The sequence below is a fragment of the Anthonomus grandis genome, chromosome 2 (assembly GCF_022605725.1).
Source record: "Anthonomus grandis grandis chromosome 2, icAntGran1.3, whole genome shotgun sequence".
NCBI classification, from domain to species: Eukaryota; Metazoa; Arthropoda; class Insecta; order Coleoptera; family Curculionidae; genus Anthonomus; species Anthonomus grandis.
The window spans coordinates 22,985,352-23,055,829 of NC_065547.1; the positions used below are offsets into that span (position 1 = coordinate 22,985,352).

The window sequence follows — 70,478 nt, forward strand, 5'->3', positions numbered from 1 at the left end:
GAAAAAATCGAGCGACGTTAAATCGGGTGACCTAGGAGGCCAAGAAACTGCTCCACCTCTGGTAATCCAACGGTGCCCAAACCGCTGAGCCAAATACTCGCGTACTTGTACAGCAAAGAGAGCCGGCGCTCCATCATGCTGAAACCACATTTGCTGTCTAACGTTTAGTGGAACATTTTCAAGGAGTTTTGGGAGAACTTCCTCCAAGAAACGCAGATAAATAGGTCCTGTTAACCGTTTCGGTAGAAGGTATGGCCCAATTAAATAATCATCAACAATGCCTGCCCATACGTTGACAGACCAACGATTCTGATATTTTCTTGGTTTTGCATAAGGAAAAATTGCATGAGGATTTTCTTCGTCCCAAACATGGCTATTCCTACTATTAAAAATACCGTCTCTTGTGAAAGAGGCTTCATCGGTCCAAAAAAAATATCGTAAAAAATTTAGTTGTGCAATGATGTGATCCAAAAGCCATCGATAAAATTGAACTCTAGGATGATAATCGGCTGCAGTCATACCTTGAACTTTCTGGAAGTGGTAAGGATGGAGTTGTTGCTCGTGTAGTACCCGTCAGACAGAAGCGTTACTCGTATTCATATTTGATGGTTCATCGGCAACTCGCTGAAGCACCTCTTCTTAAAATTCGACCGTTCTTACGGTTCAAGCAACACCAGTATCATGCATCTTGGTCTTAAACATGCCTGTCTCAGCGAGCCGCCGATGAACCACAATAAGCTTTTTGTATCCAGGATGCTATCGTTCGGGATACAACCGCGATGCTGCTCGTGCATTGCAGTTTGTTGCTCCGTATGCCAAATGCATATCCGACAATTCTTGATTGGTAAAGTTTTCCATTAGCAATAAATTGAAGAATTGACATTGATAAGCGTTGATTTTAAACAATTGTTGTTATGGTATCATGTACAAAAGGTAAAAATAAATGCAACAGATCCTATTTAGGTAATTAATGTTTTTTATAAATTTTAACGCGTCTTAGGGCCGTAGTGGCGTATATAGTGACGCATTTCCGGACATGGGTTCCTATACTCAAATGGATTCTTCTGTTGCACTGAACAACCCCCAGAAGTTTGATCCCATAGTTCTGAAACACCCTGTAGATATTTTATTAATATTTGGTTTACAATATTATATCCAATTTAATTAAGTTGCATTATTTAAAAATTGGAAAGTACCTAACGTTACAATATGATTGAGGATTGGCAAAATCAAAACAAGCTCTAGAATCAGACAAGAATTATTGTGTATGATGTTCTATTTTACTGGATCAATATAGGGATTATTTGCTAGGATGTCAATTAGAAGTATTTGGTCATCTTCATCATTAAATCTGACCCTACTTCTCTTGAATTTTGTCAAGACCCTGGAATTTAGATTTGGGTTGGTCGTAGTCATTGTTATGCAAAATAAAAAAAACACATTCCTTTTATTGTTTCAGAGAAAAGGAGACTGAATAAACTTAAATTATTAATTACTAATATTTGACTATAATGTAAACAACCTTAATGTGCGTTTTGCTATGTTTATGGCTGTCTATCGTCCGTAAGATAGCAGAGAGTACCGGTAAGGATATACGATAAATGACACTTCAAATGTCATACATGTCAATTACTGGTTACCGGCGATACTTTTTGATGGTGTCGAAAGCTGTCTAATATAACGTCATTTTACGGATACGCTTGTCTCTAGTGGATGGAGTAAAAGTCACGGATAGGCTTGCCAGCCTCACGTATCCTTAATGTGGATTTACAACGATTAACAACGTACCAATGTGGATTTAGGCTTAAACAACAAAGTGACTCAAAAATAAAACTCTGATTCTAAGAAAATTATATTCTGATCATTGAAGTTTTGAGAGTTAAAAATCAGTTTTTTCTATTCTTTTACTTTCTTTTCTTGCTCTTCTTGTATTCTTTCTTCTTATCTTTTTTTTATACATTACATAAAAAAGAATAATTAATTATGTATCAAATATAGATAATTAAAAGTTCTAATAAGCGCAATTTTTTAATTTATTGCGTAATATTGAGATAATGTTGATGATGTTATTTTTAGAAACACAAAAAAAAATGTTTATTGAGATATATTCAGTCAGTCAGGAAGCAAAAAAAAATAAGGGTAGGCTTGCCTATAAGTGTTTCTGCTTATTGATTTCTTTAGAGTAGAAAACTAACAAAAAAAAATTACCTGGAGATAACAAATAAAAGCGAACAATCTATTTGTGCAATCGGCTCCGATTAGAGAGGAAAAGAAAAACAAAACCGAATCAATATAATTAATTTTCGAAAGATCATTCTTAATTGGCTTAGATCTTAACGAGATGGTCATACCAAATAATATGAAATAATGGTCAATATCCTGCTGACGAAACCTTATTGCCAGAGGTCTCTTAGAGCTCAGTCTTGAGGACCTTGCTCTCTTTAATTTAAATCTTTCTTTATTTAAATTCTGGATAGTAAATTCTGTGGACTCGGTTTTCTAGTCGGAAAGTGTTAGTGTTGGAGGTCTACAGGGATGTAAATTCTGATGTGCTGTTGTACTTCGCAACGTCGTTCTCTGAAGAAAACCGCAAGAAGGGGACCTTTTGCCGATATCGACATCCACCATGTTTGGAATCATTGCGGGACAAAATGAGATTAGGGACGGGGCGGTGTTACGATATTGTTAACACCAAGAAATCAGTTGATTCTCCATCATTCTGGAATGATACACGTTACACACCGTACGACATCTTAAAGCGTAAAGAGGATCTTTCGAAACAGCGTTCTGCCGAGTATATAAGGAGCCGCCTCGCCAATGAGTTATCTGTTTATTACAGTAAAGTTCAGTAAAAATAAATATTTCTAGTGGTCGCAAGATTTAAGAAGGATCGTGTTTAGTAGGGTAAGAGTATAAATAAACTAGTTGACTATTTTTGATTGTTTTATTTTACACCTAACGAACAGAAAAACGCTTCACTATGATGCGGTATCCTCCTAGATACAACTCAGCACAAAATCGTCGAGCTAGTCAACCATTTCTATTACTTGGACCAAAGATAAAAGGCAGGTCCGACAATTATGCATTTAGAAGATGTTCCATTCTTTTCGATAAAAGAAAGATTAATTACTAACTAATATCAATGCATTAAAGACGCATTAATTTCTTTTTACAAATCAAACTCTCTCGAATTCACAAATAATTTTTGGTTTGAAGAATATGAAAAGCTCACCATTTTTTTTTTTAAAATGAAACCATTACCCGTATGCGCGGCAACAATAAATATCAAAAATTTTAATTATATGTCAAAAAATATATAATAACTACCTATTAAAACACATCAAATTTCATTTTCATACCTCAACTGGTTTCAAAGCAATGAAGTTTGTAAGAAAAATTTCAGCATCCTGTATCTCGAAAAACGAAGCACTTGTGAATATATATACATTTATGTAGGATATCCAGTTTAAAGTGACTGAGATGAGGTATTAGAAATCTTTAAAGATACAGGGCGGACCAAATTGGAAAAAAAGTTGCAATTCATTATACTTCTTTGAACTCGCAATAGCAGGATATACAGAAAAACAAGAAAAACGCGTTTCATAAAATCCTTTATATTTTGTTTATTATAGAAGAAAGAAAAAAATTTTCAGGGTGAACGTAAAAAATAAAAATTAATCTAAAAATATCCTATGCGCATTATGTTGAATGATGTTAAGCTCAGCTTTTGTTTTTCGTATGGGCACTTTATTGAATTTTTGAATTTCCAAATTTCCTTATAGAAATACGCTTTATCTATGTGTGAAATCGTTTATGATTGGCAAAAATAAATAATTAAACCTAATAATATTAAGATTTTTTGGTAGTAGGCTTTGATATTTTTCTTTAATTCCCAATAGTGATGTTTATTTTGATTTCTAATATAAATTCCAATAAAAAAATTTTCCAATAAAAGTCTTTTCGGTCAGATTAGAGCCAATTAACTCACACTAAAAATACCGTTTCTTGATGAAATTTCTAGATGAAAATCTTTGGGTAGTTTGTCCAGTTGTGTTTGGATTAAACGTCTGGTTAGATATTGTGGGTACCCGCGTGACTGGACATTTTTCTTCATTGGGAACTTAAATTTCAGGAGCTATTTATTGCTAAGGATGGAAAACCGCTCGTGAATAGTGAAAATTTATTTGTTGAATTAAAGATTTTACTTCCAAAATGGCTTACACACTAGCCGAAAGAGTGGAAATTATTCTAATTTATGGTGTCTAAAATCAATGTGCTCGGCAAACTGCCGCACGTCTAACGCCAGACATCCGGAGAAGATAACTTCGCATAGGTATGTTTTGGATCTTGTTACTAAGTTTACTGAAACTGGATTTGTTGCAAATAAAAAACGTGATCATCGGCGAATTTTGGATGAAGCCGCTCAAGTTGAAGTTTTGGGTCATTTTGGAATAAATCCTAATACTTCATTATGCAAAATTGTTGCTGCCACTGGTATTTCATTAGGCTCTGTTCACACAATTACCAAACTTCATAAATTTCATCTATTTAAAATGAAAATATTGCAAGAGTTAACCGAAGACGATTTCGATAGGCGAGTTTGTGAAAAAATACTGAAGCGATTAATGATAATACTATTCATGTGAAGAATATCTGCTTCAGCGATGAATGCACATTTCATCTAAATGGATTTATTAATAAGCATAACTGTAGATATTGGAGCAATGAAAATCCTCATGCATTTGTAGAAAGGCATATCCAGTACCCTCAAAATATTAATGTATGGGCAGGTATTTTAGGAAATAAAGTGATTGGGCCATTATTTATTAACGGAAATTTAAATGGAGAAATTTATTTAGATATGTTGGAAAATACCATCAATCCGCTTATCACTGAATCCATTGAAAACCAAATCGATGATGATGGAAACCCTATACTTGATGAGGCTGAAATATATTTTCAGCACGACGGCGCTCCTCCTCACTATGTTCTTCCCGTTCGGCAATAGCTAGACGACGAGTTTCCAGATAAATGGATAGGGCGAAGGGGGCCTATAGAATGGCCTGCTAGATCTCCTGATATAACGCCGTTAGACTTTTTTCTATGGGGTCATTTGAAATCTATTGTGTTTACTCCCCAATTTGAAAGTTTGGATGAACTTCGTCAACGCATCATCGACAGCTGTCATGATATGCCATTATGTTTTTGAAAATGTCCGTCAGGAATTTAAACATCGCCTATATCATTGTTTGACCAAAAACGGGCAACATTTTGAACTTATTGAAATAAAAACTGATATTTTAATGTTTTTGTTTTCTATCTGAATAAATTAAGATAAATAAAGATTTTTTTAATTTTCTCGAAAACGAAAAAAAAATCTTCCTTAAAAAAATCAAACGTCAAAATAAAGGACTTCGAAAGACCTTTGAAAACAAGCTATTACTCGATACCCCTTGCCATTTAAAATTTTTAAGGAGATGACCCTGTGGGGCAATGGGTAAAAAGGGGTGAAGTAATTTTAGGTTAGAAAGTTGTCCCCCTTGACAAACCTTTTGACGTATTTCGGCGTTTTTTTTTAAACAGTGGTTTTCGATAAATCCGTGGTGGGAAGTTTTCAAATGAACACGCTGTATACACTAAAAAAAAGAATTCTGTTATATTATTTGGCGTGTTTAATTTATTACAAAAATGGTAAACAAAGCGTAAAGACAAAAACTAAGCCATAAGAATCAAAACAAAAAATTATTACCAACCGTCATTACATAAAAAGTCATTTCGAACAGGAATTAATTATTTAAACCGCCTAGTGATCTGAATCGTAATTTAGTCACGTTATAATGTTAAATGTGGTAATCAAATAGCTTACAAACCTATTAATTGTTCAAAACGAGGAAATTTAACGTATTTGACAATCATGCGGCAAGTAAAATGCCCTGTAGGAAACAAGTGTGTCAAGATCTTGCAGGATCGGAATGTAAAACTTTCTCTCGCGCATTTCTCTGTATGTTAAAAAAATTGTTGTTCCACCTGAGGCATTGACGTCTTGAGCCAGACTACTAAAGCCGGTTTTCGATACAAATTTAGAAAGGAAAAGCGTTCTTCACTTGACAGGTGATTTTTATTCTTCATTTAATATAGCTTAGAATAGTTGGCGGCAAGAATGACTGCTAAATAATTATTAATAATTTTTTTTATATAGATTTTCGAAAAGAGCATCAATAATAAAATGACAAGAGGTCTTTAAAGAAATGAGTAATTAGCAATTATTATAAAAATTAATATTGGTGTTGGAAAATAAAAAAAAGCAAATTGTATCTAATAGTGTCCCATTATTGTTTAATAGTGGGATAAAGGGGGTAAAATTATACTTTTTTTATGAATACGAATTTGTCACAAAAAAATGTTGTATGTTACACGTGTGTAAAATCCCCTTTTTTTATTCATGGGAATTGTCGACAAGTTTCCCATTCATAAAAAAAGTATCATTTACATAACGAACTATTTTAAGAGCTTTCAGATTAGGTATCAAAGATTTTAAAGTAGAACAAGTTTGAAGCATTTCTATTACCTACAAGGTAAATAATAAAAATTGTAACTCAGTGTTTCTTATACCAAGTATATCATGTAAAGATGTACTTAATACTCATTACATAATTCCTATTGGACATCTCGGTATTCTCCACATACTGTCTTTGCTACCAGGTTTGCGTATGTAAATCTTTGTTTTGTGATGCAGGGAATTTCTTATCAAAATTCGCAACTTAAGGAAGAATATATTTAAACTCTTGACGCCAAAAAGATGATATAAATAGTTTCAAAAGTTCAGATCAGTCACCTCAAGGAAGAAAACGGTAAAATAAATGATTTCAGTAGTCAGCTACAATAAAATTGTAATAGACGGATAGAAAGTTCAAATATTTAAATTGATTGCCTAGAACATTGGTCAGCAAGTGCGGCTGCAGAGCCGCATGTGGCTATAAAATTACATCTTATTTCGATAAATTAAAATTTCTTTCATAAGTCGAGAACATAATTTTTTGTTTAAATTAAAAGATAGATAGTCATCAAAATTTTATATTGCTGTAAAAAGACGGTGTGGTCACGAACTTAATAAATATAAAGTGCAGTGCAACGATATATTAGAATGGTCAGCAGAAAACACCAGCATTCCACCTGCCAAACAATGTCATCCACCTTCTATTTACATTGTTTGAGAAGTAAAATGCTGGTGTTTTGACGGGTGACCATTCTAATATATCGTTGCACTGGACTGCACCTGGACTGCTAATGCATATGGCTACGATATCCAAAAATAAGCACTGCCTGGTGATCGCCATTTTTATAGATTATATAGGTTGTACCTATTAATGTGGAAACACTGTACATGGAAGGAAAGAAAAAGTTGTAATAGTAAAAATGGAAAGAAAATAAAAGTGTTTTTAACTGAATTTGTTAAATAAATACAAGCAAAAATTTAAATGAAAATCATCATTTTCATGGTATTAGGATTTATAAGATTCAAGATTATCAAAATAATAAAACAAATATTTTAAAGTGCATGCATCTATCTCAAGTTAATTGAAACTTTGTCTCATTTTAGGTGAGGATTACTTTCTTTCATACATTTTAACGAAATTCTTAAAGAAGTACAAAAAAAATCACAGATCTAACGCAGCTATCTTAAATTCTTAACTAAATGTAACTTTCTATTTTGTATTTTTGTAAAAATAACTTCTCAAAAACTTTAATTGTTTTATTTCCCTAGAAAAACTGAAATTTGTCACAGTGACCTACATCGAATGGATATAATCACGCAAAATGGCGGCCCCCTGGTGGTGGTCATTCACTTTTTATTGAATTGGCAGTCCAGGTATATTTCTTAAGTTCGTGGGTGTGCTGCAAAGGTACCATAAGCATAAGCAAAAAGTATGCGAGCGCTGAGTGATGGAAAGAACATTTTTTTATTTTTAGTGAAGTTCTATATATTAATAAAATTGTATTTTTTAAAAACAGCTTTTTTAATTCCTTTTTTTTATCAATTTAATACTGATAATAAAATTGTACTGGTGACTTTAGAAAAAAATATATTTGAAATACTTTTATAGGCATCCTAAGAAACATAGACCAAAATAAATTAAAGAAAAATGAAAGCTTAAGAACGTGAATTATAATAATTAAATACAGTTAAATAGACCGATAATTTAGCGTTTATTCAAAATTGCAATTTAAAAAACAAGGAGATATAGCGTTCTAAATTCAAATAATGCCTTTGTATTAAATTGGAAATATTATAGAAAAAAAAAATGTTATCTTAGCTCACAATATAAGTGATCTGCTTTGAATGAAAGGAGAAGGAAGACATGATCATTTTTAAAGCTTGGAAGAGCATTCCTGACTCATAAATATAAAATATAATTACGTTTATTTAGTTAGTGTAATAAAATCGTTGATTGAATATTTGGGAAGATACGCAATCCTGTATTAAAAAGTGTACCCGGTCGACTATCGGATTGCCGTTCAGTTTCGTGCACCGTGTGGTGCTGCTGTGAAGCGTCAAATCTAGAAACGATTTATTTTAAGACATGGGATGATGCTGCCCACTATGTTTTTATTATTATGTTTTTAAAATACAACAAACACAGTGGTGTCATTTAGGTGGTCAAGTGATGAGTGGTGTACTTAAGGGTGGAGGCATGTTGAAATTTCTTACAAGTTAAATTTTATAAACAAATAATTAATTACTTACCAAAATATGTTTTTGAGACAAAGATTAATACAAAAATATACATAAAAAGCTATTTTTACAAAATTACCAACAAAGTTTAATACTAAGTTATAATTAATCTGAAGTAATCCAAACCACGTCTGATATTTTTAACCACGTCAACCTTAATATGGTGCGTAGATACAATAAATGTATCGATCGTGGCGGCCGGCATTTTGAGCAATTCATATTTTAAGTTTATTTTTGTAATACCAATCTTTAATAAAATTTGTTTACGTTTCTAAAATTGTTAATTTGTTGGTTTTTTATTACACTTAAAATCATTTAAACATTTTATGCCTCAAGGTAATTAAAGTGACAGTTAATTGATTTGAGTACCAATTTAATAAAGTGGCTACCTTAACTTTTTTTAAACATTTATTTTTTATTTACGCCATATTTTTTTTTATGTTTATTAATAATAATAGGTAATTCATTTTTGTATCTCATAACTTGCTTTTCGTCAATTTTCACAAAAACGGTGATATTTACCATTTACCGACTTTTACTAAGAGCACCTTTTTTATGTAAAAAGCATAGGAACATCATAATCTAATGCCCAAACAGGCAGAAATTAAAGTCTTAAAGAAATGGGCCTAAATTTACCAAATACCCCCCTGATTCTGTAGCCCCTGGTAAATATTTTTTTATTTAGTAGGTTCAAAAGAATAAACGTACTAACAATAATTTACCTCCCAAAATTGGTTGCGGTAGCTAAAGTAGTTCCGGAGCTATTAAAAAAAAAACTAGTTTCTAAAGGTTATTTTCAAAGAGCTCTAGCTCCCTGAGGAAGCTTTTCCGGACCAATGCTTATATGAACTTTTGTTTTTCTTTTGACGTTTTCCATCTGCCCTAGAAGTTTGTAACATGATCAAGGGAACACCCTGTATATAAAAAATATGTAGAACAAATTTTAAGATATAAGTAGGTTTCACGTAAATATTATAAAGAACAATTGAAATAATTCATAAGAGATAATTCCTACGGTTATATAGCTTCTTGATCAATAATTTTCTGTAAAAAGTAACCTATTTTGTCATGTGATTCAATATCTAAAAAATTGTGCAGCGTACTGAGATCTATAAAATAAGGTGTTGAGTGAGGATGTTAATAGAACTCGATGAAATATGGAAAAAAGGCCATATTTTAAGTTTTAAGCGACAAAGGCAAATTCTCAATTACCAGTTGTTACATCTTACTACTTAAAACTATTTCCTTTTATAATAAAATATTATAAAATCCAAATATTTCCTAAATTCTGCGAAAGACTGAAATTTGGCAAAATCATTTTAATTTTTTTCTGGCTTTATTTGAAAATATATACCAAAATTATCTATTAAATGAATAAATTATTTTTACCACTTTTTCTCGCCTATACGATGACACCTTTAAATTTAAAATACGCCGTTCTGTCTTTAGAGAGCCATCATCAATTTTGTTTTTCTTTGTCGCTATATTGATCAGTTGCAGTTTTGAATAGGAAGGCATCCTGAAGCTCTTGAAAAATGCTTTCCACTGATACTATAGAAAATCACATTTTAGAAAATTCTTCTCTGTTTATCAAGGAAACCACATTTTTTAATATTATTTAATCAAATGTTCAAAAGGAATCAAATATTCAATATATAATATATTCAAATATGCTAGCATGAATAAATCAGAAAGGTACCTAAATTTCATAAGTTATATCCCTATAAACTGCAAATACTGCAAGAAGTTAAAATTAGTTCAAGTAATAAATTTATAGAGCTAATCAAAAGAATAGGTCCCATTATATTTCCTTAAGGAACGCCGATTTTATATAAATTCCTGGACAAAATTATTGCACCACTGATTATTTTGTCAAGAAAATTTAAATAAAAATAAATATCAGTTATATAGCATTTCTTATACAAAAAGCAGAACTAGACAAAAACTATGGTTATGCTCTATCAAAACATGCTGCTCGTGAGGAGTGGGAAAACATTCCGCAGGAAAGTTATCAAAATTTGATACCAGGAATCGACGCGAATACTTCAAGTGGTCATTGCAACGAGAGGTGGCAATACATGATATTAAGAATTCATTATGGGTCTATTGTTTTATCTCTCATTTTGGTAAATAAATTATAATTTTTTTTGTTTTTTTTTTTACAATGCTTATTAATTTTTTTTATCTTTATTAAAAAGAAATCTGTAAAAATCAAGTGGTGCCATAATTTTGTCCAGTAGTTTATTTCTGGAGAATTTAAGTTGTTATTTACTTTAGTGTATTGCATTCTTGAGGATAAATAGGTTTCAACGACTTCCAACACAATGCCTCTGACTCCAAGTTCACGAACATCAACGAGGTTTTGGTGCGACAATGTGTCGAAAGCCTTAACAAGGTCCATGAAAACTACTATCACCTTTTCATGATCGTCAAGGTCTTTGGCGATCTCTGAGATAAGATACTCTATAGCATCGGTGGTCCCTGATCCTTCTAAAAATATTGATATTGTCTCGATGATAAGATTTTAGCTTGCTTGCTCCTTTAATCCGTTTTCAAATCATTTGGCTAGATTATTAACCAAGCTGATTAATCGATAATTTTGAATTGTATTTTGTGATTCGGCCCTATGAATTGGAGTTATTAAGGAGACTTTAAAGTGTTCTGGTAACTTTTCCGCTTTAGAGATTGGATTAACTATGTGTTGTAAAACAATAAAAGGGTCAATTATCGTTAAAATCCTGCTGATTACTCCGTCCATCCCTGGACTACTATCTGATTTTAATGATGATATATATGATATTAGTTCCTTGACTGACACTAGTTTTTAAAACATAGACAAGCTGGGACTTTGGTTTGCAAGAAGTTAAAATTAGTTCAAGTAATGAATTTATCTAGGAACGAAAAGAATAGGTCCATTATATTCCTTTAAGGAACGCCGATTTTAATTATTTCTGGGGAACTTAAGTTGTTATTTACTTTAGTGTTAGCTTTCTTGAGGATAAATAAGTTTCAATGGGCACTTTTATTTCTTGATCTAGTTCTGTACAGACATCTACAAAGTATTTGTTGCAACTGTTGGACATCACCAGAGGATCGTTAAAAGGTTGGTCTTGTTCATCCTTAATAACCAATGTATTGCTTTTTTCCCCTTGGCTCCACCGATTATATTATTTATAATTATATATACTTTTTTCATATCTTTCTTGTTTCTATTTCTATTTTCTTTTAGTAAAATGTATACTTTGTTATATTTATTAGTTTATTTAAATGATTTCTATAAACTTTGTAAGTGTTTTCAATTCATGATCGTAATGTTTTTGTAGGTTCTTCTGCAGTCTGTCCCAGTGATTGAAGCAATCAATCCTCTTGTTATCCATTCCTTCACTCCCTTTTTAGTGTTGTTAAACGCTTCTATTTTGTCAGATGCTCTTCATAGTTTTTTAAAGTTTTTTAACAAAAATAATGGAAGCCTCTCCAGAGTCTTAAATTTCTGTAACCTACAGTCATACTTCATGAAGTTCAATGTTAATAATTCCAAGTCATTAATTTTTATTTTGGTATATTCACCTTGTTTATTTGTGAAAACAAAATTTTGAGTGTTATGTCGCGATATATTGACCATAATTGGATAGTGCTCTATGACACAAGTATGCTGGTGTTAATAAAAAAATGGATGTAAATAGGAGTCTGAGTCATATCTAGTTGTTAGATTAATATAGGGCAAAAAACCATAATTTGACATGGGATAGAGATATTCATTTACTGTACTGCTATTTACGCCCTTCAAGTCAATATTTATATCCCCTGTAAAGATTTTTAAATTATTTTGCAATTTGCCATCAAAAAGCATCATTACTATTAAATCCTCTCCATTATAGTATGTGTTATAACCTTCAATATTAAAATATTCAGAAGATGTTAGTTGAAAGCACTCGGTAAAAATAAACACATCACAATAATTTAATTTTCCTTGTTGAAATAATAGTAATAATTTATCAAAATTTTCTTGGTGAATCCTGACTAGTTATTACTTATAGAACATAAAATTAATAAATTGATTTAAGGGTTCTATAATTAAGTAAAAGAAAGAAAAACAGACAGTGGCTTTCATAGAAAATTGAGAAACAATTTTTGTCAGACCTCAGTTTAGTTCTTGTAGATATTATAATTTTTCGTAAGGTTTATAATTAGATTTGCTAATAAAGCTTTGAGTTTCCCATTTTCGTTTATTATAAATCAGAATCTAAATTAATAACTGTAAATATTTATCAATTTGCCATGGATATAGGTTTAGTATATTTATTTTTATTTTATCTAATTATATTTTATAAATTGTATTATAAATAATATAAATTTATTAAATGATTTTATTGTTTTGACATACATACATTTAAAAATGGTTTGATGATCTTATTACAGAAAATCCATTATTTGATTTAGTAATTTTTATTGATTTGAAATATTTCTTTCTTATCGCTTATTTCTAACTTATCCTTTTTCAAAAAATATTCATAACTGTTTTTACATTGCATTTTCTCTATTAAGATTTTTGTGAAATATCCAGAAACATTACATTAGAACACGTTGCCAGACTTACGGTTTTATTTGAATTATTCGATATTTTTAGATTGGAAGAAGTGAAATTACTTATATTGCTTGTAGATGCAGTTACGGAATAACAAAGTTAAATTTTTATTAGCTTCAATACCTGAAATTAAAACTTCACTAGTTGGACTGTCATCTAATGCAGAAAAGTTTTGGACATCTCACACTTACTACAGAAAATACATTCTCTAGGAGATCTTGATTAAGGTGCCTAGTTCAAACATATTAACAATAAAAGGAGTTTGTCAAATATTCAAGTAAAACAATGAGGCCGCGTTGACACGGGTCAAGTGAACTGATCATGTCAAATGAACGTTATTTGAATGTGTAAACCGACAATTCATTTGGCATGCTTAATTTCAGATGAGTAACTAGCGAGTTGAATCTATACTCTGCCGAAGTAAGAAAAATTAACTCATCTATGAAGAGTGGAGCATTAACTGACGACCTATATACACCTACTTGTGGATGGTTCAAAATTGCTGATGGTTTTCTACGAAATACAGTTGTTTTACGTGAAACGCATGATAATTTGGTAAGTAAAAGTCAAATGAATCAGCTTGAAAAATATAATCAGATTATCATACTATCATATTCATCTGCCATGGCACTGAACCAGTAGTACTAAAATAATTAGCAAAGCTGTCGCGAATTTTTGAAGCACGTTCTGAATAATTATTAGTGCCTTGCCGGCCTAGTGGAATTGTTGCTGTTGGAAAAGTTCTCCATGATCCAGGTATAACCTGTTCCCTATCCAAGTCCACCACATCTACTACTCCTTGGCTAATGTAAATAGAGGGTGAAGTTTTCCGTAACCAGTTATGCAAGACTGTTGTTCTTTTTACAATCAACGTCGCTTTTTCTGGAGCAAGCGGAATAGGGCGTTCAAATATTCTAAATTTTGCTACCAGTAGCCCAAAGGCATTTTCTGAAATACGTCTTTCTCGGCTTAACCGGTAATTACAAATTTTTTGTTGCAATGATAAATTTTTTCTAGAATAAGGGCTTCATAAGATAAGATTTTAAGGGAAAAGCATCATCTGCGATAATAACTTCTTCTGAATAAATGTTTAACTGCGAATTTTCTAATTTTTGATATAATGTACTTTGAGTAAAAATACTTGCATCTGAAGCTCTTCCTTGGGCTCCTATATTAACATATATAAAGCAATAATCTGCGTCCACCAATGCCAATAATACAATGCTGTAAGTTCCTTTATAATTATAGAAGTCTGATCCTGCATGAATTGGGTTTCTTAATAAAATATGTTTTCCATCAAGGGCCCCAATACACATCGGAAAGTTCCATTTTGTTGCGAATCCTTCTCGTATATTCTTCCAGTGCGCTTCGGTATTGGGAACCTACAAAAAAAGATCTAATTACGAAATATTAATACATATTTTTTAAAAGTATCTACAAAATGTGCTACGAATACGTTTACAAAAAAACCATCAATAATTTTGTGAATAATTAATAGATATAATTATTTTTTTAAGGCAAGCCAAGTATCATCCAATGATGGTGTTTCAGAAGATTTACCTAGTACGTCGGAACATTCACCAGCTAGGACAACCCAAGCCAATTCTGAAATAATTGAGGTTATCCCGAGGGTTACCCAAACACCTAAGCGTAAAAAAATAATTCAGAAAAGTGATCCTGCTACTACAGCTGTAGAAAAATTAGAAAATATATGCAAAACTAGTGCAGACGCATTACAGGAGGATGAATTTGAAATTTATGGAAGATACATAGCCTCGCAGCTACGATCGATGGACTTAGAAAAAGCTATTGATGTTCAAAATCAGATTAACAACATTTTATCAAAGTCAAGAATAGAAGACATCAAATGCAAAAAGAGTCTCCACAACACTTTTTCAATTCCTTATCCGGAAGAGAGTTGTAAGTTTATAATTAAGATTAATATCTAATGTTGTTTATTAATATGAATAATTTTTTTAGTAGTAGATATAAATTTACCACCACCAGGTAACCAGACTAAAGTTGAGGTATATGATATAAGTACAGAAGAGGATAGTGATATAATGTTTATTGAAAAACCTGGGCATTCTAGTGACATTTTGTCACAATCTGTGAATTCTATTTTCCGATATACTGATTTGTAAAATATGTCAATAAAGTTATGAAATGAAAAATAACATCTTTTTATATTTTTAACTTACCTTAATAAATTCTTTTAAAGCTTCATAATTTTTTTTTACAATTTTTAATACTTCAGTTAAGCTAAAATAATTAAAACCAATTTTACAAAAAATAAGAACTGAAATATGAATTACCTTAAACAATCCATGCACGATCAATAAATCTTCAACTACCTTAATTGACTGGAATAAGTACGAGTATAATTCATTCTTTATAAAACTACGTCTGAGGTACTGATCTAATACTCAATTACATAGTTTTAAATTTGCTTTTGTAAACCTATATATTTATTTTCAATTTCGTGTTTGTGACCCAATATCTTCAATATTGCGGAGGGTTGTTGGGTGGGGTCAGAAATAAAACAAAAACCTGTTTACCTAAATGTCGACGTTTCGACTTATATTAAGTCATCCTCAGGACACTAAAATGGATTCAAGTAATTACAGAGATAAAGCAAAGTAATTTCAAGTACATAAAAAACACTATTAAAATAAATGTTCTTTAATTTACAAAAATTAAAACAACAAAAAACATTATTACCATTATAACCATATTTTACTAAAAAACAATTTTCCTCATAAACTATTAAACAAAATCCTAAACAACAACCCTACACTTATTAAAGTCAAAGAAAACCAAAACCATAAATTTGCAAAAATTCCTTATGACAAAGGTTTGTCTGAAAGGCTATCAGGAGTTGTTTCTGATGATGAAGTCAGAATAGCGTTCAAAAATGAAAATACCATCAACAAATACTTCTCAAAACTCAAATATAAAACACCAAATGAGTTACAAAGTGGCGTGGTTTATAAAATACCCTCTTCTGATTGTCAAGATCTGTATGTGGGTCAAACGGGCAGGTACTTAAAAACCAGAATTAGCGAACACGAAAGAAGCGTAAAACCAACGAACTACGCAGCATCTGGGAAGACTGCTCTAGCAGAACACTCCTTCCAACAGCAACACCAATTTGATTTTAACAGCACTCGGATCATTGGCAGAGAATCAAATTATAAAAAAAGAATTTTACTAGAAATGGTTAATATAAAAAAGTATAAAGAAAGCATTAATAAAAAACAAGACACCGATGATCTAAATACAAGTTACTATAATTTAATTAATTTACTACCAAAAAGATAAAACTAAAACATAAAATTTATTTTTATCAAAGAGTGTATGTCCCAAATTTAGATCACACAGTGTATTAACAAATTAAGTTTCTGGTTTTGAACGTATAGATACATACATCTTCCTTATCTACTAATCCTTAACTTATCAACATAACATTGAATCATAAAAATTAAATAAATAAACGCTCGGAAGAATAAAAACATTTGTTTCTTGGCTTATTGTTGATTCTAGTTTGCCTACAATAACACCTACAAATTAAACCCATGTTAAAATATTTCTACGCTCCTATTATAAATGTGTTTTAATTATAACTTAAGAAACCTAGACTTAGGTAAGAGGTGTAATGTATATAAAAAAAAAAATTAATTTTATACTGTTTTTTTTTTATAAAAATTTTTTTTTAACGGATTGTACCTGAATGTAATTTTAACTGTGTCGTGGTTTTTGTTTTTTGTTGTTTTAATTTTTGTAACTTAAAGAACATTTATTTTAATAGTGTTTTTTATGTACTTGAAATTACTTTGTTTTATCTCTGTAATTACTTGAATCCATTTCAGTGTCCTGAGGATGACTTAATATAAGTCGAAACGTCGACATTTAGGTAAACAGGTTTCTGTTTTATTTCTGACCCCACCCAACAACCCTCCGAAATACTATATATTTATATTTTTTTAAATCAAATTAGATCAGAAATAAGCTACTATAATAATACCTCATTGATATTGACACGATTTTTCAAAATCCTTTTTTAAAATTAAACGAACGGCACTGCTCTCTAAAGTACCTAAAATAAAAATTGAAACAAAATAGCTTGTTTTAATTGGTTAAATTTAATTTAATATTAATAACAACATGTTTGGTGAAAATTCTATAATAAATGAACCTCTCTATTTAGTGAGAAAAAAAATTAATTATATATATAAACCTTTTTAAGATACCACATTTTCGTACATTTCCGTACATCAATAGATATCAGCTCAAAGCGCCCGAGTTTTCAGGGCCGATGATGCAAAGCAGGCAGACAGTGACTGTCGGCACTCGGCACACGCTTTTGCCAAAATTCTCGGGTTCACTTCGACCGACGCGAGGGTGTCGCCATCCCATTGTCGGATACATTTGAGGGTACATTATCGTCCATAGGGTTGCGCATCTTCTCAAATATTCAATCAACGATAAAAGTTTACTTAAAAAGCATATTTAGTTTAAATTGTTGTAATTATTTATATTTGGCTCTTTGGCTGATAAGTTTGCCGCCCACTAGTGTAGAAGAACTAGAAAAATCAACTGAATTCGGAACTTGCAGAAAGTTTATTATCGCGACAATATTTCATTGTTTTTTTTTTCAAATAAAATCTCTATTAAATAAAATAAGTTAATAATTCAATCATTTGCTCCAAAAAACATAAAAATATCAAATTAGACATTCAAGCAGAATTTGTACGCTTCATCACACCACTATTATTTATATTTTTAGAATTATCCTGCTTTAAATAACCAATTTAAAGCAAGTATTAACAGTGTCAAGTTTTTCACAATAATAGACCAGTAACCGAGCTAAAAGTGAACGGCGACAAGTAACATGCCCCAAATCAAGTCTGGTTATATTGCAAAATTCATAATTTTTGCACGACCGAAAACAATATGCAAAAACAACAAAATGTCTTACTTTATTCAGAACTTTAAGTCAATACTTTAATTAAGTGATTGATAACAAAAAAACAGAAATCTAGTTGTGGCATTTGCAGCACGTTATATAATAAAATAAAATTAACTACAGTAGTTATCTAACAAAAAGGTTTAATTTTACTTTAAGCTCAAAAATTTGTCAGTTATTTATTAGTGGTGGTTCCTTCATTAGGTGGAAGGTTTAAAGAAACTAAAAAAAATACTTGTAAATACGCGGAAGATTTTAAATGTGAAAGTAGTTTCAAATACCTGAAAACTATATATAATTATACCAAATGCCTGGAATAAAATTAAAAAATACTAGGTTGGAAAAACTATCAATTTCAACTGCCTCGAAAGAATTACTTCAAATACCCAGAATTATTTTAAAATGGCTTTAAGTTCCTAGATGATATGAAAAAAAGTTTTTAAATTTGTTTGAAATGCCTGAAATAGAATGTTCAAAAACTATATAACTAAAGTCCCTTTAAAACTCGAAACAAAACGAGAATATTTTGCCAACACGGGAAAATAGGCCTTTGCCTATGACATATAGCCTTTCAGTAAAGAAATAAGAATAAGTCATTTTAAGTTATCAGAAACTTTACAATTATAAGCTTAAGGAAACATTGAATATTTTGTGATGTTTTTGAAAATCCGATTAAAAGTTAAATATATTGTAGTAAAATCATAAGAACAAAAAGGCTTCTACGCAATAGTTTATATAATTTAAAAAGCTTGTTTTGAAATTGGAAAAAAAATGGTTAATTTCCATTTAGAAAACCACAAATATCGAAAATAAAGGCGTGGCGTCACTTTATCAAATTTTTACTCCCAATAAACCAAACCACGAATGGTCACTGGTCTTGATATAAATTAATAATATATTATATATAAGGCTCTTTAATTATTTTATTTATTTTGAAACAATTTTGATGCAATACGAAAGTAATAGCATTTTAATTTTCTATTAAGGTTTTTGTAAAATTTATTATGTTTTTTTTTTTGAATCTTTGTATTTAAACTAAATTTCTTATTTATGAGATCTATTTTTATATATAAATATATATATTTATTATATTTATTTTTCTCATATATATGCTAAAAAATCCATCTACTTCATAATTATTTAGCAGTTCGTAAAAATTCAGTGATTTTTAGATGTCAGTAGATAAAGATCCATGAAATTAGTTTAATCAGTGAAATAATTGAGAATTTTTATGCTAATTACGAATTAAAAAAAAAAACATGCGTTTTCAAAAATGGGCCTATTATGAAGGTTCGGAATAACCGAGACATCGAAATTCGAATCTAATGATTAACTTTCATTTGAAAATTGGCTGTGGCCTGTTATCTATGCGCAGAGAAAAAGAAGTACCTAGGTTTTTAGAAAATCAGCAGAAGAATAAATGACTACGGAAAGGTATAAGGCAAATGATGAATATTAATACTCTTAATCACGCAATGAATATTTACCTTATAAGGCAAGAAAGTGCAAATGATTATTTTTTAAGCATCTCTGAAAAGACAAATAATTGTGACAATAGAATAGCATTTTATAGTTCTAATAAATTAAGAGATAATTAAAAATTCAATTTAACATCATTGATGGTTGGCTGGGTTTAAGATTTGAACACTCTTAATTATAAAACTTAGCGTTTCTGCTATCTTAAACTATTTAACCCATTAAATTAATTTATGTTTAGAAGTTGGTTAATTTTCAAAAATGTAGCAAAAATCTGTCATACTTCCTATCACAAAAAAACAAACAGTCTCATTCCTAACAACAGGCTTCAGATCCGGACATAGTACTACAGCTCTACTGAACCTGACAGATAATATAATAATTAGAATAATTATAATATGGCGGTCGTGTCTGGATCTTTTTGACAATTCTAAGGCTTTTGCCATGATAGTGTTGGTTCATTGCTAATTCTTATTTACACCTCTGACATTGATCTTACGCCCATGACACTCAGCTGCTGCATTGCTTTAACCCTAATTCTTGATAAAGATAAAGTAAGTGTCCGATTATTCAAAGGAACATAATTTAAAGATAAATCCTACTGACTCAGAAAGTTATTAAAAAAAGGGGTGGTCTGTTAAAGGATCGCCTACATTTAAAGCTACATGCAAATTTAAGCTTTTGTGCAAGTTCTAAAAATTTGGGGCCTTGACACCAAGCTAAGATTTAATGATGACATCAAAAAATGTTTTTAAAAAGTAGTGCAAAAATTAGAGTTTTTTTGCAAATTGATTCTTTCTGAATTTTAAAATAAGAAAAGCATTGTGAAAGATTAATTTTGTAAAGGTTTTATCCGTGTTTGGAAATACTACTAGTTACTAAGAGTCGCTTATAGATTGCAGAGAATAACTGTTGTCGCTTGATGTTTGGTCTACGGAGTTATGACCATATTTCAGCCAAAATTAAGCAGCTAAACTGGCTTTAACATTTTAAACTTAGTAAAGCAGCAATATTAGAAGGTTATTAGGGTATTAGAAACTAATATTTTGGTCCAAATATTAGCTTCTAATAGCCCCACGTACCCCAAAAAATTGGTATTTCTTTGGAATTTTATTAATTGTTACTTTATATCCCTAGGTCTGAATTTTAGAGTACATTTCTTGGTGCTTAAATTTGTTAGTGTAAAAAGTTTTTTGTTTACCTTTGTTTTTTATGTACCTTTCTTTTTTGTGTTAAAAGTTCGGTTTTATTTATATACTAGCTGGTAGAATTAAATGTTTGAGTGTAAGAGTAGCCTAGGCTAAACTTCGCCATTTTCTTGCATTATTACCAATGCTTGTATATGTATGTATATTAAGCAAATAAAAGACGATTTATTATTACTTTTAATAACTGTAATGATCATATTTCAGACAAAATTAAACAGCTAAAATGACTTTAATATTTTAAATTTAGTAAAGCAATAATATGTCATAATTTTGGTCAAAATATTAGCTTCTAATGGCCCCACGTATATATCTAAGAGAAAAATTGGCATTCCTTTGGAGTTTTAATAATTGCAACTTTACATCCCTAGGGCTGAAAGAGATTTACTTGATGTTTAAAATTGCCAGCGTAAAGTTTTTTGTTTACCTTTCTTTTTTGTCTTAAAAGTTCGGTTTTATTTTTATACTAGCTGGTGGAATTAAATGGTTAAGTGTAAGAGTAACCTAGGCTAAACTTCGCCATTTTTTTCTTTTAGTAACTATAAGAATATAATCAGCTATAATTAAGTTAACAGCATTAAGAAGAATAGCCAATTTGAAGAAAGAGTTAACTCTAAGAAGAGCTGGTCTTGTTAAGGGGTTTGTTCCTTTATACTCTCTCATTGCCTTTCTAAATTCTGTTCTAAGTTTAACCTGCACTTCATCATTATGTTCAATGTTCTGGTCTTCATTTTGAGTTTCTTGACTTAGTACCATTTCTGGTAATAATGCCTAGTCTGGTGCATCTAATTTTTCTTCCACTTCTATTCTTTCTTAGTCGGCATTGCCCTGCAAATTGTCCCTTATTTCGTTAAAGCCTGTTAATAATTTATTTCTGCTGCAATTTCCGTTTTATTAGAGTTAATTTGGGTTTCTGGGATCAAGTTGTTTCTAAGAATGACGCAATATAGGTCAGCGACTCTCTGCTCAGTCACGTTCATATTTGGATATTGTCTGCAGATTTCAACATCTAGCTGTTGTCTATAGCCAATTATATATTGTCTCAAGTTTGTTACCTTAAAGAAAATGCTCATTATATATTCATTCATGGCTGCATTTTAAGCGCTGTCTCAGTAACCCTGCTTGAGTAGGCAGCGGCTGAGTTTCTTGCGCAACACCTTTAGTAGGTTGGGTCCTGATTGGTGTTTGGTGACCCTGTGCAACTGGGGAGTGTTATAGAGCTGTGTTTTCTTGTATGACAGGAGATCGCCTCCTCAGCACGCGGCTTCCGACGGTCCGCATGCTGTCATGTCCAGCGCCGGTTCCAGACATGCCCTGGCGATCTTCAGGCAGCGACATTTCTCCGGTTGTTCTCCATTTTCATAGGTGGGTGCCATGATTTAACCCTAGTGGCCCAGTTTGCCCCTTTACTTGCTTTTGTGAAAAGTATACGAGGGGACTATTTATGATATTGATGACATAGATAAGATATAATTGAATTTCTTCGCCGTGGCATGTGGCATTTTAATATTGTTTATCCATGCCCCAGTTAAGACTTTTAAACGTAATCGAAACTATAACAAGCTTCCTGGATAGCGGACAATATAAAATTATTAGAGAAACTTAGAAATAAAGCCTCATCCAAATTTAATTTATCTAGGAGCAATGACCATTACCAATACTATAAGCAAGTACGAAATTACACTACTTTTGCTATGCGGACAAAGAAAAAATATATACCTTACATTATTTATTTATTTATTTGGTGACCATATAGGGATACAACAGGCTACAAGGCCAAAAAGGTATCCACAAACTTAGCTTAACTAACTTAAATAAAATATTTTATTAAGAATAATATAAAGACTAAATGGTTAAGTACATAAATCAAAATAATTTGAATATAAAAGACTTAAAAAAAGTAATTTTTTAATGCTAAATTTCTACATTAGCCTCATAAACTTTCAAAGACAATATTTCGCTTTAAAGTATTTTTAACTGTATTATAACTTTTTGTTATTCTACATAATGGAGAGTTCTGACCACAATTTGTTTTCCTAAATGGAATAAAAAATAATTCGCTTGATCTAATGTTGACTTGAGGAATGTTAAATTTAAAAAGTGACAAAATAGGAGGAGTGTTCAGCTGACAATTCATTACTTTATATAAAAACGAAACATCAGTTATCAAACGTCTGTCGAAAAGTGAAATTTCGTCAAAATGCTCTCGAAATGAATTGACATCTTGATATGAGCCGAAGCGGGTTTTAAAAGAAAGAAATCCTAAAAATGTGTTTTGGGCGCTCTCTAATCGATCAATGTAAATTCCATACCTAGGGTTCCATATAATGCTTTCAAAGTTCAATTTGCCACGAACAAATGTATTAAATAAACATTTAATAGCTCGAGAACTAGAAAACAGTTTACATTTACGAAAAATATAACCCAACAATCTAGAAGATTCTGTTACCATTAGATCAATATGAATGTCAAACATCAGTTTAGAGTCCAATGTAATTCCCAAATCGCGTACGTAGTTCACTTTAGGTAAGCAAATATCATTAAATTTATATTGATAATTTATTTTATTTTTATTTCTTGAAAAGGTTATACTTTGACATTTTTTAATGAATAAATGTTGAGAAAAAGACTATTTTTTATCACAGTAGGCTCGTAGTCGATCCAGATCACTTTGGATTTTAAGGCAGTCGGCGATGTTAAATATCGTACGGTAGATTTTAAGATAATCGGCGTATAATAGAAATTTAGTGTAACGTAAACAACATTTTATATTTTAATGTATATAATAAAAAAAGGGGACCTAAATGAGAGCCCTGTGGAACACCAGATAACGGAATAAAAGACGTACATGGATCTTTTTTTAATATAAGATTCCACTCATCTAAAGACGCTGCCATCCACACCGATGTCTGCGAGTCGAGCCAGGAGAATATTATGGCTAATCTTGTCAAATGCTTTACTGAAGTCAGTATAGATGGCATTGACCTGAGACCGGTTATCATAGAGTATCGTATTCACAGAGTATCTTCATATGCCTATGAAGATACTCTGTGAAAACAAAAAGTTAGTGTCAATAGATCTTCTCTTGTAAAATCCATGCTGCTCTACACCAATAATATTTTTTGAAAGATTGAAAAAATAATCGTAAATTAACTTTTCAAAAAGCTTAGCCACTATAGATAGTTTACTTATATGGGAATATAATTAGTAATATCTCTCTTCACCCCTCCTTTATATATTGGGACAATGATTGAAGTTTTCCATTGCGCTGAGAATTCTCCGTCATTTAATGAAAGATTATAAGTATGTGTAAGAGGATCGGCTATTAGACTTGCAGCATTTTTTTAAAAAATGGGAGTAATGTTACCGGGACCTGCACCTTTTTTGACATTTAGATAAGGTTTTTAGAGCATTTAGAGTGATATCAAATGTAGGAAAATACTTATTTTTTGAATATGTAGGTACAATTTTTTTTATTAGATCATAAATGACAAGGTAAAATTTATCAATACAGCTTTGTTAAGATTTGCCTTTAAACCTTGTTTGCCAGTTTACTTCAGATAATTGACGGGTAATTTCTAACTAATCTGCTTTTTTAAAATTATAATAAATGTTATTATTAACAGTTAGTTTATTCTGAAGTGGAACATCGTACAAAAATTCAATGCACTGATGAATGGGTTTATGAGGCACTAAAACACACTAAGGCACATTAAAAAATTAATAAAAACAAATATTATATACAGTATTTTTATTTCAGAAGGAACCACCCATAAGAAATTATTTTTAGTTTATGGTTCTACTGATCTTGTATGGCTGTGATAAATCTCTGCGTTTCTAGTGTAAAGCTACTGCAAGTTAGGTACATTACAGATAGGAGATTACAGAAGGTAGGGGAATTGTGCCTGAGATGGCATACTTTTTGGTTGACGGAGATAATTTTGGAAAATTAAAATATATTGTTGAAAAAAACAAGTTAGCTTTTATTTCATATTAGATTCTTTGCTTATAGCCAGCTAAAATGTCTTTAATTCAAATAGATATTTTTTTCTAGATATTTAAAAAAATGTGCTGCTATGCCATCTTACCCTAGCCAATATAAATGAAAAACCTTAAAAATTATAAAACCTAATTCTTTATTGGTAATATTATTTATACCCGTGTAATGAAAAATAAACCTATATCGTGTAAAATACAGGCAAAAAAAGACCAAATGCAAATTTTTTAAAAGCGAAAACTTAACTACAAAACACAAAATACTTTCATGATATAAAACGGTATCTTCATATTTTATTTGCATAGATCGCATATAAATATTTTTATCCTTCTAACTCCAGCGCATTCAGAATGGCACCACCTTGCACATTGTTGACAGCGAATCCAGTCTTCGTTGGAGCGTGACAGCGAATATAATTCATTGCAATAAAGGCACGCAACGTCATCTTCGTCGTCAGCAGCGACGTGAAAATTTTCAGGTTCTTCATCACTTTCATCAATGACAGGTAATTTTCTTTTTGCTGCTCTAGCCGATTTTCTCAAGATTGCTGCTTCTTTTTCGACAATTGCTGCTTTGGCAAGTTCAATTTCAGCTGTTGTATTAAGCACGCCATATTTTTCTCCCTTTCTCGGCTTTCTACTTTTTAATATCGAAGGAGCAACAGAAAGTGGAGAAATATCTTTTATTGACATTTTTGCGGGTTTCTGTGTTGAGGTTCCTGCAGCGTGTATAATGTCAGCTCCAGAAATTTGAGGATTTTCAGTCCCTTGTGTATTATCTACTGTATTTCCTTGTTCATTGTCTGGAATATTTGTGACGTCTGCTGGTTGAAACATCCAGTCTGGAAAAATGTCTTTATTGAACGGATATATGCCAGTCTTACTGAATGCATTAACAGCATTTCCTATAGTGGCGGCCTTGTTGTAGGCTTCTCTTAGTATACCACCGATTTGAAAATGGGTAACCGTTCTTCCCGGATGAGATTTAAGCCAACGGGATAATTCTTGGTTATAATATGTTGTAAGTGATCCAAAAAAACACACGTCTAACGGCTGTACCCGGTGGGTGCAGTGAGGTGGAAAGCAAAATACGATGATGTTGTTTTCTTTGGCATATGTTAGAGCCGCATAATTTTTGTGGCTGCTATGTCCATCTAACAGGAGAAGAATTTTATTTGTAGGAGATGGTCTGGCATATTTGACAAAGTGTTTTAAATATTTTAGGAAACTTTCTCCAGTCATCTAACCACTTTCCTGTGCTAAACCTAAAGTTCCCTGTGGACCGTGGTCCATCAACTCATTCTTCATGTTTTTTCTAGGAAAGAGTAACACAGGTGGAATGTAAGTCCCAACAGCATTAAAGCAGCATGCAATTGTGAGATGCTGACCTCGTTCTGCGCTTGTTAGTATGCCCACCTGCTTTCTGCCTTTTGTAGCAAGAATTTTAATATTTCTTGAAGGAACTGTCGACAACCAAGATTCATCCATATTGTAAATATTTTCGGGAGAAAATTTATAGTCCTCCAATACTTTCTCAAGATAATCAAAGTATTTTTTAATTTGTGCTTTATTAAACGAATGAGCTCGTGCAGCCTCTGGTGTACGCAGTGAAATGGTAGGATTTCATGCACGAAATCCTTTGAGCCAATCCCCACCGGCAGCTTTTTTTTATTTCGAGAACCTATGGGGAATATTCTTTGCCTCTGCAATTTCATAAGCAAGCTTGCGAATATCCTCAGTTGTAAGACCAAATTAACGTACTTCTAACTCCTTTATATAACTAACCAACTCATTTTCTAACTCAGCATTGAAAGTTGGGACATGTCCTCCTAAGTATCCTTTAATGGCTCCTCGATCATTCTTAGCTCTTCTTCTAAGCGTAGTGTGGGGCACATTGAACGTCTTAGAAGCTAAAAGCCATCCCATTCGTCGATTTCTAACTGCCTCTAGTGCTTGGGTCATATTTTCTTCACTCCAACTTTGTCGCGCCGATTTTCGAACTATTTACCCACCAAGTCTTTTACCTATAAATCTCAAATCTAAAAAATTAAATTTATCATTCACTAGGTAGTTAGTCACTTCCAAATATTAAAGAAAAAACTTACCAGGGACAAAAATTGAACCTATAATATTAACAAATAATAAGGGTAAGATGGTACTATGCCACCTTACCCTATGCACCTATATGCCAACTGACCCTGAATGAATTATTATTGAATTTTAACGTAAATTTTTAGTTAACAATTATGATTTAGGTAAATATTTAATACCACGTAGATAGATATTTTATAAACTAATGATGGTAGATATTTTTTTTTCATAGGAAATTAAAAATTCTTAGAGTTACAAACATATATACGATTCTAAGTAGAAAAGTCATTACTTACCGTAACGGAAAATTAAGCCTACCTTCTCGTTCTACACTAACAAACGAACTAAATTTTCTCAGAAGCGCATGTAAGACCACGTGCACCGAAAATTATGAACATTGTTCTCAGACGATGTATATTATCCGTAAAATTGCTTCTATGCCGTCTCATCAGATATGCCATCTCAGGCACAATTCCCCTAAGTATATAGGTTTTTTATTTCTTATCATGTGTCGATTTTAGATTCCTTAGACCTTCTTTCCTTTTTCCTCCTTCCTTGATTTATAGGTAAGTAAATTCTGTAGACCGCTAAATAAGGGTGGTCTCTGTGCTGTGCTGAACGTTGCTCTTACCGTTGATTGAAAAGGGAAAAGATGCGCAAATACTGTATAAAATTTCATGACCGCGGCAGCCAGTCGTTCTTTGCTTTATCTAGCAATTTAGAAGCTAAGAGGTGGCGCCCCCATACGTAGGAATGATGAAACTCGCTTGGCAGCCTTGGTATTTAAAATTCCCAGACATAATATCGCAGAGAAATGGGAGTTTTCGCATTGCGCTATTTCTGTTTGAGGACATATTCGCATATTCCATAGTATAAATTTGGGAGAAAATATTGAAAGGTTTAGTTTCATATTTTGTTTTTTTTTCTAATTTTTAAGTATAAAATCTAATAAGTAATATAAGTAATATAATTTTGCTTATTTTTAAAAGTACAGTATATTATAGAGTTTGCCTACATTTCGGCAGAACCAGAGGCTGTTATTTTTTATACAAGGTGCAAAAATATACATATGGTAAAGTGTTTTAAGCTTTTGGGCCTACGGCTTATAAATTAAAAAAAAATACCTTGAAAAAAAATTAACCTTAAAAACATATACAGGGTGTTCCGTTCATCATGTTACAAACTTCTATGGCAGATAGAAAACGTCAAAAGAAAAACAAAAGTTCATATAAACATGAGCCCGGAAAAGCTTCCTCAGGGAGCTAGAGCTCTTTGAAAATAACCTTTAAAAACAAGTTTTTTTTTAATAGCTCTGGAACTACTTTAGCTACCGCAACCAATTTTGGGAGGTAAATTATTGTTAGTACTTTTATTCGTTTGAACCTACTAAATAAAAAAAATATTTACCAGGAGCTTCAGAATCAGGGGAGTATTTGGTAAATTTGGGCCCATTTCTTTAAGACTTTAATTTCTGCCCGTTTGGGTATTAGATTATGATGTTCCTATGCTTTTTACATAAAAAAGGTGCTCTTAGTAAAAGTCGATAAATGATAAATATCAACGTTTTTGTGAAAATTAACGAAAAGCAAGTTATGAGATACAAAAATGAATTATCTATTATTATTAATAAACAATTAAAAAAAAAAATCTGGCGTAAATATAAAATAAATGTTTAAAAAAAGTTAAGGTAGCCACTTTATTAAATTGGTACTCAAATTAATTAACTGTCACTTTAATTACCTTGAGGCATAAAATGTTTAAATGATTTTAAGTGTACTGAAAAATCAACAAATTATCAATTTTAGAAACGTAAACAAATTTTATTAAAAATTGGTATTACAAAAATAAACTTAAAGTATTAATTGCTCAAAATGCCGGCCGCCACGATCGATACAGTTATTGTATCTACGCACCATATTAAGGTTGACGTGGTTAAAAATATCAGACGTGGTTTGGATTACTTCAACAGCTGCGGAAATTCTGGCCACCAGGTCTTCTTCTGACTCGACTGGAGTTTCATATACGAGACTTTTCATATGCTCCCAAAGAAAAAAATCTAAGGGTGTCAAATCTGGTGAGCGCGCTGGCCAGGTGACACGGCCTCCGCGGCCAATCCAGCACCTTCCAAAATTTTCATTTATAAACTCGCGGACAATAAGTGGAAAATGAGCTGGCGCTCCATCGTGTTGTAGCCATAAGTTCTGTCGTATATTTAGGGGCAGATCATCTAATAGTTCTGGCAGTACATTTCTTAAAAAAATTAAATAAATATTTCCCGTTAAACGAGGAGGCAACATAATTGGACCAATTAAGCGTTCTCCAACAATGCCAGCCCACAAATGATCGAAAACTTATGTTGATAGCTACTAAAATGAATACCATGGGTATTCATTATCCACCAAGGGTTTTCCTCAGGGTTTTCACACATGATTATTCTTAGAATTAAAAATGCCTTCTTTTGTAAATAAAGCCACGTCAGTAAAAAGGACATATTTTGGAAATTGAGGTTCTTCTGTACACCGGTCAAGAAACCACTGGCAAAAATTCACGCGGGGCCTAAAATCATTGGGTCCTAATGATTCCACCTTTTGCAGGTGGTAGGGCCGAAGAAGCTGTTCATTAACAACGTTCCATACCCTAACATGATTTACATGCATCGCATCAGCAACTGCTCGAGTATTTACTGATGGGTTATCTTCAAATCGCTGAAGCACTTCTTTCTCAAAATCCGGGATTCGGATGTTCCTTTGCGCGCCATTATCTTGGCGTTTTATTTTAACAGAGCCAGTCTCCCTGAGCCGTTGAATGACCCTTTCAAAAAGTGTGTAAGCTGGGATTCGCCTTTCGGGAAACCACTCTTCATATAGTCCAGAAGCAGCTCTACCATTACATCGAACTTTCCCATAAATTAAAAGCATATCGGCGTATTCAGCAAAAGTATAATCCATTACTTAAACGTAATAAAAAGGGAATTAATATCATCTAAAAAATACTGACAGTGACAAATTTAAAAAATACTGACAGTGGCAATGAATTAGCATTATTATTATTATTAATATAATTCATTCAAGATACAGCATCTTAGTTTGGTTTTAGTCAATTTCCACAAAAACGGTGATATTTACCGACTTTTACTAAGAGCACCTTTTTTATGTAAAAGGTATAGGAACATCATAATCTAATGCCCAAACCATGTTGGGGCAGAAATTAAAGTCTTAAAGAAATGGGCCCTTATTTACCAAATACTCTCCTGATTCTGAAGCCCCTGGTAAATTTTTTTTTTATTTAGTAGGTTCAAAAGAATAAACGTACTAACAATAATTTACCTCCCAAAATTGGTTGCGGTAGCTAAAGTAGTTCCAGAGCTATAAAAAAAAACTAGTTTTTAAAGGTTATTTTCAAAGAGCTCTAGCTCCCTGAGGAAGCTTTTCCGGACCCATGTTTATATGAACTTTTGTTTTTCTTTTGACGTTTTCTATCTGCCATAGAAGTTTGTAACATGATCAACGGAACACCCTGTATATGTTACTTACCTTTAGATTGACTTTTATGTTTTATAGGGTAAGTTTTTAGCTGAAAACTTTTACATGTATTTTTTTTAAATCTAAAAATGTCTATTGTAGATTTGATAAAGGTCAAGAATATGACCAAAGACCGAAACGTTATTAAAATTATATGTTAAAGCAAGATAAATTTTATGTTTTAACAATTACCAATACCCAAGAAAATAATTGATTTCAAAAATACATAAGCAGCATACATAACCCAAAAACAATCCAACCCTATATATCCAACCAAAAAAATGGTAAAATTGGATTATTTTTGGGTTAATATTCTGGTTTGATAAATAGCATCATATTTCTTAAACTGCCCGGGCATTGGGCATTATGAATAATCGCCATGTAATTACATTGTTCATATTATATGAGCCCCGTCCCACTTCAGTTGGCCCAATTGAAAATTCTTAATAATTTATGTTTAAACCCCCAAAAAAAAAGACAAATTTTATAGTGTTATATAGTTTTAAACAAATAATAAGCTTTACTTACTCTATAAACACAACAAAATGGGAAAGTAAACTCATTTATATTGAACATATATTTATTTTTTAAAACAGGCGCAATTCTTTGAGGCATGGGGTTTATTAAGTTCTGATACTACCCCTGATTAAAACTATTATATATTTCGGACCTAATGAATAGAACCCTTGTATATGCCTAAAGAGTTAAAATAAAACAAAAAATAGAAACAAGAAATTTATTTCTATTGTTTAAAATATGAATCAAAAATTTATCAATCAACCAAAATCTAATTTTAGAGATAACACATAATGTTTATATGAGATACTTTTTGGTATTGTAATATTGTGGAATAAAGATTCGATAAAAGAATAATAAATTCATTTTTTACTAAGCGGGCCAACTGAAATAAGACGGGGCTCGTATATATTTTTAGCAGAAAATTTTACATAATGAAATAATCATAAATAAATGGTAGTAAAAGTATTTACATATAAAGATTATTTAAACAATCTTTGTCAATATTTTTTATTTTATTTGTTTAAACATTGACTGAAGAGGCAAGATTTAATTTTCAATCATTGATTAGATACGATACGTTTTTTGCTATGCGGCTTCTTAGAAGTTTGTTTTTCTCTCGTTTGCTGGTATTTTTCAGTTTCCCATTTAAAAAAACTAAAAGAATTTTCAAAAAATTAAGAGAATTGTTTTTTCTCTTCCTAGTATTAGTACATCCCCGATAAGCACACTCGTTAATTTTGCTTGAATTTGACATAATTCAAAACAATAATAATACAAAATAATACGCCAAACATGCAAAAACTCCCTTAGACGATGCTGGCGAGCTCCGTTAAACAATAATGAGACACAAACGGCAAAAAGATTTCCGCGCGCGTTTGAGCGTGGCGCCATCTACCCGCCGCGCGCTTTTTGGGTCACGTTTTTGCCCGTAAATATGCGTATCTTCTTGCCTCTTCAATCAACGCTCTTACGTATCTGTTTATTCTTTCTAGATCAATGGGAGTATTCCAAAGCTGTATGTAACTGCTGCTAGTAACCAAGTGTTAATTGCTGAGACCTTTACCTTATGTTTTCTTTTATTATTTCGCTTAATTATTTTACTAAACAAATCAGGGTTCTAAAAATTAAAATTGGAAAAAATTGGAGGCATACAGTTTTTTTTTTGTCAAAACGTTTAATCTCAGGCCTATTAAATTTCAACAAGACACGAAAAACAGTCTTCATATTAACTGAAAAATATATTTTTTGGTTTTCGAAAGCGTTTTCCGCGTAAAAAACGTGGTGAAAACTAAAAAAAATCTTCTACGTCAAAAAATGATTTCAGCAGATTACCCACATATTCTGCGACACCCTGTACGCATAAACATTAAATATGCAAATTTTATAAACTTGTCGAAAACCGCCTAAGAACCTACCTCTTTCAATTATATTTTATTAAAATAAACATAATTTGCTTCATTTCAATAATAAATAAAAGTTCTCATGAACCTTCGCTATTGTATAACCCAATAAAAATATAATTTTCTTCGTTTGAAATTGTTAGTTTACCTAGAACAATCAAATCATTTCCTTGTGAGCTCGTGCAAGAAATCAATTTGACATTGTAAGTTAGATTTGAAAAATTAGTAAAATTATCATTTATCAAGATATAAAAGGAAAGAAACTAAGTGGCAATTTATTGAGTTTTTTTTGTGCTCGTTTACCTACACAAAGTAAATAATATGCTGGTAAGTACTTTAATATTTAGATCAGATTAAGGTCCTTTGGCGCCATCTGTACTTGTCAATTGGACTTAGAGTGTTTCATATTGCAGACGTCTGCAGTGAAAGAGCGATATTTATTTAAGATATTAAATTCACCACGATTAGCGCTAACGATTGGTTTAATCTACCTTTAAAATAGTACAAAAGTAGTTTCAAGTACAGGGTGTCCTGAATAATCTCCTATCTATAACCTGACACATTTTAAGGCTCCGCATCACGGCCATGCGAAAACATCATTTTAAGGGTTTAGAAATCCGGGTATAATTTGAAAACCGTTAGACTTTTTGACTCAATTTTTTTTTTATTTTATGGATAAAGGATCAACACATGTCTGTAATTATATGAAAATCTGAGGATATGCCTAGAAATATATAATTTTGTTAATCAAACATTGTTGATATTCAAACGCCATTTAAGAGTAATTATAAATTTTAAATTAAGTTTAAACATAATTATAGACATCGACCAAACCTTTGTCTAAGGGCTAGTCAAATTTAAAAAAAAAAAAGTTAAACCATCTCTCTTAAATTCCAAATTTCTTGGATGGTAAAAATTATACGAATTTAAGGGTTTTATTCTCTATTTGGCAATTCTTAAAAAGGAAGTGATTTGAAAAAAAGGAACTTATTGTAGTGATTAGGAATATTTAGGAATGGAATAATATACGGGGTGACAATTTAGAAACTTGAAATGACAATTTATATTAGGAACGAAAAACTGGAATAAAAAAACGCTCAAAACGGTTTCTATAACACGAAGGGGGAACAAAAAGAAGCATATTATCCCACCCTTATCTGCACCCCTTGGACAGGGTGAGATACACCCCTAAAATCTTAAATAGAAAGGGGAGTCGAGTAATAGATCATCTTGAAGCTTTTGAAAAATGCTTTCCAATGATACCATAGAAAGCCACATTTCAGGAAATTGATGTCACTCGACTCCCCTTTCTATTTAAGATTTTAGGGGTGTATGTCACCCTGTCCAAGGGGTTGCAGATAAGGGTGGGATAATATGCTTGTTTTGTTCCTCTTTCGTTTTATAGAAACTCTTTTGGGCGTTTTTTTATTCCAGTTTTTCGTTCCTAATATATGGCCATTTCAAGTTTTTAAATTGTCACCCTGTATGTGATACTTTATTATATTTTATTGAGAAAGCGAACTTGCTTTTTAGTTAAAATCACTATTTAATAGCTTGTGTCGATCTACTGTGTATCGCAATTAGGTGGTTCGCCCTTGTATATTTTTTATTTTTTTGTTTCCTTTTTTGTGACAATGGTTCGAAAATTGCTTTAAATGATACCACTAACAATACTTTTCTGTTTATTTTGGTAGAAAATAACATTTGAAGAACAACATTCTTGCCTTGATATCTATATTCTTACAAAATTAATACCCACATCGTGCTTTTTTTAAATATTTGACTTTTAATCTAGGTAAAAAAATAAAAACTATAAGCTGGTATACAATGTTATCTTTGACTGTTCACAATTTTTTTTCATACCTACCTACCTACTTGCTTGACTCCATTGCTATACCTTCTTCTTATTTTAATATCCAATTCAAATAGATACTTTGAATAAGAGTTTTTATGGTAAATTTTTTCGATTTGGTATAATTATAAAATGTGATGATAATAAAAATAAAGACCAATAACACATAAATCAAACAAAACAAGATATTTATTACAAAATATACAAAGTTGGCTACATATAAAAAAAAACTTATGCGATCGTATATTCTTTTAGGGAAATATTTCTAACATGCATATTTCTATTTTTGCGAGGATCTACAAGCTCAGGTAAATAACATATCGAATAGAATATAGTTAATTTCTTTTTCATGTTTTCGCAGAATACATCGTTTTTTTAAATAATTTCCTTCTTAATGCCCAAAGGTGTCCAAACTGCAAAGCAGCAGTAGGATCTCCCAGTTACCAACAATTGGCCTTGTATTTGGTAAAACCATTTGTGGTTTTTATTAATTTCTCCGTTTTTCTTCCAAAATGATATTTTTCTTTGCATTATCGCATCTTCAGGAGTGAGATTTTTAGCACTAAAGGGGCATTTGATTTCAACAATCCCCTTCTTCCCAATAAGGCCATCGGGAGTCGCTGCCAAGAATGAAATATTTTCGCTTACAAATAAGCCACATAGTAATATCTTCTCATCAATTAATGTTTCTAAAACATTGATTGCCCGTTTTTCATTTTGTTTGCCCCACTCAATGCTAGCAGAATGAATTGTTTTTGGGTACAAAGTTGTTCCACGAGCTTTTTTGTATCGCCGTTGCTTCTGGCACTAGATTTAGAGCAAATTGCATAGTAATTTGATGCCGTAAGACGCTTTCTTCGCTCTAAGTGCCACAAATCAGATTGGCTCTGTTTCTTTCTGAGCTCTTCAATTAATTTGATTTCTTCTGCATTTTTTTTAATACTAGCTAGAAAATCTTCTTTTTCTTTTTGCAACTCCTCAGGTGTTAGATCAGGCTTTTGACATTGATCACCGTAACTGCTATCAAGTCCAGACTTCTCTTTGGTTTGGAATAATCTTTTCCGTTTAATATATTTTTTCTTTAATTCCCTGTTTTTAACTAAGCCAATCGGGCTTTTATGATTAAGGAATTTTTTAATCGTGTATATAGGCTTTTTAGTATTATGAGAAATTACAGAAGCTAAACAGCGAGCCTGATATGATCCTCGTTGGCAATAATTAATGCGTTTTCCGCCAATAAATTTTGCAATGATTGAGTTAAATTGATCCGATACATTATTGTCAACATCTTGTATTAAACTCACGCTATTTCTTGAAAGATAGCTGACAAAGCTATATAATTTGTCATATAGGTCTGAAACAACAAAAAATTATAAATATTTATAAGGCAGTCATAAACCGTAATTCTTTACACTTTGGTCTTTTAGAACCTACCTGTCATTTTTAAGTCTGATAATATGCTACCACTGGGTTTATATTGCTCATGACAGAAATATCCCAATTCTGCACAAAGTTTGTGTTCTCCAAAAACGTGGCTAATGGAATTGTCTATGTCTTGTTTTAACAACTTTATTTTTTCTAACATCGGAACACCCTCATTTTTTCTATGTTCGATAGTTTTTGTAACTGCATATCGTAATCTTAGCTGTTCTTTCTATAAAAAAAAACAACGTTTATAAATCTACAAATATGGTTTTCCGTATTTTTCCTAAAATAATTTTTCTACGAATAGTAAGTACTTACACTTATTTGCTTCCGAAGAACTAAAGGCCCAGCATTGACGTCTTTACCTAAATCCCGAATTTTCCGGGAGTAATTTCGTAGAAGATGATTTCTGCACTCAATTTTTTTCACAATGACATTTTTATATGGATGAGCATCTAACATTTTTTTCAGAGAATTGCAGTCTCCGTCAGCTATTAATTTATGGTAGATTAATCCATGTTGCTCTAAACTATGGAGAAATCCTTCTTTTAAAATATCGCCTTCCATGCTCGTTGAAGAACCTTCAAAGTTTTTAAAGCATTTATGCCTTTTAGGCATCTGATTGTGTCCTTGATTTTTTGAGAGTTGGCAAATTGTACAATATTTGTTTTTTATGCCAATAAAAAGGACCTGAAAATTACATTTTTGATTTCGCGAAAAACTATAAACCGCTAATTCAATTTTAAAAAAATACTAGTGCAAACACAGGAACATTTCAGTTTTTCAGTATGTAACCACCAAAATAAAATGCAAAAAATGATCGCAACGAAACCACACAGCTACATCCCGGAACTACCACGCACTAAACAAAAGTGTTGCCAAGTTTCAAAATTTACCTGAAATAGGAGGAAAAAATTGATGATTTTCAAAGGCCGATTTCTCAAAAATTTAAAATGTAACACCCTGTACTTTTTAATTTCACATGAAAGCCTGTTAAATCCCCTTTCCAAAAATGTATAAATTGTCTTAAATTCATAATTTTTTTTTTACAGAGCCAATTTTAGTAAATAACACCTTTTTGAAAATTTTCCTAGAATACATATTCGGTGATTGATAAACATTTTCCGGTAATTGCCTATGTATCGCTTTAGCATGATCATAATTAAATAATTTGCGCTAAAGCAATGTTAAAATTATTGCAGAATGTTTTCCATGTTATCAACTTTAGTAGTGTTTAAAATATAGTTCTTTTTTTCAACAGCTGAAAGCAGCTAATAATTTTTAAAAATCTCCTTTCGTTGTTCATCGCTTATTATTCGAGACCATTTAAATAAGCATTTTTGTAAACAATCTTTTTTGTTTTTAATCTCCCTGGCGGGAACGACCTTTTTTCGCGAAGAAATATGTTCAAGGCCCCGATCAAATTAAGTTTTTCTTATATTGCATGCCCATTCGGATGTATTTTTTTGTCTTTTGCGTGTTAACTTTTTATTTGTCTCATTTATCAAATTATCTTCTTTAGAATCCGTAGTATCATGTGAGGTTGCTGCGTTATGAGAATTATAATATTCTGTTTCAGGGTCTTCAATATTATCATCTTCTACTGAGGGCACTTTTTGTTTTGAGGTGTTTAGCGTTAACGTAGTGGAACAACCGGAAACATTTCTAAAACAAGAATTTAAAACTTTGTTGGAAATAATTTAAAATTTGCTAATATCTTGTAAAAAAATCGTTTTAAAAAACCAAATAAAACAATAACAATTTTTTGCCTATTAAAATTTGTTTGCAGCTGAACAGAAGACGGATGAGAAGATTTTTTAATCTCAAATTTGCTGTTTACTTTAAATTGCATTGCAGAATTAGAAGCCTTATACGAGCTAGTAGAGCAGCCAGGATTGTTTCTAAAACAAAACATAAATCTACATTATTGCGTTTTCCTTGACTATACAGAAAATTTAAAATGGTTAAAGTAATATACATATAACATAACAATAAGTTAAGAACCAAAAAATAATATGATAACTTATATACCTAGTTAAATGGCTTTCTAAGTCTGACTCTTCACATTCGCTTTCACTGCTACTGGATCGGGTTGGAATGTTAATATAACGACCACGAATTTTAATTCTAAAATCAATAAAAAGTGAAAAAGTAAAAAAAGTAGATTAAAAATTCAAAAACCTAAGCTTATATAGGTAAAATAAAAATTTTAAAAATATTACCTGCCTTCTTTTTTCTTCTTTGATTTTTCAGGTAATGTATATTCCTTGTCTTGGTCAGAATCATAACCGTAGCCATCACTAATATCAGTCTCACTTAATGCCATATTTTTAAATAAACTTCTCAACAAACACTTGCTCTGCTCCGATAAACGTTTTAAAATGAATTATAAACAAAGCAACATAAGCCTACATTTGCAGGGTTCTATGTTAGTACATAGAACCCTGTAATATTTATTATTTTATTAAACATTTATATTCTAAGGTTCTATGTTTAACTTACAACTATGATATATCCATTTGTCATAATTTTAGGTATACACCTTTGGTTTTCCTTATATTACCAGAGTTTTATGTGAGCTTTAAATTTATTTCCAAAATTATAGTGTAGGGCTCACCACATGGAACTTTGTGATATTACAAACCAAATTTCCCTGGAAATGTTACATACAACCTTGTAATATTAGGGTGACGATTTGCCGTTTGAGCTATCTTCCTAATAGATATTTGGTTATTGTTTAAGGACAACACTTCTTTTACCAGCAAAATATCATCCAACAGATTATCTTGTGCATTTAGGTTTGTTCTAACTTTTCTTTTAACTGTTCCCTCTTGGGAAAATTGGCATACCCAATGAAATATATAATTGCGTGAAGGTGGGGCCTTTCAAAAATCAGCCTAAATTCTCTTCTCGTCTGCGTAACTGATTTGCATCCACTAAATAATAACACGCAACGTGCCTTTTCCCGGGTGGTAAACATATTTAAACCTCTGAAAATCTTTAAAAAATGCAAAAATACATATAGAAATCAAATTATTGGGACTGCCCAACGAATGACGTTATAAAGATTTGACAGTAGTTGAAGCCCACAAAACAAATTGTGCAACTCACGGCCTCCTTGACAAGCTACAATTGTTATTGTTGTCACTTGATCCGAGAATGTTATTTAATAGGTATTTATTGTAGGAAAATTTTCAAAAAGGTGTCATTTACTAAAATTGGCTCTGTAAAAAAAAAATAATGAATTTAAGACAATTTATACATTTTCGGAAAGGGAATTTAACAGGCTTTCATGTGAAATTAAAAAGTACAGGGTGTTACATTTAAAATTTTTGAGAAATCGGCCTTTGAAAATCATCAATTTTTTTCCTCCTATTTCAGGTAAATTTTGAAACTTGGCAACACTGTCAAAAAAAACTTAAAAAATATTGATGAAGTTCTGTGAAAACCGCACATTGTTGTCATTTTCCCTTCTCGACTTATAAGCAGTTAGAATGTGTCAGGTTATAGATGGAAACCCTGTGATTTTGATATGAAATTTTTAAAAATCTTAAATGCTAATAAATACCGTCTGATTCAAATTGCTCTACACAGGTTCCGTAGTGTAGCGGTTATCACGTCTGCTTTACACGCAGAAGGTCCCCGGTTCGATCCCGGGCGGAACCACTCTTTTTATTTTTGTAACAGAAAAAAGTAAATGCTTTTAAATAAAATAATTATTGAGTTTTTTTTAAAATTTTATCCATGTATGGGATTTTAAATTTAACAACTTAATTGAATTTTGCCTTCTTTGTTTGCTTTCCATTGCCTTCCAGTAATTGAATATGAGTAATCTATACAATCTCAGAATATAAATAAGCAGACAAATTTATCATAAATAACTTGAAATTAATAAAAAAATAATATTTAAGAATAATTAATAAAAAAAAGTGAACATACAAACTTAATTTACTCAGAAAAGAAAAATAAAAAGTTTCTGGGCTCGTCCGGGATTTGAACCCGGGACCTCCCGCACCCTAAGCGGAAATCATACCCCTAGACCAACGAGCCATGTAAGCAATTTTGAAATAAAGTAATAATACTGAACTGACAGCTAACTATCTTTGAAAAATTATAATTATTTAGATTTTCACAAAAGAATCAAATAGTGAGAAGCTTATATAATTGTATAGCTATATACATACTTCATGTAAGTTTTATACCTTTTCCCCCGCACTTAGTTTAGGATTTTCTATACAGTGCGAATGTAAAGGTTGGAATAAATTCATTTAAAATTCAGGGGTATGTTAAAAAAAACGCTCGGACATGTCGATTTTTATTTTTAACTGCGGGTTTTCTTACTATAATTTTATGTATACAGGGTGGCCCAAAAATAAGTTACGGTCATCAACGTAATTTTTTTAAATGTAAACACCTATTTTTTATTTTAAATTTAGGTTCTACATCAAATTCTAAGTACATTTCATGTACCATGTCCTATACCTAAACTCGACCGTTGACGATTGAACACAATAAAAGGCTATTTTTGGAAGAGTTATTTATATCAAGCAAGAATACATAAAAATATTTTAATTAATTTATTAGGTGTTGAAAATGGCTGCCACGAACCTCTTGGCAATATCCCAGTCGATGCTGAAATTCTTGTAAAACGTTATCGATAACAGAAGCTTCTATAAATCTTATTTCTTCCGTTATTCTAATTTTTAAGTCTTCAATGTTGTTTGGCCGATTAGCATAAACTTTGGACTTAAGATACCCCCACAAAAAAAAAATCTAAAGGAGTCAGATCCGGCGATCTGGCCGGCCATTCAATTGCACCCCTCCGACCAATCCAACGTCCAGGGAAAACGGTATCCAGGTACTGGCGCACGGGACGAGTGTAATGGGCTGGAGCTCCATCTTGCTGATACCATAAGGAATTATCTAATATATCCGGGTTTTCTGGATCGGGGTATAAAGTGGCAAGGCATGGAACCAAGCCATTTTCTAAAAACTCTAAATACCTCTCACCATTCAAGTATCCTTCAAAGAAAAAGGGCCCTATAACCCTGTTTTCAATCACCCCCGCCCAAACATTTACTTTTTGAGGGACTTGGCTGTGGCACTCCATCATCCAGTGCGGATTTTCAGTAGCCCAATATCGGCAGTTTTGCCGGTTTACACTACCATGAAGACAAAACGTTGCCTCATCAGAAAATACAATTTTTTTTGAAAATTGTGGATTAGCATGGCACAAGTCCATAAGTCTCTCACAAAATTCTAAACGCCTATCTGGGTCATCTTCATTTAGTTCATGAACCAATTGAACTTTGTAAGGGTGCCATTTATTTATACCTAAATACTTAACGACGGATGTCTGGGATATCTGATTTTCTATATTTCTATTTCTATATTTCTCGCAATATTGCGAGTCGTTTTATGGCAATCTTCCTCAACTGCCAGCAAAACATTTAGTTAATATACTTGACCGACCTTTCGTATAATTATCCCTGACATGACCCAAATCCCGATATTTCTGTTCTATTTTACTGACAGTACTTTGAGATATACGTGGCCTATTAGGATACTTGGCATGATAAATTTCACAGACTTCCATCTGAGTGCGCATCCTGTTTCCATAACCAATCATCATCAAAATCTCTATTCGCTCTCGCTCACTAAGACGTACCATTTTTTGAAATTTTAATTTTACCTTTTGATAAACTTAACACAAGCAAAACTTTGCTTAGGCATCTAAATCAAACTAAATTCACTCAAAATTATTTGATGTCAACAAATTGTGACAAGTTAACAATCAAAAACACCAACTACAAATGTAAATAACCAAACAATAACTGATAGGTTGCTTGATATAAATAACTCTTCCCAAAATAGCCTTTTATTGTGTTCAATCATCAACGGTCGAGTTTAGGTATAGGACATGGTACATGAAATGTACTTAGAATTTGGTGTAGAACCTAAATCTAAAATAAAAAATAGGTGTTTACATTTAAAAAAATTACGTTGATGACCGTAACTTATTTTTGGGCCACCCTGTATACATAAAATTATAGTAAGAAAACCCGCAGTTAAAAATAAAAATCGACATGTCCGAGCGTTTTTTTTTTTGAACATACCCCTGAATTTTAAATTAATTTATTCCAACCTTTACGTTCGCACTGTGTACAGTCCATCCGTAAAGTAGCGGATAAATTCAATAAAAATAAGATGCATCGTTTCTGACAAAAATGCCCGAACCCTTCGATTTTAATATTTGGTTTAGAGTTTTTCTACGTGGAAATGAAATATACACGGTGACTCAAAAAAAGGAATGACGTCATCAATGTATTTTTTAACTGGAAACCAATATTTTTTAAAGAACGCATTTTTTTACAAAGGAAATGATACAAATGAATAGTGGTTACATAAGCAATTTTGAACGAAAAATGATGATAAAATGTAAAATTAAACAAATACCTATCTAAATTAAATGTAGGAATTGAGCACCGTTAACAACCTGACAATACCAAGGCCGAATTCCTGGCGTATTTGTTCTTTTAAATCTTGCTTCTAATCTCACTATACCGCACCACACATTGACTTTTTGAGGGTGTTGTGTATGACATTCTGTGAACCAATGAGGGTTTTCGGTCGCCCAGAATCGACAATTCTGTTTGTTCACATGGCCGTTTAGAGTAAACGTTGCTTCGTCGGAAAATATTACCCGTTTTACAAAATTATTATTATCATTACATAACTGCTGTATTTGTTCACAAACTTCATTTCGGCGATTAAAATCATCTTCCGATAGCTCTTGAAGTAAGAATATTTTATAAAATTTGTAAGGGTGGAACTTTGCTTTTTTCATTACTTTATGCAAGGTAGATAGCGATAAATTATTTTGTGGCTTTTGGATTATCTTGGACCGTTAGCACAACGTTAAGCTCATCTTCTTCAGTTATTTACACATCTCTTGTAAATAGGCACTTTTTCTTCCAAATCGACGGAGATGCAAGCAAACATTTTTGCGAGTATTGTGTTATGGTCTAGTGTACCAGTTATTTCTTCTACAACTTGTTCCTATCTGAAGCTCTGGAAAAAGTCCTTTATCTACATCGAGTTTCTTTTTATTTAGCAAATTTACAGGTTACAGTACGATACTCTTCACCCCATATATTACTATTGACTTCTTTAAACAGTTTTCTTCCAAGCAACTTTTTTTCATCTTCTCTAACTCTCTTTAAAATATTTCTATTCTGTCAGCACGTATCAGCAGTAGTTTTTTCCCGTATCTCATTTTTCAATGCCCTTGTTTTCCCTGGTCATAATTCTTTTGCTAAGTATACACTGTTTCTGGCCTCTGCTACTTTTGGTGCCCATCGGTACACTGTGGTTTTCTTTCTTCCGTTTTTTAGACAAGGCAACGTTGCAGGGGTTTGATACAATTGTGGTAAATTTATCGTCACTTTTAAACGATTGCTTCTGTTTTCAAATTATCTGGAGATCTGTGAACATTAGGTTTATGTCTTATTTTTTAAATCGCAAGCCCTTTCTCCCCTTTTTGTGGATTCTTGTTTTCCACACAGCTTATTTGACTTTGTACATAAAATGTTGATGATAGCTGATGTTTTCCTTCTCGATGACTTCCCAGTTCAATATATTGTTGGCTGTGATTTTGGTGCTGAATGTAAGGTCGATATTCGCTGCTCTCCCTTACAAAAGTTGGAACGTCACCCTGACTTTAAATTATGAGATGCATCCTCCGCCAGTCATTCTGCTAGGAACTCTCCTCTTTTTTCCTCAATAGAGCTTCATAGAGGCCATTTTAATGCCCTTGCATTAACATGGCCTCCAATTAGTATGCCTCTTTCAAGAAATTCCTTCAATTTAAACGAATTCAATATATGAAAATATAAAGCAGCCGTACATTTTAAAATGTATTGTCAAAATCTTACCAGTCAAACTCGGCTCAGACAAAAATATCACTGCCTTCATGACTTAAGATTGTAACATTTGTAGATTTAATTGCTACGTCTTGTTTATCATCCATAATTCATTGATCATGGATGATCTTACTGAGGGTGGGTTCTGTCATAATGATTAGATCTGTTTATATTCTTTGGCCATTTTAAACATAAGATTAAAGGCATTCGTTCTTCTGTCGATACTCCCTTGCGGAACCGCAATTTTTTTAGTTTTTCGTTTTTGATCCGCTTAGACTCAGCTGATCAAAAACGGACGTTTAGCAGTTTAATTTATGACATTGATTATCCCTGGCTTTTTCTAGAAACTTTTTGAACACCTCACACTTAGTTGCTCCTGTCCTGTGTCTTAAGTGATCACAGTTCTAGCAGTTACCACGTTTTCACAGTTTTCAGCTTTATGTAAAATGTCCCCACAGTTGTAGCAGAGCGTTTTGTTTTGTTGGGTCCTTTACATACACTTTAATGATGTTCATATTCTTAGATATAGCACCTTGGAATATGAATTCGCTATCTTACATTGCAGTTGCACCATCCAATCTTTACTTGTCTCATAGTTCTAAGAGTCCGAACAATTTCAGTGTGAGGCTGATCTTAAAGGTTTATTGAATGTACTAGCTTAGGTTCATGTGCTCGTAGTAACGCCTGCCTCATTTCATCATCATGGATTCCATTCAGGAATACTTCGTTCGTTAGTTGCTAAACGTTCCATGATCGTTTTTATGACAGTTGAACCACTCATGCAATATTAGCTTTAAATTCTTGCAAGAACTTTATTCTCTTTATTAAGTTCTGGTATCGATTTTTCAAATGCGTGTAGTAGACATTTTCCAGGTGTGACTGACCATAACGCATTTCTAAATGCCTCATCAACGGATCGTACACTTTTGCTCTTCGGGGAACATCTTTTGCAGGATGCCAGCGGTATCACCAAGGTCAATTTAAGGTAAGCCATCTTCTCCCTAGATGGCAAATCGATTGCTTCTGCAGCCGCTTCAAAATGAGGCGGATAAATGTTGCATAATATAGTACTATCAGATTAAGATCCTTTGAGGCGATCAGACCAATAGATTGTATATTGGCATACACTTTGTTCTTGTTGTCCACTGCTGAAAGTCTATAGGGCACCTTTACGAAAAAGTTAACGTTCAATTTTGCCTTTCTGTTTTCTGGATCCCATCTTGATTTTTTAATTTTTATTTTTCTAATTTTTTTTTTGACTTGGCAAAATTTTCTTTAAGCTTTTCTCCCTGCTCATTTTTTAAAATGAGATCGTTTTCCAAAATCTTTTCGTCCAACTTAGCATAATTCTCTTTTGCCTAGTTGACTAATGTCTATTTCACACCCCATGATACGCGACACCACGCTACATTGGTGTCGCGTTGTTACTGTTCCTTTAGGTGTGAATTATAATACTTGATGCACAAAAATAGTCAACTGATTTATTACACACGTTCACACTACTAGAAAAACTTTAAATTGACCCTCTTGCGGCGAGGCTCCTGATATGCCAGCTAGACTATTGTTCCGGAAGATTCCTGAGCTCCTGAGCGTGTCCCATCGAAATAAGTCTCGATTGAGGGAGAACAGCTGGTATATTCGTGGCAGTTAAGATCGTTACAACGTTAAAGGAAGATACTTTGACATACTAGTTGCATTATTTTGATGAATTTTTTTGTCATTTCTACCTCTTATCATAATTTGGTGTAATTAATTACTTATAAATAGACATTATGCATGTTATGTCAAAAATAAAAATTTATATTTAAAACTTGTGGCGCCGGGAAATCCAAAGGGTGAGTAATTTAGTAATTAATAATCCATTTATCATCTCCTGTGATTATTTTTATAATAAACATATCCTAAGCCGCCGATCCACGACTTCGTGGAAGTACAATGAATTTATTAAAACTTTCATTTATATCTTATTTTTATTGAAATAAGGCTTTAATTTTGATTGTGCAATATAAAGCATAATAAACATTTTGAGATTTCGATTCTCTGTGCGTTATACACTGATGTATGTAAAGCTTACAACAGACAAATATTTTACGACATGTTACTATGAGTAATACAGTTACCTGAGTTCATCAAAGTCAAATCCCCTAGATTAATACTTCTTAGATAGAAAACTTCCATAAAAGCCAATAGAAGAGTGAACCACCGACTGAATATTACGCCCGCTAAATGTCGAGGAACAAAACAGAAAAAAAAGCTTGTGACGACATAATAGCGGGAAATTTAGATTTTGATTATGGTGCCAAATTTTAATTTCGCTTATTATAACGAGCGCTAAAATTAATGGAAAATGTAGTTCTTTTGGAAACTATAGCAGGCAAATTGAAAAAATGTTAAATTGGGACTCTTTTTGGTCTCCGTATTAAATAAAGTCCTCAAGTTACCATTTTTTCTATTTGCTTACTATAATTTCTGAAAGACTCATGCATTTATCATGTCCATCCTATAATTAAGTAAAAGAACATCAAAATTTCAGGTGATCCCATATTAAGTACGAGAATTTGCATTATTCCATCTACGTTCATATAGACCGGGCTCTTTTATTTTGATTTATTCGTAAGTTTATATATAAATAATCTTGTACAATAACATAAATTACGCGAATACAGGGTATGCTTATTGACTTCAACTAAGAACGATTCTCAGCATCCATGCGGTACACTTTTTCGAGGTCACGAAGGCGATTCACGTTAAACTGGTCTTTTTCATCTGGGTTAGAGTAATTTGTGGTTTACTACACTGCATTGGCTGGTTTGCTAAACTGCAGTTGAGTACCGTTGTTGTTGGTCGACAACTTCGTGTATACCTCAGCATTACCAGGAGCAGATGTTTTGTCCGTGTGAGTTAAATTAAAGCCGTTTTTTGCTATTGTTTCATTTATTGAAGTTTTTTTAGCTATCAATTTTCTCTTCAGGGATTTTCTGGAGTTCCTTCTTATTTTGTTCAATTTCAGTCATGATCCTGGTAAGTTTCATTTTGTCATCTTTCGTCCTGAATAGAAATGTTAGGCTATTTAGAGAATAAATACGTAACCATATCTAGAGGAAATAGCTTGGCTTTAGAAATTATTTTTATACCAAATAGGGGTAACAGCTTTACAAGCGTATTGTCCCAACTACATACCTACTTTTTTTTAGACACCCGTTTAAAAAGGAAACGAGAGGTGTTATATCGTGAGACGTTGCCGGCCAAAACCTACTAAATGAAAAATTATCGCTTAACGATAAGATATTGGACTATATTAGAACCACACATAATATATTAGGATATTCATATAGTGAAATCTGTCCAAAATTCTAATATTCTAATCATCTAAAAATTTAACGTAACATATTTGTAACTGTACTGTAATTTAATTCTTTCCAAGATAAACAACAAAACTAATTAAAACGTCTCGAAACGCGGTCCCGTTTATAGAACCATGGAACATTGAATATAGAAATGTTTACAATATTCTAAAATTTTTTAGCCGATGAAGACCAATAATTTCAAGAGAATACTGACAGTTCATTCAAGCTCTTTCAGGGTTCTCCTTAAGGGTTTCAGCGTTTTGTTGTTGTCCCTAGGAATAATGTCCAAAGGTAAACGAAGTTTATCATAAAAAAACTTTTTCCGAGCTTTTTCCAGTAGACTCGTGGATAGAAGAATGATATACCAATAGGAATGGTTCCCACTCGTAAAAACCAATACGATGACAAGCAAATATCTATGAATCTTGTTTGGATTCCTTTATAAGACAATGTTGACTTGTTTCACTACAAAGTCTTCTGCATAAAGCATTGCAGTTTTGGTGATATATGCTTTCGTAATCGTTGAAGCCTGCCATTTGTCCTTCAGGGTTTTTGAACTGAAACAACCATTTCAGAGAACCATGATCAGTCTTAAGGATGAATTATTAAATAAATAAATATTTATGAAAATAGTCAGTAGCTCTCGTCTCGTCGCACAATAGTTTCTTTCTGGCTTCCTTTGATAGCGTTTTACCGAAATAAGTTATTACTTGCTCGACATTTTAATATTTTTGTTGTGAAAATTTGAATACAGATGTTAGACGGGTGACTCGGCGATCAAATGACTTTAGCAAGAAAGACAGTTATCTCTTATCAAGAATTGGCTACACCCTAGACATGCTATGAGGTTCACAATGGCTTTTAATGCTCGATCTGAAAAGTGGATACTGGCAGGTAAAAATGCACCCAAAAATTAACAACGTATGTAGGATTATGAATAAACAGTTCCTATATAAATAATTATAATATAGAATTATTCTTAGGTATGATTAATACATGATATTATTCAAATATGAACCATATTATATAAAGCTTGGTAAAAAATATTAAAAATATTATTATGAAAATGTAAATACGTTAATTATTCTCCTAGTTTTTGTACAATTTTATTAGTATTCTGTAGTTAAAGTTGATTCGTAGGGTTTCTTTAGGGTTCTACTTACGTTTGGTTTATTATTTTTATCTGTAGTGTTTAGTTTTTAAGTAGTTCATCTTGTTCGAGAGCCCCATTTTGGCCCCAATTTAGGTTATTTAGGTTATATTATTGTAAATCCCTGTAGTTCTAATTTTCTAGAATTTATATACTTGCTTGCTTTGACTGTCAGTATTCTCCTAAAATTATTGGTCTCTTTGGGCTAAAACAATGAAGATAATTCTAAATATTTTGAAACTGTTCCATCGGGTTTTAAAAAGGACGCGCTTCGTGGCAATTCATTCAGTTTTAATTGTCTAGTCAGTTTTTACCTTGGAAACAATTAAACGACAGTCAAGGCGAGTTAGATTAGTGTTTTTGACGTTGACAATAAAAGTGTGTTCCCGAATTTCGTTACAATTGGTATCAGAAGTAAAGGATATTTGGAAGCTCATTTTAGTGGATGCCTATAACAAGAAGTCAGGCCAAGATGGAGACCGAGAAATTGATGGAGCTGCTATTAAGGAAGTTTGACGAGCAAAAAGTAGAACAAGAAGAACGAGACCGTAAACGGAAGGAAGAACAAGAAGAACGAGACCGTAAACAGAAGGAAGAACAAGACGAACGAGACGGCAAACAAAGGAAAGAACAAGACGAGCGAGACAAGAAACAGGAAGATCTACTAAAGATAATTAAATCTGACCTGAAGAGGGAAAATGAAGACCTAATAAGGACCATGAAAGATGACCTAAAGAAAAAAAATGAAGACCTGATTCGAACCATGAAAGATGACTTACTTAATTTAAAAGATAATCTTAAAAAGGAGCGGGAGGAACGAGTTTTACAACTTAAAGAAGATCTGGAGAAGAGTCAGAAACAATTAATGACTAACTTTGAAGCAATGGTAGAAGAAGAATTGGGGCAAGTACAAAAAAAAATCCAAGAACTAGAGATGAAAGTAAAACGGACTCCTTTCCATCCCGATTCTGGAATGCAAATAATGATGAAAGTAAAGCCACAAAAATTCGACGGCAAAGAAGCATGGAGTACCTATTTGAATCAATTTGAGGCCGCTGCAAGGGGAAATCGCTGGGATAACGAATAAAAGGCAATCAATCTTAAGCTAAGCCTTAGAGGAGAAGCTACAGAAATATTAAGAATGGTGCCATCTGAGAATCAGCTCAATTTCGACGTACTGGTGCGTACCTTAGAGATGAGATACGGTGAAGCACATCTACAACAAGTATACCAGGCTCAATTGAAATCTAGAAGACAACAACCCGAGGAAGGACTCCAACAGTTTGAGGCCGATGTTGCTCGATTAGTAAATCTGGCTTACCCTTCAGCCCCAACAGAGTTTCGAGAACAAATTTCTATAAATTGTTTTATTGACGGAGTTCGAGATCCAGATACTAACCACGCTCTAAGGATGGCTCATCATAAAAGTATATCAGAAGCTTTGGCCCATGGACTAGAGTATGAGGCAGCTTTTCAAGCAACTAGAAGGCAGACACGAATAAGACAAATCAGAACTTCGGAAAATGATCTCGAAGACCGCCTAAAGAAGACTGAATCATTATTAGCGAGGAAACCTAAAAGACCATTGCAATGCTGGAATTGCAATGAGGAGGGGCACCTTAAACGTCAATGCCCCAAGCCTTTAAGAGATCCAAGGAACCAGGAAAAACTCCAACTAATCAGTTTTATGAGGCGCAAGCTGGCTGGGTGCTACCAAGCCCCACGTATAAGACTAAACCGGCTGCCACATCCTGGAGAGAGCTTGGTAGTACCGGGAAAAATATGCGGCCGTGAATGTGAGATGGTAGTGGATACAGGATCAAGTCATACTATCGTGAAACCAAACATCGTAGCACACTTCAGCTTTCAGCACCACCCAATTTAATTCTGGAGTCTGCAAATGGAAAAAGGATCCCGATTCTTGGATTGCATGAAGCTACAGTCACCATTGGCTTAACAACATTCCAACAGCCAGTACTAGTGGCAGAAATCATGGATTATGTCATATTAGGATTAGATGTTATGAATGCTCAGCAGTTTAAAATGGATGTATATAACCGGATATTGACGACGAGAAATGAAGAGATTTTTATGCACCACCTATACGAAGATAAAGTAAATACCAGAGTCGTTAAGTTGTTCAAGGATATTACCATACCAGCAAATTCAGAGGTGGTGGTTAATGCTACAACTGGAGGAAAAGAGGGAGAAACTGTTTTGATTGAGCCCATGGAAAACTGCAAACTATATGGTCAAGGAATTTTTCCAGCCAAGACGTTATCTACGCAGAAGAAATCTACTGTTTTGACTCGAATGGTAAATTTAAAAGGATATGATCAACACCTGAAACAAGGAGAGAACATTGGCGTATGCTCTGAAGTAGTGGCAGTCATGAAAAATGCTGATAGAAGTCGTTATTCAAACAGACCTTTTCATGTATGTTTACAAAACCTATTTGAAGAATCTTCTGCCAATTTAACCATAGACCAGTGTAGCAAATTGCGACGTCTTCCTGAAGAAAATCAAGATGTGTTTTCCTTGCACGATAATGACCTGGGAAGAACTGATTTGGTGCAGCATCGAATTAACACTGGAGACAATGCTCCGATTAAACAAGCACCTCGAAGAATTTCGTTGCTAAACAGGGAGAAGTTTCCTCAATGCTTCAAGAAATGAGGACACAAGGAGTGATAGAACCTTCTCAGAGTCCTTGGAGATCTCCAGTTGTGCTAGTGAAGAAAAATGATGGATCCACTAGATTTTGTGTAGACTATCGGCGACTGAATGACATTACCAAGAAAGACAGTTATCCTCTACCAAGAATTGACGACACCCTGGACACGCTATCAGGTTCACAATGGTTCTCAACACTCGATCTAAAGAGTGGATACTGGCAGGTAAAGATGCACCCAGAAGATAAGGAAAAGACCGCATTCTCGACTGGAACAAGACTTTGGCAGTTTACAGTAATGCCCTTTGGACTCTGCAATGCTCCAGCTATCTTTGAGAGACTTATGGAAACAGTTTTACGTGGAATGACTTGGGAATCATGTTTAGTTTATCTGGATGACGTCATCATACTGGGAAAAACATTTGAAGATCATTTAAAGAATATTCAAGAGGTATTTGTTAAACTGCGAGAGGCCAACCTGAAGCTAAGTCCTAAAAAATGTTGCTTATTTCAAAAAGAAGTTCGATACCTTGGCCATGTAATATCAGAAAAAGGTGTCAAGACTGATCCAGATAAAGTAGAGGCAATCGAAAATTGGCCACAACCCACTGACAAACACCAGTTAAGAAGCTTTCTGGGCCTTTGTACCTATTACAGAAGATTTGTAAGAAATTTCGCTAATCTTGCAAAGCCTCTACATAAGCTCACGGAGGACAAAATGGTATTTAGTTGGTCAACAGACTGTGAAGAAGCATTTCAACGGTTAAAAAGAGCACTATGCACATCTCCGATTTTAACATATCCGATTCCTGGACAAACTTTTATTTTGGATACCGATGCAAGTAATGTTGGAATTGGGGCCGTTCAATCACAAAAATATGAAGATGGCGAGCAAGTGATAGCTTATTTCAGTAAAACGTTATCAAAACCAGAAAGAAACTATTGTGTCACCAGACGAGAGCTATTCGCAGCAGTAAAAGCTATTTAACATTTCCATAAATATTTGTATGGTCAACGATTTATCCTTAGAACTGACCATGCTTCATTGAATTGGCTGTTTCAAGTCAGTTTAAAAACCCCGAGTCAAGTCAGTTTAAAAACCCCGAAGGACAAATAGCAAGGTGGCTTCAACGATTAGAAGAGTATGACTTTACAATAGAACATAGGAAAGGCGAATATCACCAAAATGCCGATGCTTTATCGAGAAGACCCTGTATTGAAACATGTCAACATTGTTTTAAAAAGGAATCAAAACAGCATTCAGAGATATTTACTTGTAATGGTATTGGCCTTCACAGTTCTAAAGAGTGGGATATAGCTAGTTTAATCCAAGATCAGTGTGATGACTCAGTATTTGGTCTTATTTACGAACTGAAATCTCGAGAAATTTCAAAACCAGAATGGAAAGATATTTCTGACAAATCTCCAGAACTAAAAGCTTATTGGTCTCAATGGAATTCATTGGTTATAAAAGATGGATTGTTAAAAAGAGTCTGGGAGAGTGTAGATGGAAAAGAAAAGACATATCTGACAGTCCTTCCTCGAAAACGGATTCCGGAAGTTCTTGAAGCTGTTCATGGCGGTGTCGGCGGAGGACATTTTGGAGTTAGTAAGACCTTGGCAAAAGTTAGAGAACGGTTTTACTGACTGAACAGTCATCAAGATGTTGAACGCTGGTGCCGACAGTGTAAGCAGTGTTCGTCAAGCAAGGGCCCAAGAACCCGGACAAGAGAAAAGATGATGCAGTATCTTGTTGGTGCACCCTTTGAAGGAATTGCCATAGACGTAGCAGGACCCTTTCCTACTAGTAGCTCCGGAAATCGATATGCTCTTGTTGCTATGGATTACTTTAGTAAGTGACCCCGAGGTTTATCCGATTCCAAACCAAGAAGCAACGACAGTAGCTGAATCAAAACTGGATTTGTCAATTTGGTGTACCCAGAGAGATACATTCAGACCAAGGAAGGAACTTTGAGTCACAAATATTCATACAAGTATGCCAGTTGCTGGGAATCAATAAGACCCGTACAACCCCACTACACCCTCAGTCTGATGGAATGGTTGAAAGATTTAACCGCACATTGGAAACCTATTTGAGGATGGTGGTAAACTCTAAGCAAACCGACTGGGATACCTGTATACAACCATTCCTATTGGCATATCGTTCTTCTATCCACAAGTCAACTGGAAAAAGCCCGGCAAAAGTTGTCTACGGTGATGAACTTCGTTTACCTTTCGACATTATTACTGGAAGACCTCATAAATCTGAAACCCTTGAGGAGTACGTCGACCATTTACAAGAGCGTTTACAAATTGTTCACGAACAAGCACGGGATAAACTTCATCTAGAAAGTAACAGAATGAAATCGCGTTATGACATAAAGGCAAATTCTACCGGTTTTAATCCTGGGGATAAAGTCTGGTTATTCAATCCACGGAGGATGAAGGGCAAGTCACCAAAGCTCCAGAAGGATTGGGAAGGTCCATTCAATGTGGTCACCAGAATCAACGACGTGGTGTACTGTATCCAGCGACATCCGACAACGAAGATGAAAATTGTAAACATCGTCCGGCTAGCGCCCTATCATGACTCAGGTAGTCCCATGTTTGATCGGGACGATCAAACTTGAGAGGAGAGCAGTATTATGAAAATGTAAATACCTACGTTAATTATTCTCCTAGTTTATGTACAATTTTATTAGTATTCTGTAGTTAAAGGTGATTCGTAGGGTTTCTTTAGGGTTCTACTTACGTTTGGTTTATTATTTTTATCTATAGTGTTTAGGTTTTAAGTAGTTCATCTTGTTCGAGAGCCCCATTTTGGCCCCAATTTAGGTTATTTAGGTTATATTATTGTAAATCTCTGTAGTTCTAAGTTTCTAGAATTTGTATACATGCTTGCTTTGACTGTCAGTATTCTCTTAAAATTATTGGTCTCTTTGGGCTAAAACAATGAAGATAATTCTAAATATTTCGAAACTGTTCCATCGGGTTTTAAAAAGGACGCGCTTCGTGACAATTCATTCAGTTTTAATTGTTTAGTCAGTTTTTTCCTTGGAAACAATTAAACGACAGTCAAGGCGAGTTGACAATAAAAGTGTGTTCCCGAATTTCGTTACAATATTATAACGAACGTATTTAGGAACATAGTCTTTTCTTACTTTAGGAATACTCTTTTATGTCGCGAACATTCTTTTTATTGAAAACATCAAAACTTTTACATGAATTCCGTTGACTGTCGTCTAATTGTTTCCAAGGTAAACAGCAAAATTGATTGTCAAGGAACCGTTTAAAGGAGCCATGGCCTTGACTGCTATACTGACAGTCAAAGCAAGCAAGTATACAAGTTCTAGAAAATTTAAATTTCAAGGATTTATAATAATAAAATCCAAATAACTTAAATTGGAGCCCAAATAGGACCCTTAAGGAAGATAACTACTAAAAACTAGACACTATAAGTAAAAATAATAAACTAAACTTAATTAGAACCCTAAATAAACTTATTTAATTAACAAACAAAACTTAACTACAAAATATGGGCAAAACAGTACAAACACTTTCTCATACCTCTGTCATACTTCTAATTGGTCATACATTATATCACCAATTAAAGGAACAGAGGAATGGCATTAGTATGTACCTTGCGTCTTGTAAATTGTGATTATACCAAGTCAACACATAACATTTTTTTAAGATAAACACTTAAGGGGTACCTCTGATAATAAATAAATAATGAATATAAATTTCAGATTAATAAATAGGTGTCGCTGATGGTTCTTAGAATTTTATTTAGAAATAAGCATCATTTTGCACTAGTAAAATTAGGACAAAATCGTGACTAGTAAGTAAATAATTCGAAGATTCGAAATAGAGTAACCATTTTCTCGTGCATTTGTAAAGGTGTGAGATTACCATCATAGTCAGCTTGATAATACATTGTTGAAGGAATTATCCTTGGAGTATTTGAAAATGTCTTCGTATATGAATATAGCCGAGATTTCTCTTAAGCTATGTAATGTAATAGTCGGAAATTCATTAATATGAGAAATACAGATTAGTATTTTAACAAAGTTATAAATTTTATTATTTGAATTTCGCAGAAGAATATTTTCTAGGTATATATTAAATTATACAAAGATAACTAATTTGTAAAAATTACTATCTATTTAGGTGCAGAATGTGCTATTCCCCTTGCTTATTTGCTTCGGACTATCCATAGCAGAAATTGCAGAAAAAAACACCTATACGACAAAATATGATAACATTGACATAAATGACGTTATACACAATGAACGGCTACTTAAGAATTATGTTTTTTGCCTGTTGGAGAAAGGACCATGCACACCAGATGGACTAGAGCTCAAGAGTAAGTTTTTTTGTTTAGTAAAAATGTTTATAAAATAATAAATTGTTTTAGAAAACATGCCAGATGCAATTGAAACGGATTGCAGCAAATGCAGCGAAAAGCAACGACAAGGCTCAGAAATAATGATGCGCTTTCTTATCGATAACAAACCTGAATATTGGAATCCTTTGCAGGATAAATATGACCCTACAGGGACCTATAAGCAACGGTATCTTGACAGTAAGAAAATTGAGGTATCTGCAGAACCAGTCGAGCCAACTGAGGTATAGAAGGATAAAATGTTATACAATTGAATAAAGATACAATTGGAAAATAGACATATTTGTTGTCGCTTATATATATTATCGTTTTAGTAAATTAAATATTTATTTAATCTATCAGCTTATTTTACAAAATTTTTTCCCTTGCAGTTAGGTCAATTTATCGCACTATCAAACTTATACAGTGTGTCCCACTTAAGATGGATACAAGCCAATATCTTGGTTGTCTGTTGAGTGATCTTTTTCTTTTTTAGTAGGAAGCTGTATGGCTATAAGGCACACATTTTGCTTAGAGTAAAGAATTCGATATTTAATAGACGTACGTTTGAATATTAGTAAAACATATACGTTTATTACGTTTAACTTCTTTACGTTTTATCAATTATGTATAAGTATAGGTATGTAATTTATTTGTCTAATTAATTAATTATCAATTATGTTATCATGAAATATGATATGGCTATTCTACATTTCCCTTACTGCTAGTTATACATTGAAATTAATCTTATCAACATCCCTGATGCCATAGGCTTTCGTGTCGCTGGCTGTTATACATATACTTCTGATTAAGCGATTTTAATCGCTTAATCAGACCCAACCTAGGCAACCTAGAAGGGGCATTATAAATAAGTATTTTAAAAAGATTTCTGGAATCTTCCATTGTAAAAAATTATATATTACATAATTTGAATAGATTTTGTTTTTAAAAAGGTTTTAATATATATGGTGTTAATTTGGAAAATTTCAATGCAAATATCTCTGAAAAAAAGAGCAATTTGTTACAAATGTTATATAGGTAGGGGAAACTACAACCACCATATTTTGGTTATAGAGTAAATCACCCCTTGGGTCCTATGCACCGCCACACCAAGATTTTAAATACCACCACCCCTTTTGTGATACCTTAAATCAAGGTCCTTTGGAGTAGTACTCACCTGGAAAGGAATTTTTCCTAAATTTTATACCCGGTATGCATTCCATCTTAGGCGAAACAAAGAAAAGAGGCAGATTTTACCGCTAATGTCCAGACTAGCGATGTCATTTATAACGAACAGAAACAAAATAGGCTCTCTAAAAAATTCTCTTTCATGAAATTTCTTACTTGATTTCCACGGAAACTAAAGGAAGCAATTATACAATAAGAGAAAACTGGAGAAGAATTACATAACAAGTGGCCTGTTTAGTGACTATGACCAAATTTATAAGCTTAGAGCTGATGGTAAGGCATTGAAAAGAGAGTGCTACACACAAAAAGAAAGTATTCTAGCATTCTCTTTGAGGTGTTTTATAATGAAATTAAGGATCTAGCGAAAAAGGTATATTATTAGTTTATTTGCAGAATTCTTTTTACAGATGTATAAGGATAAGGCCCATAATTCTGCTGATAAAACTTTTCGGCAGAGTACCATTAACTTGTCATGACACAGAGCCTCTATATCCATGATTTATTAGAAACTCTTATCCCCGGATGTGAGGGACTTGGTCTGGATGGTATTTCTTCTATGTTTATCAAATACTGTGCTTTTATATTTGCTAAGCCACTTTTAGAATTTTAAATAGTCTGTAATTTTCTGTCAATCAGTTTAGGGTCTTTTTTATCGACAGATTTGATTTCTTTTGCGACGTCTAACTGAACTCAACATATTTACTTTTAATAATTCCCTGCTGAAAAGCATTGGAAGAAGGTTGCAATGTTTACATTTTATACAGATTATACAGATTATTCCAAAGCATTTGATCGAGTTAACTATGCAATCTTAATTAACAATTTTTAATATTTGATGACAATTGATATATATCGTCAACTTTTGATGTGGTTTGAAGTCTTACCTGACTGATAGAATAAATATGGTGCGACTAACAAATGTTCATTCGGTGGATCATGTTATTGTTCTAAATGCCAAAAAATATCATTTCATGATTTTTAGATGGTAGAAATCTTATTGAACATATCTACAACATAAATGAATGTCCTTTAGTTAGTGTCTCCCAAATTAGAGCCTTGAAGGTTATAGTTCATCAGTTGCCAGGTTGTCAGGACCTATTAACCACAGAAAATTTGTCAGGATAATAATAGGTCTAATCACGAGACAATCAAGCACCTGGCAACAATAAAAATATCAGGAAACAGTTTTTGCAGATATGCAACTGTGAAGCATGTATCCATCTAATCCAGGTAGATATAGAGGTACTAGATATAATATTGGATGTGACGTCAAATGCATATGGGCTGGATTGAATAAATAATTACAATATTAAACTCTCCTGTCTTTTTATTTTACCTTTTGTAACACACATTATTAATATTTGCCTCGAAATGGGAGTTTTTCCAGACAATTGAAAAAAAGCTGTCATAAGTACAATACCAAAAGTGAATTGTCCCCAAGAAGATAAAGCTTTAAGCAGTAAGTGTACTCCCTTGTCTGTCAAAGGAATTGGAACTCTTAGAGCTATTGATGTAAGTAAAATAAAATTACTGTTTTGAATCTGCTCGACTTTTCTAAGGCCTTTAACATTATAGATCACACTCTTATTATCGCACAACTATGCTATATCGTTATGACTATAAATGTCAATAAATTCCTTATGAGCTTTTCAGCAGGTCGATCTCAGGTTGTCCAAATTGGTAACGAGACTTCCGAAGAGTTGGAAGTGACAAAAGGAGACCCCTAAGGTATTAAAGCCAGGAACTATACGAAAATATACACTTTTGATATCGGTTAGGTGCTTAAAATATGTAATGCACAATATTACGCAGACGATACGCAAATATACCACTTAGTTCATAAAAATGATATTCAGGCCTTTAACAAAGCTCTAAATACGGATTTTGAAAAACTGTATAGGATCTGCCTAAGTCATAACTATGTTCTTAACCCAAAAAAATACGTTGTAATTATACTTAGCTCAAAAAAAAAGAAGTTGCGACCTCACGAGAACAATTTAAAATTAAAATTAATCACACCCAACTAGAAATTAAGGGGACAGTGAAAATGTTGGCTGTTATGTTTATTCCATAGACACGTATCATACTATAAGTATAGTAATGAGCCTATATTAGATTGAAGTTGCTGAATTCTCATATACATGAGCTATCATTAAAACAAAAAAAATTCTCTGCGACTCCCGTGTGCTTTCGACATTCAGCCATGGAGATGTCGTTCATAAGAAATGCTTAACTGCATCTATAAAAAATATAAAAAATTCAAAATTCTTGTCGTCGCCTTATTTATGGGATAAGAAAATATCAACGAATTTTTCATAACTTATCTGAGGCGCAGTGGTTAAATAAGGAAAACGGGAGGAGGATGCACTCAGCATATTTTTACCACCAAATAGTCGCCCATGAAGCTCCTTCCCATCTTTTTACAAAAAAATTGTTTTTCGAACTTATGTCCACAATTTAAACATCTCGCATAAATCTACCATAACTATCACTGTACATAGTAAAACCAGAAATCTAATTAGATACACGGGCTTAAACAAATAGTTTTAAATACAGTTTCAAAAAGTTTAAATCTACTTAGGTTACGGTAGCAAAACACAAAAACATACAGACAATTCAAATCAATAAACCTAATCTATTTAAGAAATCTAATCTACTTCAGCTTAAATAGATTAAATTTCTAAAATATCATTAGTATCATCTGAAAAAAAAGCTTTTCTATTCCCAACTGCACTTTTCAAGAATCTATACCTAGTAAACAACGAATTTATGTAAAGTTAAAACCAAATTAAGTCGTTTTTAAAAAAAAATAGTTACAAAACTAAAAAATTTAGTTACATTTTGACGTGGATACACTGTATCTACCAGCATCTATTAAAAAAAAATTATTCTGATTTACTGCTTTGTACTTACAAAGCAGTTTAAAAAATTAACATATTGTAATTAATTTATATACATATAAAATAATTACCCACAAATCGTTAAAATTACATCAGTGGCATTAACTTATTAATTGTATAATTATGGTTCTCTCAAAGTACAAACTAGTCAACCACTTCAACGATAAAAACTGTTAGTACTTTTACTACACTCTTAGTGGAATAAGCTAAAAAATGTTTTTAAAGCATTTAATATATTTGTTCTTTTGTGTATTATTTGGTGCTGCAGCTTTATCTATAACCAGGTTCAAAAGAGCCACTACAACTTATACAACGAAATATGATAATATTGATATCGATACAATTTTAGCGAGCAATAGATTGCTTAGAAATTATGTGAATTGTTTACTTGATAAGGGGCCATGCACTTCGGAAGGAAAAGAGTTAAAAAGTAAGTACATATATTAAGTTGCTAATTGGTATAATAATTATTGCTTCTAGAATATCTTCCCGATGCTATAGCAAGTGAATGTTCAAAATGTAGCCCGGCTCAAAAGAAAATTGCGGGAAAAGTGCTATCTAGTCTCCTTCTTAAACACAGGGATGACTGGAATAAATTGACTACTAAATACGATCCAGAGGGCAAATTACAAAAGAAATACTTTGTTGAAGATGAGGATTATTTGGATTTTGATATTGCATAAGTGTTTTAGATGTAAGAAATAAAACCACAGATTTATTAAGTAAGCTAAAATCATCTATGTATTTAAAATGAAAATATTTAGGTATCACAAAATATAGTATTTTTATTAAAAAAAAATCTATTTTTATAATTTTAAGTATGAAAAAAGTATTACTAGTAACATCCGTACGACAGCTCATTAAACACGTATTGCAAGGTATAGCAAAAACTTTAATTTCTTAAGTGGGTATGTTCTTTTTATATAAACCTGAGAATAAGCTAATCAAAATAAATTTTACATTTTTGTAGGTTGCTGTTGAATTTTTAAAAATACCGTTAATTTTTAAGAAAAGGGAAAGGAATTTGGAAAGTTAAAAATGCGTCTTATATTAAATGCAAAACGCATCCTATATCTTGCTTCAAAACTCTGAATTCTTTCTACGAAATTTACATTTCTTCCAATTTGCAAGTTTCTTAAAGATCTTTAAAGAAAATAAGATGCATCTCGAAAATATGATACTAAATAAATCTACTGAGAAAGAAGAATTATAATAAGTTGAGCAGAATTGTAATGATACACTAAGTACAAGGCAATTGGTGGTTTCGATGAGCGTAATTGACACAAGTATCCAACGGGAGCTATAAAATTACCCTCCTTTTTCCTATAACCCTATTATAGGTTTGTTCTAGAACTAAATTAGGACAGCTTTGATCGTTTAAATTGTATAATTGCTACTTTTTGGACAGTGTACTTTATACCAAAGATATTACGGATAACACTCCCACATATTCAATATGCGCCATGAGCCTATCTAAGATTTATAGAAAAAAAAACAAACAAAGGGTACTGCTCACACTTTACAAGTATATTTTGTCCTATCCCATTTACAAATCTTTAACTTATGCTAATAATGTATATTTACAGTTTTCAATTGATCCTTTAAAATTTAAATTCTAGGTCATTTACTATTCGTTCTGCCCACTCGTTAAGCTTTTTTATCGAGACTATTTGTTTTCCGATTATTTCTCTTATGTTAGTGTCCAGATTATCGTAGTTATTTTTTATGTGTGTTAATGCTTGTCGTTCTGTTTTGACTGTGCAGTCATTCATTAGGCATGTTCCTATACGTCGTTGCCCCAGTGCACAGTGGAACGGTCTCTCTAATTCCTCTAGATTAAACCTATGTTCATATTTTTAAAATGTTTATGCCCAGTTAGTAATTGAGTTTCCTTTTTTTCTAGCTCTAGCTTATCTATATTGAATATCGGTATGTAATGTCTGTATCTCACTGCAATGTTTGCATTTAGTTCATTCCTTGTCTATTTCATCTGAGTAGTAGCCGTTTATTTTCTTACGTCCTTTATTTCTTAGTTGTATCGGCATACTCGTCTCTTGCTTTCTTGTGTGCAACTATTGTCTTTCTAAAATTTCTCCTGTTCCAAACTAGCTCTACGTATTTCGCTTGTGTTCCTATATTTGATTTGCCTTCAGGCCTACCTACGTATCCAGACCGGACACCTTATAAGAGGCGTCCAAACCGGGTACGCCAAACCGCGCAAAACATTTTGCAGCGTTGCAATGCATTCAGTATGGACGGGAAAGTGCGCACAAACGCTCACTAACGATCTTCTTTACGCGTGCTCGTTGTTGTTCCGCCAGTTGTCGGTATATCAAAAGAAAACCGAGGCTCGTACGCGTCTTGGCGCGGTTAGTTTGGACAAAGTTTTTAAAGTTTTTAAAACAAAAAAAACATATGTTCACATATGTTTTTTTTGTTTTTACGTGCGTGTATTGGTTGTGTTCTATATCCACATTGACGGTTTTTGGTAATCGTGTGGTTAATAAATATTTATAAATCTAAGCCGGAACTGTAGAATCAAACCAATAACAATTGCCACCTAAAAAACAAAAAGCAGGACGCTTGGCAAGAAATAGCTAATTGCCTAAATGTGCATGTCGATATTATCACATCGAAAATAACGAAGAAGAGGAAGAAGCGATTTTTTAAAATCTTTCTGTTGTCGCCAAGAGCCTGGTCGATATTTTCTTCTCAATATCAACGGCAAAACCAAACAACTAATCGCAGAGGTTGGTCTTACTGACGAACAACTTTTTGTTGCAAAGCGAAGCAACCGGCTTAGACGTTTCTCGCGCAAAGACCAAATTATGTTCGCTAAAGGATTGGTTCCGCTTGCGCAGCAAACGCATGCAGCCACTGCTTGCGACCACGTGTTGTTTTGGAACTTTGAAGAACTGTTTTTCTAATTTTCTTATTCCTTTTTCTACATTTAGGAAATATAAGTGGTGAGAAACACTTTTCCGTAATGAGAAAATAACATTTATTGAAATGGTGTCATTCCACAAATGTTTGTATGACAGTTCAGATAAAGAATATGAAGACAACATTTCCAAAGATAATGTGTGGAAAGAAATAGCCTCTCTCATTGAGGGTAAAACAGGTATGTATTACAAATAATTAAGTTATATTGTAAGTTCATTATAAGGTTAATGTTAAGTTATATTATATGTTAAGGATATTGTAAGTTCAGAAACAAGAAATAAATTCTAACCTATCTGTATACTGTGAATCCACTTTAAGGAGTTACCAACAGTTATAGCTAAGAAAAAAAATTGATTACTCCTAAAATGTGTATTTTAAAAACTATCTTAACAAAAATAATTACATTATTGAAATATATATAACGTGATCCACCAGATGTTGACCAACCTCGTTATTATTGAATTTATAAAGTTATGTAAATTAGGAAAGTTTAAGGGCTTCTGAACTGTCAGAATCTGCTGTCAAATTAAACAAACGAATTTCGTTAAGCTGTTCAAATAACATAAGCTAGACTGAAGTTTGAAACTCGTACTTGTTTGAAACTTGTACAGTGTAAAACTGTTGTATTTACACTGTATAAGGTGAACCACTTTCGCTGCAAGTAGTAAACGCAACAGTGGTTGCATGCGTCTGCTGTACAAGCGGAACTAAGCCTTAACGTTGCTGCAACTTTTACAAATGCTCAGCGCGGCTTGGCGCGGTTCGGCGCGCCTGGTGTGGACGCAGCTTTAGGTTCAAGCAGTTGGTATGCACTCTTGTTGCGCTCCACTCAGTCACTATCTTTTATAAGTTTACGTGCTTTAAATATTTCCAGTTTTTCAGTCTGGAGGCTGTCTAGACTGCTGTTCAGGGTTTCACCATGTGTGATTCTACAGTGGATTTTAAACAGCTCTTGCCCATTTTATCTCAGTCGATGATAATAAGATGACAAGAACTCATATTTGTGTGTTTGTGTTCCTGTTTTTGAGTGTGGTTTCTCTTTTATGCAAATTCTGTTTTTATATGTCTTCAATGTAATGTTTGTGTATTTCACGCCTCGTTGCAGCCTCGATTCCTGGTAGTGCCACCCCCCTTACTATCTGCACATGTCATGTCATTGTATATGCCCCCGTACAGACTAGTAGTATCGCGCATATTGCAGCCTCAGTATGTCTATTCCCCAGGTAGATGCTCTACCGGCATTGATTTCCAGCTGCGTACACCATTGTTAGGAGAATTACGTTACATGCGATTACCTTTACTATGTCCCGATTATACCCTTTGCTATATGTTCTTACAGTCTTAGTGACAGTCTGTTTGTTTTGGGTTTTATTTGAGTATATACCTTCCTAGCAGTCATGTCGCCCCGGGTCTGAGTCCCGGAGTTGGCATGGGCGCTTGTGACTGTCCGACTTTATTACAATGTATTCCAATAGACTGGCTAGAGGTGACAAGCACTATAAACCTAGTATAGTTATAATTTAGTTTTCTATCTATTTGTAGTCCCATATATTTTATTATTGCTTTTAGCTATATATCGTCTGTTCCAATTCTGATCACTGGTAGCCTTTTCCTCTCGGTATGATATTAACATTAATTCGTTTTTTTCTGGTTATATTTGACATTTTTCACTTCCGACACGCCCGTCACATACTCACACTTGTTTCTGACTATCTGAAGGACTATAAACTAATAAAAATTTATTATTAATTTTGTCACGATTGTAAAGTCTTATAGGTATAGAAATGTTAAAAGAATTTTTAAGAGTAAGGTTATTTACCATGTTGTTTTTACCAGGTTGTTTTTCATAATTTTTTATTAGTCCTGCTAATTTGTTGAAGATTAAAAATTCAAATATCTTCCTTTCTGCCTAATCATCCCCACCACCAAATTACGTAGTTGCTTATAAAATTACCAATTGGTTAAATTCTTAGACTTTTTAAATCTTAATAACGCTTTATTTTAGTCTTTTATAAACAGTTTAACGCTTTCGGTAATCCGTAAAGTAGACGGCTTCGAAATCTTTGATGTAATTGGCAAGAAAATCGATCTTATCGAAAAAAAAAACAAAATTTGCGGTAAGACCTAAACTTATAATTATTTACTTGGAACCACTTTCAATTACTTCTAAAGACATATATCACTAAGTATTGCCTGGTGATCAGAAATTAAATCAGCGTTTAGAGTAGTAGTAATAATAGTAGTAAGGGTGGAGGAGCTAGAGCTCTGCAAGGCTTAAAAGTTCCTTTTCACTACCCCAGAATCATCCACACCTTCGGCTTCATTCTCAATGCACGTTCTTCACTGACTCTCCTGTCTTCTTAATAAAGGCTTGTAAGTTGTCCCAATCCTGATCTTTAAGATCTTTCCGTGGACTGTCGTAGCTCCAAAAATTTTCCTTCTTAGCCGTCTCTACCTATCGCAAATTCCCAATTTGTGGTATGAAGCTTCCTCCTCTCTACCATAATTCGTACATAGTAGAATTTCTCTTCTATAAAAAAGATGTAAATGCCTGTTTAGGCAGTTATGCACAGTTAGAATTCCCACCAAGTTTTTGATATCTTGTCGGCTCTTTGTTAGTCGTTGCCTTACTTTAGAGCCGTCGTGATATGGTATCATCTCCTTGGCTTGTCTACATCCTTCTGTCCTACTGCAATTCTTGTTTGTTTTTTTCCCAGGCCCAATTATTAAGTTTCTGGGAAATTTGTTTGTTACTGAGAAGTCTTTCGGGGCTGACGAAGGAGCTAACGGAACATTAAGAGTATAATAACGTACGACGTTCGTGGGCTTGTTAAAATAAATTACATCAATTAAAGTTTGTATATTAGCTGCTATATGAGTAGTTTCATTTATTACTTGGATAAAATGATATGTAAAAAAACCCAAAAGTATCTGAAAAAAGATTTAGATTGGAATGTGAATTATAATATTATCATTATAATGGGAACATGCAACCGATAATATATCCTTAAAAAAATAGACACATTGATGTAAATCTGTCCTTATAGATTAAACCATCCATCACATGAGACCTATAGATCAAAATGTAATTTAATAAATAAGTACTCCAGATTGAGAGAGAAATTAAAATCTTTAAAGATTAAAGAGCTTTCAAGAGTTTTCCGAACACATATCAATTATCCCTTACCTCCTTTATTTTTTATAAATACCTTATAATTTGGAATTGAATCACTATAAAATCTATTATCACAAGTCAGGTTTCAGAAATGCACATAACGTCAATTCCAGGTGATGTACTTATATCACTTATGCGCTAATTAATTAGAGGCACTTTTGATGGTTTCACTCTGATTAATATTAGAAGAAGGGCTTGCAGCAAAATCCGCAATAGTATCTATATTTATTTCATCCACTACTTTTAAGCCTGCAAATTAAGCACAGACAGTGGAACTACTGAGCTTGGATTGGGTTGTAATAGTATATGACCAATCTTTAGCAAAGCTACAACAGACAAAGTAAAAATACGACAAAAGAAGTACAAAGGTATTTATAAAATATTTTAATCGGTGTTGTATTATGAAAGGAACGAATAATACAGTAACACAGACATGTCAAATTTCCTTATTTTATAATAATAAATATCAACAAGTTTCTGTTATTTCTACAACCAAATAAACTCCTCTAGAATCCGCCATAATAAGCTAATAAGCCAGCATACTTCTGGCTTATTTTGTTCAATAAGTTTATTATTTATTTTTATAGCTGTTATAGATTTTTGTAAAAAGTCTTCGTCTTTAACAAATACCAACAGATCGTAGTCCCACAAAGTTGAAATGTAAATATCATTTTATCCTGGTCCCGACGTTTAGAATTTAAATGTTTTTTCATTTCTCGGCGAAAAATGTTTATTTTGGTTTTTCGGTATCTCCTTGGTAGCGTTTACCTCCACTATTTTTAGTTTTTTAAATATATTCAAATTTAGTCTTTTAAAGGCACGTAAAAATAGAAAAAAAAAAGGCATTTATTTCCAACAGGTTTGTAATCCAATTACAAGAAAGAATATAAGGAAAAAAAAGATTAAAAAAAAAAAGAAAAATTTACCAAAATGAGTATAAAAATGAAAAATGAAAAATCAAAATGCTTAACATTCTATGCACTTAAACAGACTATCTATATATACATACTAGAAAGACTCTGCATCACCTATTTACTTAATACCTTCTATAATGGACATTAAACTGTCAACAAAAATATCGAACCGTTCATGTAAATTATTATTAATATAATTCTGACACATTACATTAATAGGGGATTTAAACAAAATATTAGTCCTAGCGGGATTTATATAAAATAATCTAAAATGCCTAGAGTTTATTCTTGGTACCCGAAAATTTAATCCAGCCAAAAGTCAATCTTGTTATGAATAAGGTTATATGCGCTGAATGCACTCAATATCATCTATCAGGTTCAGGGTCAGCTATAAACTGGGTACCAAATTAGAGATCCGTATTCTATTTTTAAGCGTATGTAGGTGAAAAAAAGTAGTTTTAAAGTATTAATATTTTCAAAGTGCCGACAGTTTCGATAAGCAAAACCCAACAATTTGGCAGAGTCAGAAACTATTTTTGCTATATGCTTTGCGAAACTTAATTTTGCATCATAAGTAATTCCCAGATCAATCGCCTCATCCACTCTGGCCAACACAACATTATTTGCTCTATAGTCAAAATTGATTGGCAACAGTTTTCTAGAAAATGAGAGAATAGAGCATTTATTAACATTTAAATATAGTCTATTGACATTGTACCAATTCTCTACTTTGTTAAGATGTACCTGAAGGAATTCGCAATCGTCTTCAGTATCTATTTTTGTGAACAATTTTATATAATCCGCAAACAGTAAACTCTGACAAGACAGTAAATTGGCAAGATCGTTTATAAATAATAAAAAGAGAAGCGGGCCCCAGTTAGATCCTTGCGGAACTCCCGAGCACACTTCATATATAGGAGACTTAAAGCCTTCATATTCAACAAACTGTTTACGACCTCGTAAGTAAGATTTTATCAAAGCAACTAAATCCATAGAAAAACCAAAAAATGTCAGCTTATGAAGAAGTACAAAGTGGTCAATTTGGTCAAAAGCTTTGCAGAAATCAAAGTATATTACATCAACCTGACCTCTATTATCGAAATGCTGACACAGATACTCATTTAGGCAAGCCAGGTTTACTGTACAGGAGCGATTTTTGATGAAACCAAATTGATTAGGTGCTATGTCTAATTTGACATGGGCATATATTCTATTATAAAGAACTATTTCAAAAAGTTTGGAAAAATTACATAAGATCGATATAGCTCTGTAATTTTGAATGTCGTTCTTCGGTCCCTTTTTGAATATCGGGGATATTCTTGCAGTCTTCCATTTATCGAGAAATACTGTTGAAGACAAGATAAGACTAAATATGTGGGCAATAAGCCCTGATAAAGAGCGAATACAATCTTTAACGACAAGACTTGGTACTCCATCGGTACCGGAGGTCAACTTACTTTTTAGTTTATTAAAGGCGGTGACAATTTCATCTTCCGAAAAATTATAAGAGCAATTTAGAGAGTTATTAATAGTCTGGCTCGATTCAATACTAACATTAATACTAAATGGGTCCGACTCAATATATACGCTTTGAGAGAAAGTTCCAAATGCATCAACAATTTGCTGTGGATCTTTTATTGTACGATCCTGAAACAGCATTACTCCGGGAATACGCCGAAATTCCTTTCTTGTTCTGCACATAGTTCCAAAAATCGGAGGGGTCTACATTAATTCGATTTTTAGCTGTTCGAGAAAATTCTAAAAAAGCAATCCTAATTTGTTCTTTAATATTGCTTCGAACTATTTTAAACTGACTTTCATAATAATGAGTTCTGTATTTCTTGAGTTTTTTTCGAATTAAATTCTATAGTTTGATATTCTTTATGATATCAGAATTAAACCAGAAATTTATATTTTTTAACGATTTTAAGCGGAACTGCTCTATGAAATATTTCATTAAGTGTACTGTAGAAGCTGTCGCAAGATACATTAGGATCAAAAGAGGCAAACACCTCCTGCCAGTCAGCAGCTTCAATTAAGCTATATACCATGGTAAAGATTGACACAGAAGATATCCAGCACAACATTGACAGAAATCTTTCTGCAGGCATATTTTTTTTGGGCACACTTGCTTAGCGCGCAAGATATACGCAGGAATAACTCAGCTTTAACTGTAGCCGTTAAACGCTTATGGGCCAATATAGCAGTTCTCATAAAAATGTATATTTTTTCTATAAAGGTCGCTACTAGCTCAAGCAATGTCTACCTAGCAATTTTCATCCATGTGGAAATAATTTTGCCAATCGTCTTCTTCCAATCACATTTCTTCTACTAAATGTATGTATATGGGACAATTTATCCATTTTTAAAAGCAATTCCTTAAGCCATTTACTTCATGCTTTTCTTCTATTTTTCTCCCTCTATCTTCTAGTTTTTTAAACGTGCGTTGCTCTTCACTATGCAACTTAATTTTTTGACTGAAAAACTAGAAATATTTCTCTGTGTTTGTTGGTACCAGATATGTTCATTCAATGCCCGCACTTTTAAATGGTCTGAATCCTAGAGGCATTAAGAGCTGCATCCCTTTCTTGTTAAATCATCTGCTTATTTAATTAAGAAAAAAGTTCCTTTTTGAAGTGGAGTCAATGTAACAATTAAATAGAAGTGCATATTTTGTAGGAGAATGTGTATATAAAGATTACATAATGGGGAAGTCTTTATCTCCTAAAGGTATCCTCTATAGGTAAATGTATTATGCATTTCGGCTGTGTAAACAGCCATCATCAGATACTAAAATAAACTACAGGTAATTCAAGACAGTTTTAAAAAAAAGAGCTTATTCGCTATAACAATACAGATTTAGAACTTACCAGAACATTACAAAAAACATATACATTCACCAAATAAAACAAAAATTACCCGTTATCGGCAATAAAAACAATAATAAATAAAAGAATGAAAATTAAAAACATAGTACAATAAGGACATCTACGATTCAAAATATAAAATTTAAACTTAGGATGTTACAGATTTCTACATATTAAAAGAAGGTACTATAAGGAACTATTGTATATTAACGTTGCGTTAAAGAAAAGATTTTAAATTTTGATTAATACAAATGTTATTAGACAAAAGAGTAAAAAACAATAAAGATAAAAGTTAATAACTTCCGTTAAAGACTTCCCCATTTTGTAATCTTCAATGTAACAATATTATTTGCACGCCTCTGGGTCCATATACCTAAAAATAGCGATGTGATGTCCAGTCTCCTTTAGAGTGTCTTTTAATTGGATGTACTCCTGTTTGAAAAGCATTGAATGACTTTTGACATTGACATTGAATGGGTAGTTTTTACAGTTTGCCAATATATTCTACTGATACCCCTTTATTATAAAAGAACAGGTATATGACAAATTAAAAAACAGGTACCTTCTGTTGACGTATTTGATTTGCAATGATGACTCATTGATTTCTTTAAGGTAAGGCAATCAGAAAACTAAAGAAAAAAAAAGAAAACAAAATAAATATATACATCAACAAATAATACTTTGGATTAAAATAAACACATTTTTTCACAAGTGTGGTGGTCAAATACTTAGTTGCTAAAAAGATACATGGTGTTGAACGTGAAATTTAATTTTCAAAATTTTACGACGATTTTAAAACTATTGTCATTCTGATATTATCAGTATAAAAAGTGTGCTAAGGTTTTTGATTTTTTTTTTAAAAACTTTTGTACTCTGTATAGGTTGCACTGTAGCAGTTGATTCAATCTTTTCTAATTTAATTTCCTTTTAGCTTTTTTCTTATATTTTATTGTAGACATTGTTTATTTAATATACAATTAATATCTCCATGAGAGACAAACGTGATGGAGCAGCAATTTTATTATTTTTTCTAATACGTTGTTCGTGTAACTAATCACTTATTTAACTAAAATCATTAAAAATTCGCTAATTTTGAATGTATGGCTACCGAAACGATAACAGAATAATTAGCAAAATAGAGTAGAGTAAACTAAGAAACTAATGAATTATAATTATTTAACAGGAATAGATCAGCACTTTCTCATCCAAAAACGCAACATAAATGCTAAATAATTATAATACGCTAA

At 32.6% G+C, this 70,478-nt stretch overlaps 2 protein-coding genes, 1 long non-coding RNA gene and 2 other non-coding genes across 10 annotated transcripts; 3 read left to right on the plus strand and 2 right to left on the minus strand.

Annotated features, from left to right (window-relative positions):
• The first annotated feature begins 8,679 nt into the window (after nucleotides 1-8,679).
• Nucleotides 8,680-15,465, plus strand: LOC126750295 (uncharacterized). Of its 2 annotated transcripts, none has more exons than XR_007665673.1 (4): nucleotides 8,680-8,712; nucleotides 13,703-13,874; nucleotides 14,837-15,239; nucleotides 15,300-15,465. It is a non-coding gene; the product is annotated as an uncharacterized LOC126750295 (long non-coding RNA). The 2 variants fall into 2 exon arrangements; XR_007665672.1 differs by lacking the exon at nucleotides 8,680-8,712 and adding an exon at nucleotides 13,366-13,546.
• A 17,177-nt stretch (nucleotides 15,466-32,642) lies between these two features.
• Nucleotides 32,643-55,603, plus strand: LOC126750359 (ejaculatory bulb-specific protein 3-like). 2 transcript variants are annotated; one of them, XM_050459940.1, is made up of 3 exons: nucleotides 32,643-32,820; nucleotides 55,031-55,226; nucleotides 55,278-55,603. In XM_050459940.1, exons 1-3 carry the CDS (start codon nucleotides 32,815-32,817, stop codon nucleotides 55,493-55,495), a joined length of 420 nt encoding a protein of 139 aa, XP_050315897.1. In that variant the 5' UTR covers nucleotides 32,643-32,814; the 3' UTR covers nucleotides 55,496-55,603. The 2 variants fall into 2 exon arrangements, with proteins under 2 accessions (XP_050315897.1, XP_050315896.1); XM_050459939.1 differs by lacking the exon at nucleotides 32,643-32,820 and adding an exon at nucleotides 46,645-46,713.
• LOC126750357 (uncharacterized) lies at nucleotides 34,371-38,807 on the minus strand. 4 transcript variants are annotated; one of them, XM_050459937.1, is made up of 5 exons: nucleotides 38,530-38,807; nucleotides 37,993-38,423; nucleotides 36,089-37,897; nucleotides 35,780-35,999; nucleotides 34,371-35,699 (listed from the first exon to the last, which is right to left on the minus strand). In XM_050459937.1, exons 3-5 carry the CDS (start codon nucleotides 36,386-36,388, stop codon nucleotides 35,035-35,037), a joined length of 1,185 nt encoding a protein of 394 aa, XP_050315894.1. In that variant the 5' UTR covers nucleotides 36,389-37,897; nucleotides 37,993-38,423; nucleotides 38,530-38,807; the 3' UTR covers nucleotides 34,371-35,034. The 4 variants fall into 4 exon arrangements, with proteins under 4 accessions (XP_050315894.1, XP_050315895.1, XP_050315893.1 ...); XM_050459938.1 differs by having other exon boundaries at nucleotides 37,993-38,129; nucleotides 38,273-38,807; XM_050459936.1 differs by having other exon boundaries at nucleotides 37,993-38,214; nucleotides 38,273-38,807.
• Nucleotides 39,364-39,436, plus strand: Trnav-uac (transfer RNA valine (anticodon UAC)). Its single transcript has one exon. It is a non-coding gene; the product is annotated as a tRNA-Val (tRNA).
• Nucleotides 39,749-39,820, minus strand: Trnap-agg (transfer RNA proline (anticodon AGG)). The gene has a single exon. It is a non-coding gene; the product is annotated as a tRNA-Pro (tRNA).
• Nucleotides 55,604-70,478: the final 14,875 nt, after the last annotated feature.

What these genes read in the sequence shown, in the direction of transcription:
- LOC126750357 (XM_050459937.1), bottom strand. Translation starts at nt 36,388, where the DNA reads ATGCCTAAAAGGCATAAATGCTTTAAAAACTTTGAAGGTTCTTCAACG. An exon ending in TTCTTCGGAAGCAAATAAGT is followed by an intron (nt 36,000 to 36,088) that starts GTAAGTACTTAC and finishes TTTTTTTTATAG; the next exon opens with AAAGAACAGCTAAGATTACG. An exon ending in ATCAGACTTAAAAATGACAG is followed by an intron (nt 35,700 to 35,779) that starts GTAGGTTCTAAA and finishes TTGTTGTTTCAG; the next exon opens with ACCTATATGACAAATTATAT.
- LOC126750359 (XM_050459939.1), top strand. An exon ending in AGATGGACTAGAGCTCAAGA is followed by an intron (nt 55,227 to 55,277) that starts GTAAGTTTTTTT and finishes AAATTGTTTTAG; the next exon opens with AAAACATGCCAGATGCAATT.